Source organism: Lagenorhynchus albirostris, chromosome X (assembly GCF_949774975.1).
Source record: "Lagenorhynchus albirostris chromosome X, mLagAlb1.1, whole genome shotgun sequence".
In the NCBI taxonomy this organism is placed as follows: Eukaryota; Metazoa; Chordata; class Mammalia; order Artiodactyla; family Delphinidae; genus Lagenorhynchus; species Lagenorhynchus albirostris.
The window spans coordinates 11,959,304-12,031,392 of record NC_083116.1 but is presented as its reverse complement, the minus strand read 5'-3'; the positions used below and the strand labels follow the sequence as shown (position 1 = coordinate 12,031,392).

At 40.5% G+C, this 72,089-nt stretch overlaps 1 protein-coding gene across 1 annotated transcript; it reads left to right on the top strand.

Annotated features, from left to right (window-relative positions):
* The first annotated feature begins 33,233 nt into the window (after positions 1-33,233).
* HAPSTR2 (HUWE1 associated protein modifying stress responses 2) lies at positions 33,234-34,371 on the top strand. The gene has a single exon (XM_060138535.1). The coding sequence runs from the start codon at positions 33,234-33,236 to the stop codon at positions 34,062-34,064; it is 831 nt and encodes a 276-aa protein (XP_059994518.1). The 3' UTR covers positions 34,065-34,371.
* The last annotated feature ends 37,718 nt before the right edge of the window (positions 34,372-72,089 follow it).

Below are 72,089 nucleotides of genomic sequence, written 5' to 3'. Positions count from 1 at the left end.
TTGTGTGGGGAGTCAAGGCAGAGCCAGAAAAAACAAGCCAAGGGACCTGTTCACTGGGCTTCATTTGCTGAGTAAAAGCAGCCTAGGAAATTGTATTTTGATGTGTAAGTGCATGGGCTTAGCATTTCAGCATAATTTCAGAATTGATGTTTTCATTGGTCCTCACCGCACATTTGGGCGGTGATTAAAAACACTGGCTTTGAAGTTAGAAAGACCTAATTTCCAAGCCTAATTCCATCATTTCTTAGCTGTGTGACTTTGGGCAAGTCACTTCACCTCTCTGTGCCTTACTTTCCTCATTTGTAAAACAGAGATAGTAAAATAACCTACTCCTAGGGTTGTTATGAGAGTCAAGTGAGATAATGCATGTAGAAGTGTTTGGCATAGTGCCTGGCACATGGTAAGCGCGAAGTAAATGTTAGTGTGATTATCATTCATTCATTTATTCAACACATACTAACTGTGTGCCAGGCAGGGGGCTCTGCACTGGTGAGAGAGAGGAAACTGACACAGTCCTGCCCTGTAGGAGTTTAGGGAAGGGATCCCGTGTGTAGGTAGCAGTGTGAGAGAGCTTGGAACCAGGATTTCTGGGTCTCTATGTGACCCTGATATATTTTAAACCTCAGATAAATTACTTAGTCTCCATCTTCCTCTCGGTAAAACAAGGGGTTGGGGACCATATGATCTCTAAAATATCTTCCAGCTCTGAAACGTTCTATGACTGCATTTCAAAGAACATTACTGAATGAGATCAAATCAAAGTTATTATCTTTCAAATATATTCACATTATGTAGTCTCTTCTCCGGAGATTCAAAATTCTCATAATTAGGTAAAGGTCCAAGGGCAAGCAGAATGATTACAGCAGAAGCTGGATAAGATACCCATCTGTGAGAGGTTGAAGAGAGAAAAATCAGTCTTCAAAAAATATATGGAAATAGTACCTTGCAAAACATATTCATGGTTAGTTTAATTGCCAGAGAATACAAGTGATTAATTTCCATTTTCACAAATTTCATGGGGCATCAAAATGCCTTTGGTATTGTCAAGTTATAAAGAAAATTACCGTGTGTGTGTGTGTGTGTGTGTGTGTGTGTGTGTGTGTGCAGCATGTGCACGTAGGTGCATTTGTGCATATAAGCATATCTGTGCTTGGGGATGGGTTTGCTTTTGCTCTCTCTCTCTCTCTTTTTTTTTTTTTTTGGCTGCACTACGTGGCTTGTGGGATCTTAGTTCCCTGTCCAGGGATCGAACCTGCCACCTCCCCCTGACTCCCACCACAGTGGAAGCCCGGAGTCCCAACCACTGGACCTCCAGGGAATTCCTGCTTTTGCTTTCTTGATTGTATTCACTTAAATCAACGATTGGCAAAGTTTCTGTAAAGGATCAGGTAGCAAATATTTTAGGCGTTGTGGGCCACATACCACCTCTGTTGCTGCTCTCCAATCCATTCCTGCCTCACTCCTTATACTCAGTAGAGGACACAATGCTTCCATCAGGGTAAAACCTCATCCATCCAACAGGAACTCGCGTTCTCCCACTTCAAGTCCACCAGCCACCCAAGCCTGCACTGTCCCTTCTCATCCCTCCTGGGTCCTCCTGAGGGCAGCCCTCCTCTGTTCTCTGGGCTCGATTCTCACCTTGTCAGCGACGTTACTCTTTACTACACCTTTGCTCTTTAGTCTTTCCTTTTCTACCAGAAAAATCATGAAAATATTTAAATATCTTTAAGTTTCTCATCAAGAAAGAAAGGCAGGGGCTTCCCTCGTGGTGCAATGGTTGAGAGTCCACCTGCTGATGCGGGGGACACGGGTTCGTGCCCCGGTCTGGGAGGATACCACGTGCCGCGGAGCGGCTGGGCCCGTGAGCCATGGCCTCTGAGCCTGCGCGTCCGGAGCCTGTGCTCCGCAACGGGAGAGGCCACAACAGTGAGAGGCCATTTAATCACATAAAGACCATTCTTCAATCCCAGGGTGTACAAAAATAGGCCGAGGATTAGATTTGGGCTGCAGGACATAGTTTACTGACCCTCATCTTAAATCGAATTTTCGGCCTCCTGTCTCTACTGGTTTGGTTTCATAGAATCTCTCCATTCCCACCACATCCCACCGCACTCAGCGCCCAGGTTGTTTCTCACCCTAGTCTCCTCTACTCTCATCTGGTTCTGCACCCTCCCTGCTTCCTATCTAATTTCCTTCCTTCTAATTCCAATCACACCCTGGCTACCAGTGCTTTACAAAACATATGCTTTACAGAACCTCCTAAAGGTTCTGTAAAGCATATGTTCTTTTAAAAAAAAGAAAGGATTATGCTTAAAATTTGTTTTGAGAATTTGGTGAAACCTCTCTAATTGGAGACACCCTGGTGATGTTCCAATAGAAAGCATCACCCCTGAACCAAAATGGTGGTAATGTAGCCAACAGATTGACTGCTCCATAGACAGGGACTCATCAACACATCCATCCCATGAAACAACTTGCCAGGTTTCCTGAGCCCAGGTGTCTAACCATGGCATGGACTTAGTTTCCATCTAGAACTGAACTTTTCATTATTCAGCAAATACTTACTGAGCATCAGTTATGTACTTGGCATGGTACTAGAGACTCTGGACACAGCAAAACACAGCATGGCCATGGTTGTGACCTTCACGGAGCTTACACAACATAATGGGGGAGGTAGACAGGGAAGCATTTCTATGTAATATTGCAAGAAGTGCAGGGTGTTTGTGGGAGGATAGAGGAGGGCACCTAACCGAGACATGGAGGTCAGGGGAGGTGGCACGCAGAGGAATTGACACCTAACTCTTGTTTCTGGGTATGAAAGATATATGGAGCCCTATATTAGAGCCGACCCCAGCATCAGGGACCCTAATGTCCTTAGCAGGTGCATCTTGAGCTCCGCTTAGACCTTTGCTAACAGTAGTCCTGCCCAATCTAGCCTTATCCCTTTGAAATGAGCTCCTGGTTTCAGTCCTATTTCCTAGGTTCGCTTCCCCAGAAACAGTGTCTTAACAGGCCCCTAGCCTCATCCCCACATCTAGAACACTGACCCTAACCTAATCCTGAAGGTCCGCCTCTTACAGGTGAAGCGTTTTTGCTAAAGTGATGACAATTGAGCAGCCAGTTGGCAAGAATGGTGATGATTAACTTTATCAGCTTTCAATTATTAATACTGATAGCAGCGATTACTCTTTTCAGACATGACACATTTGCCTTTTTCAGCATGATGGGTTGGTTATGAAGGCGGAAAGAATAGAGCATCCAATGTTAAATGGGTATTTTCTACACTCAACATTTTAAGTTTAAATTCTGAGTCCCCAAGAAAATTGGTCAGAAAGGGTCCTCTTACTCTTCATTAACTACAAAATGAATAAAAGGATCTCCTCCTTTTGTGCCCCCCCACCTTGTGTAGAGGCTTCTTGGGAGGTATGTTCGCCTATTCATATGTTAATTCTGTAGAGCCCTCAAGTCTTTTCACAGAGGCCCTGTACAATGAGAGGGGAGTCTGCATATTTCAAAAGAGCAGCATATGCTCCTAAAGGTGAACGTGCAATACAGCGCTGCAGGGGAAATACGGTGCATTCTTCTTTGCCCCTTTGCTGAGAGAGTTTACAAGCAACATTTGGAAATGGATGGCATTTTTCTATATAGAGATTGAATTTCACAATTAACCATGATTTTTTTTAATGGAGAGGTTCAGGTCTTGTAAACTACTTTCCTTTTTAAAAAAAACAATGTAAATAAGAGAAATGAAAGTGTGAATTCCTAGAAAAGCCCCAGAAGTACCTTCCCCTGAAGCTGTTTAACAGTTCTTTTGAAAAAGAATCCTCCTCAGAAAAAATTCTGAGCTGGCAGGGAAGTGGGCAGTGTATATGACTTAATATCTGAAATCTCTCTCTTGTTCTCTTATTTTCATTGTTAAATGTAATTTGTCCTGTCACAGGGGTGCTTGATGTTTAGGTGATATTTCAGATATGCAAATGATTCATTAGGCGAGTATTTGATAATCATATCTCAAGAAACTTCTGATAGACATTAATTGCTTCTTCTAGAATTATATTCTAGTGCTCAGTAATGACAAACACTGTGTATTAATTTCACATGTATTAGAAATAATGACTAAAGTAAAACCTATTTGATGTAATGACCATTAGTTCAGAGCTGTTAAACGATGCTTCATGGCTTAAGATGAATAATAATGGCCCATTTTCATCAGACAGATGTTCCATCTTACTGTAAAAAGAAGTTACGTCATTGAAATAGAAAATGTAAGAGAATTAGAATATACCATATCACTAAGCTTGATTAGCGAAATCGAACAATTACTGTCTGAAAAGCATTAGCATTTGCAATGCACTATGAGCTGTTTTTATCATGTTTTCTGTGGGATCAATTTTTTTTTATGGGATCAATTTTTTAAAATTTAACATCTTTATTGGAGTATAGTTGCTTTACAATGTTGTGTTACTTTCTGCTCTATAACAAAGTGAATCGGCTATATGTATACATATATCCCCATATCCCCTCCCTCTTGTGTCTCCCTCCCACCCTCCCTATCCCACCCCCCTAGGTGGTCACAAAGCACCCAGCTGATCTCCCTGTGCTATGCGGCTGCTTCCCACTAGCTATCTATTTTACATTTGGTAGTGTATATATGTCCATGCCACTCTCTCGCTTCGTCCCAGCTTACTGTGGGATCAATTTTGAAGGATGTTTCACACAGAAAAATTTAAAAATTAGAGTAGAAATCCATAATAACATGGCTTAGGGTTACATGGGCTATGAAATGATGTAGCGGCAAACCACAGTTTTGTGAAAATAAACAATTTTTTAAATTTGAAAAGCAACTGTTAACATTGGTTGTCTCCTGGGTGGGTTGCTGGGGGATAGGAGTGTGGAGGAGATTATTTATTTTAGACTTACTTTTCACTGTCTCTATGATTTTTAAATTTTTGCATATGGTGTACCATATGCATGTGCTACCTATTTGTAAATCATTTCACTATAAATAATGATAACAACAATTCATTACCATATATTAACGTGGAAAGGTAACATTAGAGGCTACATTACAGTCAGACACACACACACACACACACACACACACACACACACACACACACACACACACACACACACACACACCCTACGCTCTGTACACATAGGGGCTCATTTCCCAATCCTGCCTCTTTCTAGTTAACAAGCCTTGAGCAGGTTGCTTACCTCTTCTGAACTAAGAGAACCTGCCTCATGGGCTTGACAGGAGGATATAAATAGGTCTTAGTACGGCACCTGGCATATGGTAAGTGCTCAATAAATGTTGCCGAGCATTATTAGTTCATATCCTACTAAAACAGTCTCATCTAATACAATTGTCCCCTAACATCTGTTACTCTTCTTTTCACAGTACCAGCATTAGAATCATGGCTTCTTTGTGGTAAAAGTTTTAAAACTTAGTATTTATGTGTGCTTGCTTTTCTTAGTTATAGCCCACCACGTCCTATTGAGAAAGAAGTGAAACAGATTCATTCCTCTCTTCCTCCCTCCCTCCCGCTCTTCTTTCCTTCCTACCACAAACTTTTCCTGGCTCTCTACTAAGTGCCAGGCACTGTGCTAAGTGACTCAGCTGCAGCATTAACTCTTCTAGTAACAGGGACCTTGCTGCTTCCTGAATGATTCCTTTCCTTTGTCGAACAATTCTGATTTGTTCCAATGTTCCTTTTTTCACATTGAACTAGAAATCGGTGTCCCTGTAACTTCCATAGTTAGGCAGACCACTGTCATCCTCCTAACTCTTCTTCTCTCGCTTGGAAAACTTTACTTCTAATTAGTTGCAAAGCTAGAATTAGAACCCAGATCCCCTGACTCCTGGTCCAGTGCTCTTTAGAGTTCCTTTTAAATAGAAATCTCTTTCAGCCAAGTTGGCTGTCTTAGATCTTGTTGTACACCCTGACCTTGTCAAGAAGACTGACTGCACTGAGGACTTCATTTTGAATACAAAGGAAAGAAATCCTTAGAGCGCTTCCTAGGCAGGACCTAGTGCATCCTAGTCAGTATTCCTGCAATCCAGTGGTCGTCCTAGCATCGTCTGTTGTACCTAGGACAAGAGACTGAGTGAGAGCAATTCTCCGTGTGTTTTCTAGGTGTGCTGGTCAAAAAGTGCTTTCAGCATGGCATCTAAACACAAGACAAATTTCCTTGATATTCTATTCAGTTTTCCTGTGAGTCTCAAGATTAACGACAAAGTAATTTGAATTTTTCAGTGCTTCCAATGTGCGATGGGAACAAAATACTTTACCCAGTCACTTTGTCACCTTAACACTTAATTATCAATTAATGCAGAGAACAGGTGATCTTGAAATGGGTTGTAGAAATGTATAACTTCTGAACCATGCATCAGTGTCAGAGTCTAGGAAATCTTTGACAAGGTCAAATGTAAGATAGTCAGATGAATCATTCTTATTTCTCGACCTGCTGGTTAGTGTGGGTCAGCTGGGCAAGCTGGGATTGGGGCTGCAAATAAGGGACGAGGTGCGTTTCAGTGCAGGTGCTACTGGGACAGGTCCTATGTTGGGCCAGGAGGGGACAGCAGAGAGTTGGCCTGTCAATGAGCCAGGCGAACCCAGGGTTGGGGCGAGTACAAGGAAGACCTCTGAGCTGAAGGGTGTGGGGTTGTCAGCCAGATGGGTAGAAGAGGTGCTAAGAGAGTAAGAGGCCTGTTGATGGGGTTGCCAGGCCAGGGGGAGACAAGACAGAGGAGGAACCTTCCTGAGGGCAAATTCACCAACTCTAGAGTCAGAGAGGACCCAGGTTGATGGAATGCCTATGAGCCTGGTTGGAGCCAAACCAACACTGGCATTGAAATGAGGCTCTGACTTGGGCAGGGTAACATCTCTGAGTCTTGGTTTCCTCATGTGTAAAAGGGGAATAATAATAGTACTCACCTCATAGCATTATAATAAAACAATTCTGGCATATACTGAACAATTAAAATTATATAATGATAACAATAACTATTTGTTGCTTTTCAAAAGACAACCCTTGACGAAATGAGGCTTTAAGGAGCCGCTCGCTAGAACCTTATGAATAGGAAAGCCAGTGGTTTTCTCTGCTCCCCTTTGGAACCTCACATTTGGGCAATAGAATCGTACTACTAAGTTGCCTCTATTCCTGATGTTTTTCAGATCATTTTAAAGTCTGAAGATAAATTTGCCCCATCATCACCATGAAATGGTGTTCACATAGTTCCAAATATCTATGTCCAAACACTGTCTCCCAGATTGTCGTTTATGCCTGGAACTGGCAAAAGAACTCCTCCTTTGAACCTTGGATCAAAATTTGTGGTTTGGAAAATAGGCTCAGCCTTCTGAGGGGGGTGATCGGCTGGGGATGGGCTTTGTGGGGATCTGAGGTGGGAAAATACTTTGGAGTAGCCCCTCAGATCAGATCACAGCAGGGGTGTCCCTGAGTTTTCAGGCACCCCATTGGAGATGATTTTCTTCCGGTGTCCTCTACCCCCAGCTCCTTTCAGAGTGCAAACACTCCTGAATTAGATAATGCAATCAAAATAGTACCCACCGGGGTTGAGGCCTTGGACACAGTGGTGAAGGAGAGGGTTATAGAAAGTAGGAAGGAAAAATGAGAGAGGGAAGCTGGGATCACTGAAGCGAACGTGGCTGGACCACTAGCTCTCTTCAGGGCTGGCCCAAATCCAGAACTTTGTATGCATGTTCAACAGCTTTCTGTTCAATGTTTCCAAGTTTAAAAAAGTAAGAATGGTAACCCCTGCTTGAGTAAGATGTTAAAGGAGAACCTTGGTAGAAGAATAAAAATAACGGCCAGTCTAGAATTAGAGTGGCCTTGAGGAAAAGCTCTGAAGAGGACCAACTGGGGATTTTGAATGGGGAAAACTTCCTGAGCACAATCTCTCATGGGTGCCTGGAGCCTGTGATTGAGGAACTATTAGGATTTTTTTCCCTCCAAGCATGTCAGCACGAAGTTCTGGGTCATTTTAAGGAGTTGGGCATATGCAGAACCAAGATAGGTGTGGACTCCTACTAGAAAGTTCTAGTACTTTCTTTCCAGGAAAACAAACAGTTCCTGGGGATGCAAATTCAATTGCAGTTTATTCTTTGAAGTGTACTAGTTATCAGACTGACAACTAGGGCACTACAATTGCTTCATGACAATAAATAAACTATTATTTACTTCACCAAAGATGGGATGGGATAGTCAGAAAAGCTGCTTTTTTAAAAAATTGAAGTATAGTTGATTTACAATGTTGTGTTATTTCTGATGTACAGCAAAGTGATGCAGGTATACATATATATATTCTTTTTCATTATGGTTTATTACAGGATACTGAATATAGCTTCCTGTGCTATACAGTAGGACCTTGTTGTTTATGTATTTTATATATAGAGGTGTATATCTGCTAATTCCAAACTCCTAATTTATCCCTCCCTGCCTTTTCTCCTTTGGTAATCATAAGTTTGTTTGCTATGTCTGTGAATCTGTTTCTGTTTCGTAAATAAGTTCATTTGTATCATATTTATATTCCACATATAAGTGATATTATATGGTATTTGTATTTCTCTGCCTGACTTATTTCACTTAACATAATGCCCTCCAAGTCCACCCATGTTGCTGCAAATGGCATTATTTCATTCTTTTTTATGGCTGAGTAGTGTTTCATTGTAAATATATACCACATCTTCTTTATCTGTTCATCTGTCGATGGACATTTAGGTTGAGAAAAACTTATTTTAAATAGTTTAAACTGCCTAGATTTTTTTATCACTAAAATGTGCTCTACTAGATAGATATAGACAGACAGACAGACACAGACATAGACACACACACACACACACACACACACACACACACACACACAGAGGCTATCGTATTTTAAAGTTCACTATGGGCCAAGAGCTTACAGGACTTTTAATATGTTTTCATTTGTCACCCCCTCTGTGAAATTCTGTCCAGGCCTCTATCAGAGCACTTATTTCATTGTATTTAAATGATTGTTTACATGCCTGGCTTCTGATCTGCTGAGATCCTTGAGGGCAGAAGCTGGGTTTCTTTCACCTTCTTGTACCTAGGGCCCAGAGATGAGCCTGGCATATAGCAGACACTCATAAAGTGTAAAAGTGAAAGGGTACATGGCGTAAGGACATAAAATGTTTCCAGATCTTTAGGATAAAAATAAACTATCCAGGGACATCCCTGGTGGTCCAGTGGTTAAGACTCCGCGCTTCCACTGGTCGGGGAACTAAGATCCCTCATGCCGCGTAGCGCAGTCAAAAAAATAAAAATAAATTATCCATCTAATAGCAAAATTGCATATCATGTTTAGCTGTAGGCAGGTTATTATAAATGTTTTCTGAGATTGATCAGATATTACTAAGACTACAAACTTTATACAATACCAGATCAGTTTAATCTCTAGTCTCTTATATAGCATGCCATCTGATTGTAACCAGAGAGCTTCGTCTGTGGCATTGCCCTTTTGTTAAAGGGCAGCCAGGGGCAAAATTCTGAGGGGGATGAAGTCTGTCTTCAGCATCACCAATCTCCCCTATGATTAGCCTTCAAACATGTGTTTCCATCAATAAGAATTTGTTGAGGATTTACTATGTACACGGTATTTTGCTAGACATCACAGCAAAAGATACAGAAGTCAAGGAGATAAGCCTAACTAATCCAAACATTTAAGGAGAGATACATGACAAGGGACTAACTGCAGATGCTGAATTGTTTGGGAGCAGATTCTAACTGCTGCAGGAGGTCAGAGGGAGAACAAGATTGATGATGGAGGAGCATTCTGGGAAGTCTTCCTGAAGGAGCTGGAGCTGGAGCTGGACTCTCAAAGATGGGCAGAATTTAACAAGGTAAACAGCAAGAGGAGGTTATTCCAAGGAGGGAGATCAGTGTGAGCAAAGACCAGGAAGCAAGCATGGCTGGTGTATGCCTTGAGCATAACAAGGTGGCTGCCCCATAACAGAATACCTGTTTGCTGGTTCAAAGTCAAAGCCTGCTGAGGAGGAAGGCAGGATATGTGAGTGGTAGGCGCCCTGGCTGAGTCGTGGTGGGGGTCTGAGCTCTTCTTACTTCTGGTTTCTATTGTAACTTTGCAGTGTCTGTATTCAGTTGGTGGAGGAAGATAGCTGTGGTGGTTATGAAGTTCTCGACTACAGTACATTTCCTTCTCAGAACCAGCTGGTTCTCCCAACCAACTACCACCCCAAGTGCCTTGATAAGCTTGCTGGACACCGAAGGAGATGGGACTGGCTAGAGCTTGGGTTTGAAGACGTGGCAGGAGCCAGATTATAAAGAATCTGCTCCCCTATCGATAAAGTTTAGATGACAAGAACACATTTTTGTGATGTTTTATGCCTTACCAGAGTGCTCTTTGGCCTCACCTGGCTCGAGTCCCATGATATGATCTTCTTGTGAAAAACTTCAGTCCTCTATCTCATGCCACTTTTCTGCCAACCGCATTGCTGGTGCCTCTGCCAGCTCTTACCTCATATAATAGCCTTAAGCCAAGGGTCGTAGGCAAACCCCCAGTTTCTGATGAGGTGTTTTCAGATATGAAAGGGGCAGCAGCACTTGTGATCATGCAATAGATCCGGGACCAACATGGCCTTGGACTTAGCAAGCAAGTCCATTCCCACTCCAGCGTGTGGCAAGGATTCCTCAGTTACCCCCGGGGGGTAGCCTGCTGCTTCCATGAGCCTCCACCTGTTGGACCAGTTCTGGCAGATTCAGGTCCTTACACAATTAGACCATAGAGACCCTTCAATCTCATCCTTAGCAGCAGGTAGTTAAAAGGACATGCTTCAGGGTCTTGGAGTTATCAGCTATGATGACCTTCAGACATCCCAGGCTCCTTCCCGTCATGGGGCCTTGGCATTTGCTATTCCCTTGATCTGAAATGCTCTTTCCCTCCATCTTCACGTGGATGGCTCCTTATTGTCATTCAGGTCTCTGCTCAGAAGAGCCTCCTTTGACTACCTTCACTACTACATCTCCTCACACACGTCATCATCACTGCCTTCTGCACTTACTCCACCTAACTTCTTTTCCTAACACTTATAGCTCCCCAGCCTTATATACTTACTTCTTTTTTGTCCTTTGCTCATGGCCTATCTAATAGAATGTAAGTTCTGTGAGTTCGGGAACTTCGTCTGTCATGTTCCTGGCACCTAAAACAGTGCCTGGCAAATAGCAGGCATTCAGTAAGTATTTTCTAAATTTACAATTATTATTACTATCTTTATTGTTATTGTTATCAACTGGGCTGAAAGAAAGGTATGAAGGTAATGGAAGTCACAGTCAGGTTTCCCCTGTCACCACTGATTGCTATTTTATCTCTGAGGACCATGAGAAAGGAAAAAACAAAAATAAAATTTGAGTCCCATGTGGTAGCTTCAGGATGTCACATGCAGGCCAAAATAGAATTCTTAAGAGTTCTGGGTGCCCACCATCCTCCATGGGACTCATTGTGACTTACTGTGAGTCACCTACTTCTGCCGTGCTTCAATCCACCCCTTCCAGTCCTCTGGAATTCACATTGCCTGTGTAACAAGTTCACTTCATGACAGCCTTAAGTGAGACCTGGTTCTTCAGTGAAGAGACCATAACCCCAGCTGCTTCTTGAGCTGGCTGTAGGGCATGTCCCCACATTTCTTGGTACAGCAAGGCCAGTTTCTTCTTCACTCTCCAAAGCCAGTCTCGACCTACTGCCCCTCCACTCTCTTGTAAACAGAAACAACAAACAAGAAAAACAAACAAAACCCCTGAAATCCCTGCTCCTTTTGAGACTTACACCAGTCAGTTAGTTTAACTGTTCTTTAACTCCTGTTGCTGTCATCTCTTGGTCTCCTAGATACTGCTCTGTATTCACCAGGGACTTCGGCCGTAGGCCCATTCTTCCCCTCTATCCCAGGTCTTAGACATTCTGGCTGAAGTCAACAGCCGCATGAGCAGCCTGTTCAACACCTTGGTCTTGAAGCTCCCTGACCTCCACCTCAGCCACCCACGTCTCCCATCTCACATTGGAATGTCTTGGGACCCCAAATTTGCTCTACCTCTAAGATCACAACTTCAGACATTCCTCCCTGGCTATAACTCTGTAGTTTTTCCATTTACTCAGTCAGTTTTCCCCCATGGCCTTGTCCCTCTACTGTCTCCCATTTTGTTTCCTCTCTATCCATCTTAGTGGATATCCATCTTAACACAATATGGCTCATCACTGTAATTATTGTCTCGTCAGTATTCCTCAGGACCCTATTGCCAATATACCAAACTTACTTGCGCAGGGCTGGGCCTACAGTGAGGTGAGTAAGCCCCCACCTCTTTTTCCCCACCTCATTTTCTCCCAAAATGTAAGGAGACGCTCAGTGTCAGCTGCCAATCCTACACTTGCATGACCCCGGGAATGAGTACCTCCTTAAATTTTGTGCCTGACGAGAAGGGTGGGGAGAAGCTCACTCCCCCTACCCTACTATCTAGGAAATTTCCAAACCTGGATGGATTCAAATAAATTACCTACTTTTTTTTTTTTATACTTTTCCCGGGTTGGCTGAGCACTACCAGAAAAGGTCACACAGCAAAGTAAATTCATTGCACTGTAAATTCATAATTACTCACCTCAAGTGGTCCTTTAAACCTAGCCTAGAAATTCACTCATTGCCCACTCTGAACAATAACTATTTCAGATGTTTTACACTTTCCTCAAACCTCTGACTGTACTACTCACCTCCATCTCCACTCTCAGACGATGACTCGTATCTCTCTTGTCAGGGAAAGTAGAAGCCATCAGACAGAACTCTCTTCGAATCTCCACCACCACATTTATATTCTTGGCTGCATCCTTCTCCCACGTTAGGATGAATTGTCATCTTCCTGTTATGGTCTATCTTTCTCTCCTGCTTTTTCTGGCATCTTGCCCAACAGATTGTCCTCTCTTTCTTCTTCTGTCTAAAATCGCTTCCTCTCTATCAGCTTCTTCTGATCAGCATTTAAACATGCACCCATCTTTTAAAAATATCCTGCTTTGGTCACATGTTTCTTTGCCAGACCACTGCCCCATCTCTCTTGACCTTTACTGCCAAACTTCTTTTAAAACGTTTCCCACACTTTGGGACTTCCCTGGTGGTCCAGTGGGTAAGACTCTGTGCTCCCAATGCAGGGGGCCCAGGTTCCATCCCTGGTGGGGGAACTAGATCCCGCATACCGCAACCGAGGGGCCTCATGCCACAACTAAGACCTGGCGCAGACAAATTAAATAAATAAATAAATAAATATTGATAGAAAATTGCCCACACTTTGTCATTAACACCCGGTCCTCCATCAACCACAGTCTTGTCTGTGCCCACACCACCAACCACCATCAAGAAACCACTCTCACCAGTGATCTCTTCGTTTCTAAAGCTAATGGAAACTTCCAAGCTTTCAATTACCTGTCTTTTCAGCGGCATTCAACATTACTGGTCATGTCCTCCTCAAAATTTTCTTCCCTTATCTTCCACAACAACATACAATCTTGATTTTCTCATATTTCTCTAGATGTTCCTTTGTGGTCTTTGTGTCAATTGTCCATTGATAGATTGTTTCCAGTGTGTATGTGTGTGTGTGTGTGTGTGTGTGTGTGTGTGTGTGTGTGTGTTTCAGCCATTAAAAAAGAAGGAAATCCTGCCACTTGTGACAAGTTAGATGTACCTTGAGGACATTATGCTAAGTGAAATAAGCCAGACAGAGAAAGACAAGGAAAAAAAAAGGTAATTCTGTGAGGTGATGGATGTCTTAACTAACCTTATTGTGGTAATCATTTCACAAAATATGCGTATACCAAATCATCCCATTGTACACCTTAAACTTACACAATGTTATATGTCAATTATATCTCAATAAAGCTAGAAAAATATTTTAAAGTTATTTTTATTCACATTAAAATCTTGGAAGTTAGTCGTTCTTAACTTTGCCTGTACACTGGAATACCTGAGGAGCTTTTAAAAATTCCAGTGCCCAGACCAATATAATCTGCATCTCCAGGAGTGGGACCCAGGGCATTCGTATTTTTTAAGCTCCTGAGACTGGGATTGAATCATCCATTCTCCCCAAAATCCATCACGAGATTGTTGTTTGGGGATGTTATCACAGTTGTTTTTAGCTCTAAGCAGTGTCGCAAATGTGTATTACTTCACTGAAGTGATCCTGAAAATTTTGGCTCCACAGGGTCAAATAGGGGTGAGAATTCTCACTTATCCTCTCCTCTTAGACACACATTCAATGCTCGTTGATATTGAGCATGCATTGACCACAAGGCGACATTGTCCCCAAAGAGAGGAGAATATTGGTTCTTGGATGATGAAAAAATTTTTCACTTTAATGTGTAAGGCACAGATATACATCAGTCCATAAACAGATATGCAGTGTATCTGTAATATTAAAATGTCATGAGGGGGCAATTGGAAAAAATGTCTGAAAAGACTCCTGGGGGTGGGAGGGCAATAATGAGAATAAAGGTTGGACACTGACATAGAGGGCTGGAGGAGTTCTGCCCTTCAGAAAGGCTTCAGAAGAACTCAGTTTAATTCAGCACTTTCTTTAATTTAGTTTGCCCTAGCATCCCTTTGAAGCCTAGTTCCTATGAAGAAAACAAGTGTGGAAGTGGCACCATGGACTGCCAAAAAGAACGGGATCTAAAGTCCATATTTGCGGGACTTCCCTGGTGGTCCAGTGGTTAAGACTCTGTGCTTCCAGTGCAGGGGGCACGGGTTCGATCCCTGGTCGGGGAACTAAGATTCCACATGCTGCGTGGTACGGCCAAAAAATAAATAAATAAATTCCATATTTGCTGTTCTGCAGCTACAGGTTCCACATTGGGCAAACCATTCCAGGCCTTGTTAGAAGGCCAGGCTGAATCTCGGCTCTGATATATACCAGGTGGGGTACCCTAGGCTTGGGCAAGACGTTGAGCCTTCCTGAGTCTCACTTTGCTTATCTGTCAAATGTGGCTCCTAATAGTACCTACCGCCTAGGGTTTTTGTCAGAATCCAGGGCGTTGATGTCTGTCAAGATGTTGCAGCAGTGTCTGACACTTGGTAAATACCACCCAAGTGAGCAATGCCTGGTGCATAGTAACTGCTACCCAAGTGTTTGTTAAATTAAACAAACAGCTCTAGGTAAGCCATTCCCCATTGAGCAAACACTTCATGCCTGTTGTGTTCAAGGCACCATGACATGTGCAAAGGGCATGAAGACATGTCAGAAGTAAACCCTGCCCTGAGGGCTTCTACTGTCTTTCATGTGAGGCAATATGGATATGGAAATAGCTAGAAGATAAAGCAGTGTGCATGTAGGTAGTTTCATGAGTGGTGCCCAGTACTTTCCAAACAGAGGGGGGCAGACCCATATAGCAGGGATAGTGGAGAAACCATCATCTAAACAGGTGAGATGTCACTTGGGTCTTGAGGACAGCACAGACATTGTGGTAGGTGGGAATTACTAGAAATGGGGTTGCAAATTATCGCCACACTGAAGAGCATGTAAAAAGGCTGTGAGGAGGGAAAGCCCAATGCGTGTTTATAAAACGGTGATTAATTCAGTTTCACTAAAGCATAAAGTTTGAGTATGAAAGTAGGAGGAAATTCCAGGGGTACAGACTGGAGCTGATAATGATTTCTGTAAGAATTTCTTTAATATTAATTTCTCCCACATAGAATGCAAACATTAAGACATCAGGGTTTGTTTCTGTCTTGTTCTATGTTTTATCCCCAGGGCCTAGCATGGTACTTAGCAAAAAGTAGGGTCTCGGGCTTCCCTGGTGGCGCAGTGGTTGAGAGTCCACCTGCCGATGCAGGGGACACGGGTTCGTGCCCCGGTCTGGGAAGATCCCACATGCCGCGGAGCGGCTGGGCCCGTGAGCCATGGCCGCTGAGCCTGCGCGTCCGGAGCCTGTGCTCCGCAACGGGAGAGGCCGCAACAGTGAGAGGCCTGCGTACTGCAAAAAAAAAAAAAAGTAGGGTCTCAAGAAGAAAATGTTGAATAAATGAATGAATGAAACCAATAGGTTTCAAGAAAAGATTAAAAAAAATTTTTTTAATTAAAAAATTAAAAAAAATTTTTGGGCTGCACTGCACGCCATGTGGGATCTTAGTTCCCTGACCAGAGATCGAACCTGCATCCCCTGCATTGGAAGCTCAGAGTTTTAACCACTGGACCACCAAGGAAATCCCCAAGAAAATATTTTAAAAGAAGATTTGGGCCATGGTGTCAGAGAAGCTTTTGAAGGAGAGAAAGATGTAAAATTAAATGTCATAGAAGTAGACTAGGTCTTTGGAAATATTCAAAGTATATGCATCAAAAACAGAAAAATGTGAAGACCCTTTGCCCAGGAGCCTGACTTTAAAATTAGCTTCTTAACCCACAGATCAGAAGTAAAGAAAGTGGGAGGAGACACATGTGGGCAGGCAGCTTTCTTTGTGATCAGCTGAGCTGGTGAGGGGCCTTTTTGAGGCACACAGGGGAGGGACTGATTGGGGGGGCACCATAGGTCATAGAGCCATTGGTGGGCCTGGACTCCTCTACCTGCATGGAGGCAGCGGGTATTTGAACCCAGGAATGGCAACCTCAATAAAGCTTGGGGCCAGATGAGAGGGCTTCTTAGAGACTGGTGTCCATGGGCTTACCAGTGGCTCCAGAAGTCCACTACCGCCAAAACCACCAGACTTATGCTGGCCCGAGGGCAGGGGCCGCACACTGGGAATTCAGTCGTGTTGGGACTGTGACGAAGGACTAGGAGGGAAGCACAGCAAAGACTGGGGGGCTGGGAATGCTTCAGCCTTTGCATCAGTTGTTGTCCTTACTGTTTTTTGACTTGGTAACAAGAACGTTTCTAATTGTACTCTCATGTCTGAAGTCAGATTTATAAACACACTGTAGGGGCTTCCCTGGTGGCGCAGTGGTTGAGAATCTGCCTGCCGATGCAGGGGACATGGGTTCGAGCCCTGGTCCGGGAAGATCCCACATGTTGCGGAGCAACTAGGCCCGTGCGCCGCAACTACTGAGCCTGCGCGTCTGGAGCCTGTGCTCCGCAACAAGAGAGGCCGCGATAGTGAGAGGCCCGCGCACCGCGATGAAGAGCGGCCCCCGCTCGCCACAACTAGAGAAAGCCCTCGCACAGAAACGAAGACCCAGCACAGCAAAAATAAATAAATAAATAAATAAATTTTAAAAAATAAACATACTGTACGCCAGAAGTTGAATTTTATGTAGCCTGCTGGAAACTTGAGATGACCGCAAGATCAGGTGCTTCGGAAACAGAAACAGACCAGGATTTTGTGCCAGCTTTTCCACTTCCTAGCTGTGGGGCTTTGGGCAAATCCCCAAGTCTCTCTGTGTCTCAGCTTCCTCATCTGTAAAATGCAGACAGCAGTGGCATCTACCTCATAGGGCGGTTGGAAAGATTAAATGAAGTAATGTTTGCCAAAGGCTTGGTATGTAACGACTAGGCGCTGACCTCAACCCACAAAACCTCTTAGGTAGCTGTCCTACATACAGGACAGAGGACAGAATCACTTTGCCTTATCTGACATCCTAGGGCCAAAAGCATCATCCAGAAAAGAAAAAGTCCATAAATTGGACCTCATTAAAATTAGAACGTTTGTTCTGCAAAAGCCCAAACAAAGAGGATGAAAAGACAGTCTACAGTCTGGGAGAAAATATCTTCAAACCATATATCTGGCAAAGGACTGGAAACTCACAAAACTCAACCGTAAAAGCAAATAATTCAATCAGAAATTGGACATAACACATGAATAATCATTTTACCGAGGAGGATATACAGGTGGCAAATAAGCCCTTAAAAGATGTCCAACGTGATTAGGTCAACATCATTATCAGGAAAATGCAAATTAAAACCAAAATGGGATATCACTACACACCTCTCAGAATGACTAAAATAAAAAATAGTGAAAACATCAAATTCTGGCAAGGATATGGAGAAACTGGATCACTCATGCATTGCTGGTGGGGATGTGGTGTAAATGTGGAATGGTACAGCCATTCTGGAAAATAGTTTGGCGGTTTCTTTAAAAAATAAACATGCAACTACCATATGACCTAGCAATTTCACTCCTGGCCACTGGTTCCAGAAAATGAAGACTTGTGTTCATGTAAAAACTTCTACATGAATGTCCATAGCACCTATATTTGTAACAGCAAAAAACTTGGAAACAGCTCAGATACCCTTAATGGAATACGACCCAGCAATAAAAATGAATGAACTACTGGTACATGCAACAACCTGTATGACTTGCCAGGGAACGATGCTGAGTGAAAAGAACCAATCTCAAAAGGTTACATACTCTATGATTTCATTTATGTAACATTCTTATAATGATAAAATTATAGAAATGGCAAAGAGATTAGTGGTTATCAGGGATTAGGCTCTGGGAAGGGGGTGCATGTGATTATTAAAAGGCTATAGGAAGGATCCTTGTGGTGAAGGAACAGCTCAGTATCTTGACTGTGGTGGTAGATACATGAAACTACATATGTGGTAAAATTATATAGAACTAAATACACTCACATTCATGTGCGTGCACGCACACACACACAATACACACAAATGAGTACAAGTGAAAGTGGGGAAATGTGAATAAGATCAGCAGATCGTGCTAATATCAACCTGTTGGTTGTACTGTAGTTACCAAGATGTTACCCTTGGGGGAGCCTGGGTATCAGGTACATAAGATCTCTCTGAATAATCTCTTACATCTGCATGTAAATCTACAATTTCGCAATAAAAATTTCAATAAAATATATTATAAACAGACGATTAATTGTAAAACCAAATCTGAAAATAAATTTTTGTAAAAAGGAAATGAGAGACAACCTTTAAGTCAGAGAGGCAAGTAGTAGAACTCCCAGGCCACCTCAGGTCTTTTGGCAATTTCTGCCCAGTGTACCGTGTAAAGAATCCTTATCTGAGGTCCTGTCTGGGCTGGTGGGACAGTGTGCCTCATCTGTGATGTCTGTCCTGCATGCAGGACGAGGAGTCCTCAAAAGAAGTGCTACATGTTTGCCACCCATTCTATGATGGTGTGGCATTGTGACACTGGGGGTCAGGGAAAGGATTTTGAGGCAGTGGGGCCTGGTTAGTGCTCTACAAATCCCAAAATTGTAAGCCACTCCTTACAAGTCCAGTCAGAGACCCATTAGTGTGCAGGCTTGTATACTAGCTGGCTCCTTAAGGGATGAGAACCATGGCTCTTCTAACAGTAGCTGATATTCACTGAACATGTCCCAGTGGCTAGGCCTTGTGCTAAGTGCTTTACATAAATTAATTTAGTTAATCCTCACGGCAGCCCTGTTACTTACGTTCAAAAACCAGGCTTTCTGGTGCCCAGCTGCCTCAACCCTGGCCCGTTCGGTGTTCTGCTTGCCCACAGGATCCTTGGCTGATACCTAGTTCTTCCCAGAGCAGATGAGAGGTCCTGGAGATTGGGCTCTGAGCATCCTTTCCCCTCAAGCTTCTCTTACCTGTGCCCCAGGATTGCTGGCCAATTAGAAAGTGGCCAAGTGTGACTCTGCAGGGATCCTGGGCTCCCTCTGCCTATAACATCCTATGGTCACAGGCAGTGCTGCAGGGCGGGAATCTTGGCTAACAAGGGCTGATATCTATGGAGCGTTTACTAGGTGCCAGACACTGTGCTCAGCCGTGTTAGAGAGCCACTCTCATCCTCACATTTCATCCCCACCAGCATCCCATGAAGTTGGTAGGATTTCCATCCCCCCTTTCCTGATAAAGAGACCAAGGTGAAGTTGCCCAAGTACACAGAGCTGGTCCATGGAGAGCAGATGTTTGAACCCAGGTCTGGCTGATGCAACAGCCCATGATCACTTTCAGGGGTCTTTCCAGAACCTAGATAGGCGCTCAGTAAATATGTGAGGAATGAATGAAAGGTCACTCAATAAAGCCCACCCTTTGGCAGTGCCAATCTGATAAGCAGTCCTCATATTATTTTCGGGTGCACATCTTCTGACCTTGTCTAGTGTGCTCAGTTGAACAGCACAGCTGAGTGTAATTTGAGACAGAAAATTGAATGGGGTTCTCTTCATTTAGTGTGAACTTCATTGAAGTAAACTCCCGATGCACTTCAGAAGCCTCCAGGGGCATCATCAAAGATACATATGTAAAGCCTTGTGAGGATGAATGTCCCATCTAATTGGTCCCAAGTGGACACCAGGATTGGAGAGGTCACTATGTGAAGAAGCTTGTTGGACTTCTCTAAGCCTCCAATGACATTTTCCTCCTCCAAGTTGCAATTACATTCTTGGGGCTGGATTGTTTAATGTTTTTCTTTTCAATTGAAGTATAGTTGATTTACAATGATCCAGGTGTACAGCAAAGTGATTGAGTTATACATACTTATATACATACATTTTTTTCAGATTCTTTTCCATTATAGGTTATTACAAGATATTGAGTATAGTTCCCTGTGCTATACAGTAGGTCCTTATTGTTTATTTTATGTATAGTAGTGTGTATCTGTTAATCCCAGATTCCCAATTTATCCCACCCCCGCTATCCCCTTTGGTAACCATAAGTTCGTTCTCTAACTCTGTGGGTCTGTTTCTGTTTTGTAAATAAATTCATTTATATTATTTTTTCAATTTCACATATAAGTGATATCATATAGTATTTGTCTTTCTCTGTCTGACTTACTTCACTAAATATGATAATCTCTAGGTCCGTCCACGTTGCAAATATTGAAGATGGCAATATTTCATTCTTTTTTATGGCTGAGTAATATTTCATTGAATATATCTATATATCTAAATATCTATATCTATGTCTATATACACCACATCTTATTAAGCCAATCATCTGTTGATGGACACTTGTATTGCTTCCCTCTCTTGGCTATTGTAAATAGTGCTGCTATGAACATTGGGGTGCATGTATCTTTGCAAATTAGAGTTTTCATCTTTTCCAGGTATATGCCCAGAAGCGGGATTGCTGGATCATATGGTAACTCTATTTTCAGTTTTTTTAAGGAACCTCCATACTGTTCTCCATAGTGGTTGCACCAATTTATATGCCCACCAACAGTGTAGGAGGGTTCCTTTTCCTCCACACCCTCTCCAGCATTTATTATTTGTAGACTATTTGATGATGGCCATTCCGATGATGGGTGTGAGGTGATACCTCACTGTAGTTTTGATTTGCATTTCTCTAATAATTAGCGATGTTGAGCATCTTTTCATGTGCCTGTTGGCCATCTGTATGTCTTCTTTGGAGAAATGTCTATTTAAGTCTTCTGCCCATTTTTGTCATTCTTTTTTTTTTGATATTGAGCTGTATAAGCTGTTTGTATGTTTTGGAAATGAAGCCACTGTCAGTTGTATCATTTGCAAATATTTTCTCCCACTTCGTAGGTTGTCTTTTCATTTTGTTTATAGTTTCCTTTGTTGTGCAATAGCTTTTAAGTTTAATTAGGTCCCATTTATTTATTTTTGCTTTTGTTTCCATTACTCTAGGAGATGGATCCAAAAAAATATTGCTGTGATTTATGTCAAAGAGTGTTCTGCCTATGTTTTCCATTAGAGGTTTTATAGTATCCGGTCTTACATTTAGATCTTTAATCCATTTTGAGTTTATTTTTGTATATGGTGTTAGGGAGTGTTCTAATTTCATTCTTTTACATGTAGCTGTCCAATTTTCCCAGCATCACTTATTGAAGAGACTGTCTTTTCTCCATTGTATATTCTTTCCTTCTTTGTCGTAGATTAATTGACCATAAGTGTGTGGGTTTATTTCTGGGCTCTCTATCCTGTTCCATTGATCTATGTGTCTGTTTTTGTGCCAGTATGACACTGTTTTGATTACTGTAGCTTTGTAGTATAGTCTGAAGTCACAGAGTGTGATTCCCCCAGCTCCGTTTTTCTTTCTCTAGATTGCTTTGGCTATCTTTTGCATCTATGTTCATCAGTTATATTGGCCTGTAAATTTCTTTTTGTGTGGTATCTTATTTCTTTCTTTCTTTATTTTTATTTTTGGCTATGTTGGGTCTTTGTTGCTGCGCACAGGCTTTCTCTAGTTGCGGTGAGCGGGGGCTACTCTTTGTTGTGGTGCATGGGCTTCTCATTGCAGTGGCTTCTCTTGTTGTGGAGAACAGGCTCTAGGCGTGCAGGCTTCAGTAGTTGTGGCTTGCGGGCTCTTGAGCGCAGGCTCAGTAGTTGTGGCGCATGGGCTTAGTTGCTCCACGGTATGTGGGATCTTCCCGGGTCAGGGCTTGAATCTGTGTCCCTTGCATTGGCAGGCAGGTTCTTAACCACTGTGCCACCAGGGAGGCCCTGTGTGGTATCTTTGTCTGGCTTTAGTATCAGGGTAATGGTGGCCTCATAGGACTGTTTAATGTTTAAGCCCATTAGGTTACCTGGGAGAACAACTTGTGGGGGGTTTAGGCCACACACGCTATCCTTCAAGAGATTTTGTCTCTCTCCTCCCACCTCCTCAAAGAGGTGGTAGAGAGGAAGATTTGAACTGTGATAGGAATAGGAGAGGGCAAAGGAATTAAAAAGCATGAGGTTGGGGGGAGATGTATAAATGTTATAAATGTAGAGGATCATGCTAACAAGTGAAAACGGGAGCTGTATTCCTGGGTAGAGCTTATAAAGGGTTTGTGACTGAGATGTGGGGAACACAGAGGTGGAAGGAAAAATGGAAAGGGAAATTAGGAGCTTAAATATATATAGCTCAGACTCTGATGGGAGGAAGGAAGCCTCAAAAAAGACCTAGAGACTGGAAGTGGCACTGTCTCAGGTGGCTAAAGTTTAGAAGAAAGGAAAGTTCCACATGCCATCCTCTAAGAAGGAAGTAGTCTGCATGGGTTATGGATTCCCAGTACCCCAAATGTGGTAGCTTTCTGATATGATTGCCCACTTGGCAGATTTCTCCGAAGTGGACTCTGGACAACTAGCATGGACTGGTTGGCCCTTTGGTGAAGAGGAAACCATACAATCTTTCCGTTTTAGAGAATTTCCAACTTTATCGAGCTGCAATTTAGATACAATAAGATTCACCCATTTTAAGTGTATAGTTGGATGAATTTTAGTAATTGTATAAAGTCATATAACCACCACCATAATCAAGTTACAAGACAGTTCTGTGACCCTAAAAGATTTCCTTGTGCCCTTTTATGCTCTTCCAAGACCCCTGACCTCAAGCATCCACTGCTTTGCTTTCTGCCACTGTACTCTTTTGTGTTTGACTTCTTTCACTTACCACAATATTTTGGAGATTTATCCATGTTGTTGGGTCTGTCAGTGGTTTGCTCCTTTTAACTGCATAGTTTGTTATCTGTTTATCAGTTGATACACATTTGAATTGTTTCCAGTTTGGGACCATTATGAATAATGCTGCTAGAACTTTGGAGTATATGTCTTTTCTGGACATATATTTTCAGTTCTTTTGGGTATTGATACCAAGAAGTGGAATTGCTGGGTTATATGTTAGCGCCTGTTTAATTTTATAATGTATAGTATATATAATGTCCTGCCATACTGTTTTCCAGAGTGGTTGGAACCACTTTGGATTCCCACCAGTAATTTCTATGAGAGATCCTATGCTCCGTATCTTTGCCGACGTATGATGTCAATCTTTGTAACATTAGCCATTTGAGTAGGTATATAGTGATATATCATTGTGGTTCTAATTCACATTTTCTTTATGACTAATGATCTTCAGTATCTTTTCATGTGCTTATTAGCCATTCATATACTTTCTTTTGTCAAATGTCAGTTCAAACATTTTGCCAATTTTTAAAAAATTTTCTAGCTTTAAATTTATTTTTGAGTTGGCCATAAAAATATAACCCTTATGTTTTAACACACTTCATAAACAGATTCAAGGAATACAACTTATCAACACCATAGTAAACACATTTTGCCAATTTCTTAAATGAGTTGTTTGTCTTCTTATTGAATGATAGGAGATATTTATATATTCTGAATACATGTCAGATGTATTGCAAATAATTTTTCTCCCTGTCGGTGGCTTGCCTTTTTCTTTTTTTTTAAAAATTAATTAATTTATTTTTTAAATATTTATTTATTTATTTGGCTGCTGGGGGTCTTTGTTGCGGCATGTGGGATCTTTTAGTTGCGGAATGCGGGATATTTAGTTGCGGCATGTGGGATCTAGTTCCCTGACCAGGGATTGAACCCAGGCCCCCTGCATTGGGAGTGTGGAGTCTTAGCCACTGGACCACCAGGGGAAGTCCCTTTATTTTCTTAATAATAACTTTTCAATAGCAGAAGTTGTAAATTTTGATGAAGTCTAATTAATCAATTTTTTTCTTTTAAGTACTAAGAAATCTTTGCCTACTGCAAAGTCCCCAAATTTTCTCCTGTGGATATTGAGTTGTTCAGCTCCATTTCTTTCAAAAACTGTCCTTGTTTTTTTCGTTTCTTTTTGTTTGTTTGTAATTCTTCTGTTTTCTCGCTATACTTGCACTTTACTGAGGTAACGTTCTGTCGTCTCCATTTGTTAACAACCCTCTGGACCTAGACTATAAGTGGAAATTCTGCTGTTGTTGAGAAATGATGCCTAATTGTAAGGAATATCAGCAAGTATATTTGACCATGGCATTTGGTCAAAGTTTTGTGGATGTGGAACTTGTGCTACTACATTCTCTGTGGTTTGCTAGCTCGTTGGAACTTTGGAAAGATGGAAAAATTGGGGGTTAAAGCAATAAAATTTGGAAGATGTTGAAGAATCTATACCAGTTCCAGGGAACGAGGTCCCAGACTGCAGGCATGCACTTTAGTGAGGCCCCTCTAGCTTGATGGAGCAGAACAGGAAAAAAGCTTTATGTATAATTTGGGATTTAAGTTACTTTGAGGGAACAGATAAAAGATAGTTTATTGGTGCTTTAATTTTTCTAAGGGAATAGAAGACAGATTAGGAAAAGGTATTAGAGTTTAGTTTTCAAAAGTGATGGTAAATTTGGTACATTTTCAAATACCGTGGATATTATCCAGTGTATATTCGTCTGATTTCTAAATTATTAAGTAATCACTGACCTTAAATATGCTTCTCTGCGCATACATGCACACTGTGATGGTTAATTTTATGTGTGTCAACTTGGCTGGACCATGGTGCCCAGATATTTGGTCAAACATTATTCTGGATGTTTCCATTCAGATTATGCACACACACACACACACACACACACACACACACACACACACACACATAACTAGTAGTATACCCTTTACGTTATCTTGTTCCTTACTACTTCTTTTCTTCCACATATTAATATTTTTGGGAGATTGTTCCAAATTTCACATACAGATCTACTTCATTCTTTTTCACAACAGCACGATATCCCCTTGTAGGGGTATACTATGTTTATTTAACCAGTCTCCCATTTATGGACAGTTTTATTACTATATTTTTATTTTTTATTATTTTTTAACATCTTTATTGGTGTATAATTGCTTTACAATAGTGTGTTAGTTTCTGCTTTATAACAAAGTGAATCAGTTATACATATACATATGTTCCCATATCTCTTCCCTCTTGCGTCTTCCTCCCACTCTCCCTATCCCATGCCTCTAGGTGCTCACAAAGCACCGAGCTGATCTCCCTGTGCTATGCGGCTGCTTCCCACTAGCTATCTATTTGACATTTGGTAGTGTATATATGTCCATGCCACTCTCTCACTTTGTCCCAGCTTACCCTTCCCCCTCCTCGTGTCCTCAAGTCCTCAAGTCCATTCTCTACATCTGCGTCTTTCTTCCTGTCCTGCCCCTAGGTTCTTCAGAACCTTTTTTTTTTTAGTTTCCATATATATGTCTTAGCATACAGTATTTCTTTTTCTCTTTCTGACTTACTTCACTCTGTATGACAGACTCTAGGTCCATCCACCTCACTACAAATAACTCAATTTCATTTCTTTTTATGGCTGAGTAATATTCCACCATATATATGTGCCACATCTTCTTTATCCATTCATCTGTTGATGGACACTTAGGTTGCTTCCATGTCCTGGCTACTGTAAACAGAGCTGCAATGAACATTGTGGTACATGACTCTTTTTGAATTATGGTTTTCTCAGGGTATATGCCCAGTAGTGGGATTGCTGGGTCGTATGGTAGTTCTATTTTCAGTTTTTTAAGGAACCTCCATACTGTTCTCCATAGTGGCTGTATCAATTTACATTCCCACCAGCAGTGCAAGAGTGTTCCCTTTTCTCCACACCCTCTCCAGCATTTATTGTTTGTAGATTTTTTGATGATGGCCATTCTGACCGGTGTGAGGTGATACCTCATTGCAGTTTTGATTTGCATTTCTCTAATGATTAGTGATGTTGAGAATCCTTTCATGTGTTTGTTGGCAATCTGTATATCTTCTTTGGAGAAATGTCTATTTAGGTCTTCTGCCCATTTTTGGATTGGGTTGTTTCTAGGCATTGTTTTAAGAGTGAATGCATGGTCTCATTTAATCTTTACAACAAACCTGTGAGGTAGGTACTGTTATTATCCCTATTTTAGAGAACACTTAGTATCAGAAAAGTTAAATCACACCACTTTCAAGCTTCAGAAACAGGATTAGAATTGAGGTTTGTCTGACAATAAAATCTTGGATTTAACAAACAAACTGTTAATTTTTAAATGGATAGACTCAAGAGCCTCATGGAAGATATCTAGAAGTAAAAGAAGTTGGTGTTGGAGCACAGGTAAAGGGACTGTGTTGTCAACTAATTTTACAGCTAAAACCTGGCATCTTTTAATCAGTTAGATCAATTAAGCAAGGTCATTTTTTGTGAGATACTAGAAGTATGACTAATGGACTGTGGGTCTAGTGGGAAACCTTAACAATTTCTTTTGAACTCTGAGCATTTTGGATGCTATAGAAACAATTCACAAACCCTACCAATAAATATCTTAAAAGTTTTTCCGTGTAAGCATCTCAAACAAAGGTTGTATCTATGGTTACCTGTGGCTGTCTCCTCCACATTTTCTCTGGCTCCCATTTAGATGGATAATTGGAGTGAGCTGTACTAATTTCTGAGCATTTGAAATGGAATGCCTAGTTCAATCATTGTTAGGAAAAATAAGAGTAGCCTCCAAATGGCTTTGTTCATATTGAAATGGCATACTTTTCCATTGTTGAACTAGAGTCTTAACTTTTACAAATACCAAATATGACTCAAAACTATTCACATTTAAGAAGTATGCCCTAGTAGCTCTTAATGTTCTGATATGGACTGATCCCAAGATATCTCAGGTTAAAAAAAAAGTATATGTAGTATGTTGCTGTTTATATAAAAAAGGGAGCATGCATATTTGTATTTGGAGATAAATACATTAAAATCTCTAAAAGGATGTATAAGAAGAAAACAAAAGAAACATGTCCTAGTAATGGGCGTAAAAATAATGTTTAAAATCTAAGTTTAAATTGTTAATGAAATGTGCAAAATCACTACACACACACACACAATGGAATAGTGAATTTTGTGCTACATTAGACCACTGTATGCTTTCATACCGTATTGGTTGTTTTTCTTGCGTAATTTAAAAACCCAAACCAACTCTGCTAATTAAGCTCTCCCTGGCCAGGAGCTCACTTGGATCCCTGACAGTCCCTAGTTAAAGCCTAGTTTGTAGTTTTTGACAGCAAACTAAGACCCTCTTGTTGGCTTCAGGAAAACTGGCTGGTCTTAGTCCCTGGCATTATTTTGGCAGCACCCTCATCCCAACAAGTCACCAGTCCTCTTGACCATGACTTACAATTGTGCCAGACGTTTCTTGGTTGCTTTTTGTTTGAGACAGGTAGTAGTAGTAGTGATGAAATTATTGTTAGCTTGGTTTTGATTTATGACAAATCATCTTGTAAACAGGAATAAGGTGGTATATTGGGATGATAAATTAAGGGCAAAAGCAACTAAATCAAATTACTTGAACGAACATATGTGCTGGGGGAATATATTTTAATTCTTCCATTTATTGCTTCTTAATTAGTCCATAACTCAGAAGGTTAAAAACACCATAGACAAGTGACATTTTATGAAATAAAATCTTTAAAATGTGCTTTTTCTGATAGTGGCGCTCGATGTGATGGTATTCAGTAATTTTTAAAAAAATTTTATTTATTTATTGTTAACATGCTTGGAAATAGGAAAAGAGGCTGCATCAGAAAAGTGCAGTACATTTTTTAAAAAATAAATTTATTTAATTTATTTTTATTTTTGGCTGCTTTGTGTCTTTGTTGCTGCCCGCGGGCTTTTCTCTAGTTGTGGTGAGCGGGGGCTACTCTTAGTTGTGGTGCGCGGGCTTCTCATTGCGGTGGCTTCTCTTGTTGTGGCTCGCGGCCTCGAGGCGTGCAGGCTCAGTAGTTGTGGCGCACAGGCATAGCTGCTCCGCGACATGTGGGATCTTCCTGCACCAGGGCTCCACCCCGTGTCCCCTGCATCGGCAGGCGGATTCTTAACTTTGCCACCAGGGAAGCCCCAGTACTTTTATTATTAAATCCACCTTGGGGCTTCCCTGGTGGCGCAGTGGTTGAGAATCTGCCTGCTAATGCAGGGGACACGGGTTCGAGCCCTGGTCTGGGAGGGTCCCACATGCCGCGGAGCAACTGGGCCCGTGAGCCACAACTACTGAGCCTGCGCGTCTGGAGCCTGTGCTCCGCAACAAGAGAGGCCGCGATAGTGAGAGGCCCGCGCACCGTGATGAAGAGTGGCCCCCGCTTGCTACAACTAGAGAAAGCCCTACGCACAGAAATGAAGATCCAACACAGCAAAAATAAATTAATTAATTAATAAACTCCTACCCCCAACATCTAAAAGAAAAGAAAGTTATAAATCCATCTCGTCTCCTTTTATGTGACTCCTTGCCAGAAAAGAAATGGCCTAAGAATTTCCACGTGCCTGATTTGACATTTGTAAGAAGTCTTATAGTACTTTGATTTCACAAATATATTACCCAAAGTAACAGGTTTTTATAACCCTTGCCCTTTAAGGAGCCCAAAACTAATCTCAGAGGGAAATGACAAACCTTGCAAAAAATTATAAATATTATTTCTCTCCCCTATATTGTCTTGTGGTGTCGCTTAACTGAAACTCCCCAGTCTGTGACCTTGAGAAACCTAGAGAGCTAAACAGGAGGAGTAGAATATTGAAGGTTGTCCCCTCCACAGCCACCCAAAAAGGGGACAAATATTCATTATAACAGGTAAGTGTTTTTACAATTATGGCAGATGGTGATTGAAGCAAAGGCAATTCAGAAGGGGGGACACACGAAAGCAATAATTTTGAATGTTTGACATTTGTTTTGAAACTACCTTACTACCCTACACCCTTTACCATCTGTCTGTTATCCCTCCCAACACCCACCTCTGTCTTCCCACAGGGCTCCATTGTCTGCAGTTCCTGTTTCTCAGGGGCGGAGCTGTGGGAGGCAGCCATGGGTGCCATAATAGGCACCTGCGGCCAGCACAATGGGCTGTGGGTGCTTGTGGGAGAGACAGATTGATGTATTGTGCATGGGGGAGGAGGGCTGTCACTTGAATCCATGTGAACCCAGGCTTTAGGGGCAAGGGAGATTGACAGCTTTTGTAGGTTGCATTTCTTTTTCAAAGCTTGGCTTTAATAGACAGTAAGTTTGGGGCCCCAGGCTTTCACTCCCATAATTCTAACAGGGCAATCACGAGTATTCAGCATTTCTTTTTACCCCCCTTGTTACGCATTAAATGATTTCAGTAAAGGAATGTGCAGCATTAATTAGAATTTGTTAGCAGATACCAAGGGGAAAAGTTTCTTCACAACAACTATAGGAGGTGTCATTTGTACAAAGACTTTTTTGTTTTCTTTCCCCATTACATTATCACTGCAATATGTAAGGTAGTGATTCTTTTCATTTAAATTAAGTGGAAAGCTACTAAATCTTGTTTTATTCTCCAAAAAGAATAAGGTCCTTAACACTTATCTTTTAACTTCTTTCATTTCCTAAGGTTGGTGTTTACTTTTGCTTTCAGTCCGACCCATGTACTGATCTGTGTGGTTGTGTATCCAGTTTTGTGTGCCATTCAGCTCTTACAATTACAGGCAACCAAATACTGATATGTAAGGATTGCTTCAGGTGAAAATAGCTACCAGTAATATTGAAAATCATTGACACACTGGGTCCCTTTTTGGTAATGGTACATTGAGAACTGCCAAAAATTAGACTCCTAGGTTTGTGTCCTAACTTATTTCCTAAAACTAATTTTCCCTACTTGATATTTAACCTTAGCTATGACATCAGATTCATGGAAGAATGGGGCAGTGGCCAAGGAATATTTTTTTCCTATAGAAAACTCATTCCTAAACTGTGTCAGTATTTTAAACATCAAAAGTACTTCCATCGAAACACACACAGATAGCATCATTTCCTTACAGCTAGTTAAGATGATCTTTTTTTTGGTTTTGTTTTGTTTCCATTTTCTATTCTTTTTTTAAATTCCTCACATTTTAGACATTTATAGGAGAAAAACCTCAGATAGGTTATCTTGTAAACACACTCTTTGCAATCCGAGGCACTGATAAAACATTAAAAATTTTTGGTGTGATTTTTCTGAATTCTCTCTCGTATAAAATCATTTTCTCTATGGAAGGAGTTGGAGGCTAATTGAATTAGAATTTTTCCCGTTCAGTTGTTTTATTTAAATGTGTTAAGGGCAACAGTGAAAAATATTGATTAAGTCTACCATTATTTCTCAGAAAGAACATATTCCCACACAGTTGTCTGGCTCTGTCTATTATAATACTTTGGTGCAATGGTTTAAAAAGTAGTGGGGTGATAATAATTAGGGTGTGCGACACAGAAATTTCAATGCTGGATTCAACATTTCACCATGCAGGGCAGGAAAATTGCCGACCGGGGCTAGTCAGCTCTAAGTACTAATTAACTAATTAATCAGGTGCTGAAACCAAATGAATGGAGGATACCAGCCAGGCAACTCAAGCCCAAGCAGAGGGTTGTTCTCTTTCAGACAGTGCAGTCTTTCTTCTTGGTTTTTAACCCAATCACAAATGAGGGGAGAAAATAAGATATGGTGTCCTACTGTCGGTCATTTCGGTCCAAGTTTTTTACTTAGAGAAGATAAAATAAAAGCATGTGCCTCTTATAATAACTGTGAGGCACCATGTACAGGGCAATCTTAAAGCTCTAGCAAACCTGCTATCTCCTTGACCATGAACTGTTTCAGGGCTGGTATATGTGGGTGTGTGTAGGGCAGTGGGGGGAGAAGGCTCTGCCTTCTTGGGAGTTTTCTTCTACAATTTTTTTTTTAACATAGGAGAATGAGAAACGTATTCCTCCTTTTGGGGCTGATCTTAGGTCTTTTGCCTCATCCCTCGTTTATGTAAATGAGAAGAGTCCAATTACACGTATGGAAAAAGGGTTTAATGAATCGTGAAAAAGCCCGGTTTGCAGAGAAAGGGCACAATCCCTTCTTCTTCTTCTTCTTCTTCTTCTTCTTCTTCTTCTTCTTCTTCTTCTTCTTCTTCTTCTTCTTCTCTTTTATATTTAACTTAGAAACATGTATATCTTTCAAGAAAGATGAGGCTTAATGTTTATATCATTTTTATATACTAAGTTTCATATTTGGGAATTATTAAGCATATTTTGCTAGAGGATTTAGCTTCCTTTATCTTTGGAAGGCTTTCTGGAGACTTAGCAAATATTCTACAACAAAAATTGCAAAACTTTTTTTCTAAAATTAAAAAAAATTACTTTGGTTCCTCCTATTTTTGATGTTATTCTTAGCTTAGTGATTTTTCTTAACACAGTTTGATCTGGAATTGTCTGCAATGAAAAAAGAACTGCATCATTACAAGGGGTAGTAACTGAACCCAAGGAAAAGACTTAAGTATCACATACAGTTTTAGCTCAATTTTGGTATTCTTATGGTGTTTTAAGTAGCTAGAATTTTTGGAGTGTTGTAAATTAGGTAAACTTTTTTTTTTTCTTTCCTAAAAGGCACTGAATTTTACACTGGAGCAGAAAATCCCGCGTTTGGGATTTCATTTTCCTGTTTTCTTTCCTCTTCTTCATCCTGGAATTTTCAGTAATTGAAAGTAAACCACAAATAAAACCCCCCAACCCATTTCCTTTTTATGACAAAAAACCTTGAAAGAATATGAGGGGAAAAAAATCAATGCCATTTCTGACCGTAACTCTTAGAATTTGATAAGTATGCAACTAGCCTGGAAGAGGCGCTTTACAGGGACAGCAGTAAAGTTCTAGATCACGACTGGAAGTGCTTTCCGGAGACCTAATCCAACAACCTTGTTGGGCACTTGGGGAAACTGAGGCCCGAAAAGCGGGGGAGGGGGGGCCGGGGGGGAAATGACTGATGTGATTTTTTTTTCCTTTACAAAATTACCGCTACGATCCACGGAAAACACTTTTCCTGGGCACCTACTGTGTGGGGGGCATTGCTGGGATTCAGACTGCCTGCCTATTCACGAGGGCCGTGCTCTTTCCACTCTAACCCCCGGCCTTCCCGGATCGGCGCCCTGGATGTGATCGACACCATGAAGTTGCCCCATAATCCTCTCTGGCAACATAGGATGTAAAATTTGATCAGCTCATTGGATGAAGCCGACAAGTCTCAAAAATGTGTGAAAAGGGGGCCAAGCGGTAGGCAGGCGCCGCGTTGAGGCAGCGCTCCAGCCGGCCCCCCTCCGAGTTCCCAGAGCGGCAGCCGCGGCGGAGCGGGGGTTGGGACCGAGCTGCGGGGCCGCGGCGGCGGCGACCGAGCGGCCGCGGCAGCTGCGGGGAGGCCGCGGCGCCGTTGGGGGGCCGTAGGAGCGGACCGCAGGGCCGGAAGGGGGCAGTGAGGCGGCGCCCGCGGCTGCGGAGTTATCTCCGCGCCGTAGCCGGGGGCCGGGCCGGGCCGGGCGGGGCGGGGCGGGGCGGGGCGGGGCGGGGCGTGCACCAGGGCCGCGGGCGGCGCGCGCCGGAACAGTTGGCCTCCGAGCCCCGCCGCCCGCTCTCCCGCCCGCCGGCGCACGCGGAGGAGGTGGCGGTGGCTGAGGCTGCTGAGGCGCCGGCGGCGGCTGCAGAAGGAGGAGGGGAGCTCGGAGCAGGAGGTGAGGTGGAGGTGGAGGAGCAAGAGTAGGCGGAGGAGGAGGCGGCTGTAGCGGAGAGGAGCGGCCAGAAGAAGGAGGATGGAGGAGCAGCCGAAGGAGGGCGAGGCCGAGGGCGAGGAGCACTGGTTCTCTAAGTGGGAGCGCCAGTGCCTGGCCGAGGCAGAGCAGGAAGAGGAGTTGCACCCCGATATGCAGGAGGAGGCGACCCCTGAGGCGGCGGGGCTCAAGAGCGAGAAGCAGAAGCTGTGGCACCTCTTCCAGAACTCAGCTACCGCTGTGGCCCAGCTCTACAAGGATACGGGGTGCCAACAGCCAGGACTCTCCTTGTGGGACCCCTTCCAGAGTGCGGCCATGGCCGTGACCAGCCTCTACAAAGAGAGCGGGGATGCCCACCAACGAAGTTTTGACCTGGGCGTCCAGGTTGGCAACCATCGTCGCGTCAAAGATGTGCTGGAATGGGTGAAAAAGGGCCGGAGCACCATCCTTCGAGAAGATCTGATTAGCTTCCTGTGTGGCAAGGTGCCCCCCGCGACTCTGCCGCCGCGCACCCCGAGGGCGCCCCCGAAGCCACCCGCCGGGGCCCCCAGCCAGGCCGCGGCCACCGAATCCGGCTCGTCGGTGGACGTTGACCTGCAGCCGTTCCACGAGGCCATCGCCCTGCACGGCCTCAGCGGTGCCATGGCCAGCATCAGCGTGCAATCTGGAGCGCCCGGCTCCCCGCCTCAAGGCAGCGGTGTGGCCGGCGACGGCCACCGAAGAAGTAGCTTCCTCGAGGACAACTCGAACCCCATCGACTCCGAAGAAGTGGCCCTCCACCTGGACAGTGGGGGGACCCGCAAGCGCACCTCGGCCCAGTGTGGTGATGGCGACACAGACTCCCCAACCCACAAGCGCAACCGAATGATCTAAACTGATCTAAACCACCTCGTGGGTCGCCAGCCACCATATTGCTCGGCCATCAACTTGCTCGTCAAAAGGGTTCTTGAGACTGTCTCTTCCTTCTCTAAGTTAAACAAAGAGTTCTATCAGTTTGCCACAAAGAAACTTTAAAAGTATACCAGGACAGGCATCGTTATGATTCTGACTTTCCCAAAAATATAATACTAGCAGAGAACAAGTATTATGTAGTAGTTAGCAAGACCGTTTAATGCAGAAGTATCCGGTCAAGCGGGAGCTTGGTTTATCTTGTTCACAGTTATATTTCTTAGCATCTGGCTCAGTTGCTGGTGCTTAATAAATGTTTGTTGACTGAATAAATGTGACCTTATTTAAAAGTCTTAAAGGGGAAGGACTAACAGGTGTTTGCTTGGTTATAGGATACTTTTATCCTTTATTGTTTGGTTGGTTGTTTGCTTTAACCGTTTTTGTTTTGTTTTGTTTGCCAGTTCAATTACATGTTATCAAAATGAAAAACTTGATATTTTTGTGAAATCTGGAGTTTTCCATTTTTGCTCCACTGTACCATGCACCTAATTTCTAGAAAGAAACTGCAAGGTGTACATATTAGCCTGTGAGTTTTCTTTTTTAAAATAGTCATTTTGGTGATTATGTGATGGGGTAAAGTGCTATGATGGTTGGGCAGGTAATACTTGCTATTGAGTCAATTTAATGCTCTTTTTAGGAATATTAAGCCAACAATTGAGAGCCTGAGATCAAAGATGGCATTCCTGGTGGTGGTCCTTTTTCTTAGGGATATAAAAAGTTCCTTTTTCTGAAGTTAAATCTTTTTGGTGATTTCTGTTTTGAAGTGGAAGCCGAAGTAGAATGAATTTCTGGGTTTTACTTAAGGGTATAGCATGATATAATTAAAAGAGCATGAGCTTTGATATTAAAAGGATCAACAGTAGAATCCTAGCCCCAGAGATTCACTGCATGATTTTGGGCAAATCACTTAATGTCTATTGACCTCAGTTTTCCATCTGTAAAATGGAACTGTGTGTCTCCTGAGGTCGTTGTGAGGGTAAGATGAAGTCCATATTTCAAGTACCTAGCACAATGCTTGGCACCTAAAGCATTAATGTTCTCCCTTCTCAATAAATAAAAATCAGTAAAACATTAAAATCCACTACATTTTAGAAAAAGCAGAAAAATAGATCAACTTAATCAGTAGAATCTCTGGGTTTGAGTTGGAAACTATTGTTATATAGTTGAAACTTGCCTAAATATCCCAGATCTTGTATTAATTATAAGTGTGTTTAGCTCATGAGTTCTCAGGATCATCCCTCTGGATGTTAGGGCAGACTTGTAGTTCCTAAAATTGCCTGAGAGATGCACCTTGCAGCTGGAGTAGTGAAAGATCTACCTCCTCTGGCCTGAAAGAATATGAGAAGCCGGGTAAGGACGGAAAGGGTGTGGAAGTGCAAGTCCTAGGGACACCTAAAAGGCAAAAGTGCTTCTGAATAGGGGTGAGATGGAGTAGAGGTGATGAAAGGGGTAGACCGGGTGGGGTGGGGGGTGGAGGAGGTGGAAGTGAGGTTATGGAAAGGATGGGGGGAAGTTAGAACGTGCAAATCTCCCCAGGCTCTCCCTAAACCAGTGCATAAAATAGCAATAGTATAAATAGATGAGTAATACCTTGCCCTTAGGTTCACATCAAAGAGTTGTTTCTGTTTTTATTGGTGTGACCTTTGCAATAGATTTGTAATTGAATAAGTGCATTGAAATAATACAACAAAGTGACTTCCCTAATAGAATAAAAACTTGCTGTTGAGGCACTCCACAAGTACATACTGAGGCACCATGCTAGGCCCCAGGAAGGGATGTTAAAAAAAACAAAAACAATCCTTATGCTCACAGAGCACATCCTGGCTTGGAAGATAAATTAATGTAGTCCAGAAAGCACTTCTGATAGTATGCAAAGCACCGAAAGGCTATGCAGAGGAATTCAGAGGCCAGAGGCCTTCCTTACCAAGAGGGTCACAGCTTCTGGAGGAGGTGGCATTTGAACTGGTGCCCAGAAAAATAGGAAGGGAGGGCACAGGGGATACTAGCAGGGGAAGGATATCTAACAAAGTTTGGGAAGGAGGAAAACAGTAAACTGGGTTCAGGGGGTCACAGGTGCTGGGTAGGGGGAGGTAGGGGCCAAAGTAGAGGGGGTCTCAAATGCCCGGCTCAGTACTTTAGATTCTGTCCTGGGGCAGGGGGGTGACACCACCCAATCTGTGCTGTAGGAAAATTGGTCTGGCAGGATGCCTGGTTGTCCAGCGCTGACACACTGGAGCAGGGTATAACCAGGGTATCCCTGTTGGACGCTCTTTACTGGGGATGTTGCCATTTGGTTAACCAGGATTGTGGCGATATTTAACTTGACAGGGCTTTCTCTGGGAAGCCTTTGCTCACTTATACCCTCCCACACTTCAAACCATACCAGGTAGGAAGAACCTTCAGTGTGTGTTCTGCACTGCTTCTAGGCTGAGAAAGCCTTCAGTTCCAGCTGCAGAATCTCTTGGGGGCTAGTCTTGAAGTAACAAAGTAGCCATGCCTCTTATCATTCTTCTGCTGCTTGTCTTCGAGAGCCCTCCTCCAGGGAATCACTGGGGCATTCGGGCTGCAAGACTGGCTGAGCCACCGCAGCAATTTTAACAGGTAGGTATAGAGAGTTGTAAGAGGGCATGTCAGTATGAGGGCAGGGACCTCATTTGTCTTGTTTCTTTCTGTAATCCCCAGAGCCTAGCAGTGCCTGATCCACGGGCACACAATAAATATTTATTTAATGAGTGGATGAGTAAGCCCTCATCCAGACCCAGTTATAGCTCTTCTCCCTTTCTCTGTTTACCTACTGCCCAGGAAAGGCACCTGAAGCCCATGCTCTAATTTCTAGATGATTCTCCCCTGTGTGCGTTTTCCTAACTATTAGGTTCAGCATTTTGCAAAGTGTGGCCAATCCCATGACCACCTCCCTTGAGAATCCCCTGAGTTGCTTATGAAGCCGGCAGCCTCAGAAGCGCCTTCCAGGTGAATTACAATCTCAGTGGAAGGGTCCTAGAAGTGACCTCCTGTCTGGAGGAGGCCTCGGTGATCATGGTGCATAGTGAAGTCTGAAACTCCAGTGACCCCATTGTGAGATTCATGATTGATTCAAGGGGCTCATTTTAGTATATGTGCTGCCAAAGCGAGCACTAAGGGGCTCATTTTAAATTGATCGTTGCTGGTGAACTTTCTGTGCAGGCTTAAAGTGCATCTCCCCATTTGTACATATTATCTTTATCATGACTTTGCATATTTCATACATTTTTCTTCTAGGAGCACAGTTGAGAAGACTGAGGAAAAACAATATTAAGTTACTTATTTTGGTCCTTTCATAGGAGGCCGGGAGAAGGCTCTGACTTCCTCACCACTAGCTGAGTATTTTATCCATTAGACCATTGCTTCCTAATCAAAATTACGAACTGAGAGTCAGGAAACATTGCACTTAGATCACTTTGCCTTCTGTGAAATGATGATGGAGTAGAGGTCAGGGGAGGATTGGTTGTTAATCAGCCTGGGGCTTTGAGGAGGTTTACTGACCTCTTCCAGTAGCATGTGCTTGGTGGGATCCTTCCCAAATTTAGAACCAAGAGGGACCTTAAAGATCATCTAGGGCAGGGTTAACTATTCAGTTTACAAATGGGGCAACTGACCTCACTAGGGAGGGCCACAGTGACTTATTGGTAAGACTGCTGCCCCTACCAGGTTCCAGTCCGTTGTTCACTTCCCTGGACCTCCCTTAGTCATACTGTGTATGGCTGTTTAATTAACATGCTGATGATCAAGTGGAGCTAGGAAACTTGTCCTGTTATGAAGCCTCTCTTTACTCTGTTGTGTGTGTTTGGGGGAAGCTGTTAGAGTTGTGCATTCAGGGAACATGTCACCCCTTCCCACCACCACCGCACTCCAGCTACCAGCAAAACTGGGCCACTTAAAGTTTCCTGAACTTTTGATCATCGCTGGCCTCTGGGCCCTTTTACCTTATTGCTTCCTTGGGCTCTGATGCCCTGCCCTAAACTCCTTTTTGTCTACTTCACTCCAACTCAGCCTTCAAAGCTCACCTCAGACTTTACCTTTATTTTTTGGATACCTTCCTTGCCCTTCCAAGTTGGGATTAAATGGCCCTCCCCAGAGTTCCCACTTCGGACTTACCATTGTGTTTGTCAGCTTGTGTCTTTGCCCCACTAGATTGTAAACCACCAAGTTTCATCCCAAGAGGGTCTCTTTCCTAGGAGGTGTGTAAGAATCTCTATTACTGCGTGTGTAGGTCGAAAAGGAATATTCAACATTACACGATACTTTTTTTTTAAATGAAAGAATTATTGTCATAAAATTATATTGTGGGAAGAAAAGCTCAAAACAAAACTTCGAAGGGGCGGTTTTATTCTATCAGGTATTAAATGTGCTTCCCCAAAGAAGTGTAGCATATAAAATGTTATTAATGTTCTTTCTCATTTGTAGATATAATTGTACTGTCTCAGGCTTCAGTGGCAAAAGCATACAGGATCCTGGCTTAAGCCTTGACTTTCCCAATAACTGACCTTGAACAAGTCAGCCCTTTTTCTGCTTGATATAGGAAATAAAGGAGTTAGTTGTATTAGATGATCTTTAAGGTCTGCACAAGCTCTGGCACTTTCTGATCTGTGATTTAATTCAATAAGCAGCAGTAGTGATAACCTTCTTTCTGTGATATTCTCATTTAGATTATCTAGTGTCTGACCAGCTGAGTTCTGTGAGCCCCTTGAAATCAGGACTGCCATCCTGAAACAATTCCAAACCAGGAGACTCACTTGGTGGTAGTGGCATGGCCACTTGTAAGATGGGAATGTATATGCACAGAGCAGCTTACCTTTCTCTCTTTTGGTTCCGTCTTCCTTAGGAGGTCAAGAAGTTAAAAAAAAATTTTTTTGAATACTTAAGGCGTATATTACAGTCAAATGCCTCCTTATTTGGGCACTTGCCTTTCTCAAATATAATAAGTTGATCAGGAGGTTGTTAAACAGAGAGATGAGTTCATAGACTCACTGGACTAAAGGGGGACCTGGAAGGCCATGACTCCACATGGCCCAACTCTGGCGAGACCTGGCATACAAGCCATCCTGGATCCATGAGCTGCTCTCCTCATCTTAAAGATCTTCTAGGAGAGTCCAAAGCCTTCCTCAGGAGCTGCCAAGCAGGTCTTTCAACCCCAGATTCAGTGTACTTGCCCTCCCGCCTAACTTCTGACAAGCTGGCTAACCGCCTCAGTGCAATAAGCCTCCTGCCTTTGTCAAAGCTCTCATCTCCCAACCTGGGCTTTGGACGTTTAAATTAACTTTTCTCACCTTTTTCTTGTCTTTTTTCTTCCTTTCTTCCCTTTTTTTTTGTTTCTCCAGCCTCTTGGTTGCATATAATACTTTGCGTTTCTATGATTCCTAATGCACTGCCCCAAACCAACATACAGCACATGTTATATAGTGTGTCTTACATTCCCGCTCCTATCCCTAATAGAGACCTTGGATGCAAGTTTCTCGTTCTTTACATCTTGAAATCCCAGGCTTTCTGGACACTAGTACCCAATTTTGTGTCTAAGTGTGAAGATCTTAAATTGGAAGATTATGGGAAAGTTGGGAGAAATGTTAGATCATTAAGAAAACCATGTGCCAAACCACGTGGGAGCCTCTTAAGTACAACTTTGGTGGTCATGACCCTGGCCAGAGGGGGAAGCCTGTGATGTCACCCCTTCCCCGAGTCCCAGTTTCACGGATAGTATCTCTGAATGGAATTGTCTGAGGGAGATTGTTCCTTGTGAAAAGTTCACATGATGGAGTTTGAAGAGCTTGTTTCACTTGGAGCCCAGCAGGACAGAGTGGTTTGGAATGCAGCATTCAGTGTGTTCTGTTTGGCTGAAAGCTGTCACAGGGAACAAGTACTTAGCAAACAGCATGAACAAGGATTTGAACTAGAAAACGAGAAGGGCCTTGACAACGTTGTATTAGTGGCTTGTCTCCTCAAAAACTGCTCAATGGTACACAAGGAGGTGATAAAGAAGACTAGGAAAATATGTAAATAGATTTGGGTCTCATTCAAAACAACCCGGCGTAAGAGTGTCCTAATATGGGTAAAGTTAGAACAGGGGTTGCTGGATCACTGTGACCATCTCCACTTTACTATATCTGATCGGATTTTTGCCTCTTTTAAGGCAATAGTCACAGGCTAAGTCTGTGCCTACAGGATGTGCCACACAAGCTATTGAAAATGGATACATCAGTCAACTACATATAGTCGACGTTTTCACAGTGACAAATGCCTGGGTTGAATGTTTTTCTCTTTATATTTCACTGAATTAACTGAATACACCTGTTGCTACCGCTGTTGGCTTTTCATGTTTTAAGTGGAATTATGTGCAAATTACAGGGCTATTCTGTCAGTAGTTACATTCCCTTTGCTTGAAAATCCGTTCTTGCCATTTCTCTCGTTTTTATTGAGGTATGATTGAGAAATACAATTGTAAGATATTTAAAATGTACATGAGGATTTGATGTACGTGTACACTGTGAAAGGATCCCCCCATCTAGTTAGTGAGTTCTTCCTATTTCTTGAAGTCTGTTTTCTTTTAACACCTTTATTGCAGTATAATTGCTTTACAATGCTGTGCTAGCTTGTGCTTTACAACAAAATGAATCAGTTATACATATACATATGTTCCCATATCTCTTCCCTCTTGCGTCTCCCTCCCTCCCACCCTCCCTATGCCACCCCTTCAGGCGGTCACAAAGCACCGAGCTGATCTCCCTGTGCTATGCGGCTGCTTCCAACTAGCTATCTACCTTACGTTTGGTAGTGTATATATGTCCATGCCTCTCTCTCGCTTTGTCACAGCTTACCCTTCCCCCTCCCCATATCCTCAAGTCCATTCTCTAGTAGGTCTGTGTCTTTATTCCTGTCTTACCCCTAGGTTCTTCATGACATTTTTTTTCTTAAATTCCATATATATGTGTTAGCATACGGTATTTGTCTGTCTCTTTCTGACTTACTTCACTCTGTATGACAGACTCTAGGTCTATCCACCTCATTACAAATAGCTCAATTTCGTTTCTTTTTATGGCTGAGTAATATTCCATTGTATATATGTGCCACATCTTCTTTATCCATTCATCCGATGATGGACACTTAGGTTGTTTCCATCTCCTGGCTATTGTAAATAGAGCTGCAATGAACGTTTTGGTACATGACTCTTTTTGAATTATGGTTTTCTCAGGGTATATGCCCAGTAGTGGGATTGCTGGGTCATATGTGAGTTCTATTTTCAGTTTTTTAAGGAACCTCCATACTGTTCTCCACAGTGGCTGCATCAATGTACATTCCCACCAACAGTGCAAGAGGGTTCCCTTTTCTCCACACCTTCTCCAGCATTTATTGTTTCTAGATTTTTTGATGATGGCCATTCTGACTGGTGTGAGATGATATCTCATTGTAGTTTTGATTTGCATTTCTCTAATGATTAGTGATGTTGAGCATCCTTTCATCTGCTTCTTGGCCATCTGTATATCTTCTTTGGAGAAATGTCTATTTAGGTCTTCTGCCCATTTTTGGATTGGGTTGTTTGCTTTTTTGTTATTAAGCTGCATGAGCTGCTTATAAATTTTGGAGATTAATCCTTTGTCAGTTGCTTCATTTGCAAATATATTCTCCCATTCTGAGGGTTGTCTTTTGGTCTTGTTTATGGTTTCCTTTGCTGTGCAAAAGGTTTGAAGTTTCATTAGGTCCCATTTGTTTACTTTTGTTTTTATTTCCATTCTCTAGGAGGTGGGTCAAAAAGGACCTTGCTGTGATTTATGTCATAGAGTGTCCTGCGTATGTTTTCCTCTAAGAGTTTTATAGTTTCTGGCCTTACATTAAGGTCTTTAATCCATTTTGAGCTTATTTTTGTGTATGGTGTTAGGGAGTGATCTAATCTCATACTTTTACATGTACCTGTCCAGTTTTCCCAGCACCACTTATTGAAGAGGCTGTCCTTTCTCCACTGTACATTCCTGCCTCCTTTATCAAAGGTAAAGTGACCATATGTGCATGGGTTTATCTTTGGGCTTTCTATCCTGTTCCATTGATCTATCTTTCTGTTTTTGTGCCAGTACCATACTGTCTTGATTACTGTAGCTTTGTAGTATAGTCTGAAGTCAGGGAGCCTGATTCCTCCACCTCCGTTTTTTGTTCTCAAGATTGCTTTGGCTATTCGGGGTCTTTTGTGTTTCCATACAAATTGTGAAATTTTTTGTTCTAGTTCTGTGAAAAATGCCAGTGGTAGTTTGATAGGGATTGCATTGAATCTATAGATTGCTTTGGATAGTAGAAGCATTTTCACAATGTTGATTCTTCCAATCCAAGAACATGGTATATCTCTCCATCTATTTGTATCATCTTTAATTTCTTTCTTCAGTGTCTTATAATTTTCTGCATACAGGTTTTTTGTCTCCTTAGGTAGGTTTATTCCTAGATATTTTATTCTTTTTGTTGCAATGGTACATGGGAGTGTTTCCTTGATTTCACTTTCAGATCCTTCATCATTAGTGTATAGGAATGCAAGAGATTTCTGTGCATTAATTTTGTATCCTGCTACTTTACCAAATTCATTGATTAGCTCTAGTAGTTTTCTGGTAGCATCTTTAGGATTGCTATGTATACTATCATGTCATCTGCAGTGACAGCTTTACTTCTTCTTTTCCGATTTGGATTCCTTTTATTTCCTTTTCTTCTCTGATTGCTGTGGCTAAAACTTCCAAAACTATGTTGAATAAGAGTGGTGAGATGGGCAACCTTGTCTTGTTCCTGATCTTAGTGGAAATGCTTTCAGTTTTTCACCAGTGAGGATGATGTTGGCTGTGGGTTTGTCATATATGGCTTTTATTATGTTGAGGAAAGTTCCCTCTATGCCTACTTTCTGGAGGGTTTTTATCATAAATGGGTGTTGAATTTTGTCGAAAGCTTTCTCTGCAACTATTGAGATGATCATATGGTTTTTCTCCTTCAATTTGTTAATATGGTGTATCACGTTGATTGACTAGCGTATATTGAAGAATCCTTGCATTCCTGGAATAAACCCCACTTGCTCATGGTGTATGATCCCTTTAATGTGCTGTTGGATTCTGTTTGCTAGTATTTTGTTGAGGATTTTTGCATCTATATTCATCAGTGATATTGGCCTGTAGTTTTCTTTCTTTGTGACATCCTTGTCTGGTTTTGGTATCAGGGTGATGGTGGCCTCGTAGAATGAGTTTGGGAGTGTTCCTCCCTCTGCTATATTTTGGAAGAGTTTGAGAAGGATAGGTGTTAGCTCTTCTCTAAATGTTTGATAGAATTCGCCTGTGAAGCCATCTGGTCCTGGGCTTTTGTTTGTTGGAAGATTTTTAATCACAGTTTCAATTTCAGTGCTTGTGATTAGTCTGTTCGTATTTTCTATTTCTTCCTGATTCAGTCTTGGCAGGTTGTACCTTTCTAAGAATTTGTCCATTTCTTCCAGGTTGTCCATGTTATTGGCATAGAGTTGCTTGTAGTAATCTCTCATGATCTTTTGTATTTCTGCAGTGTCAGTTGTTACTTCTCCTTTTTCATTTCTAATTCTATTGATTTGAGTCTTCCCCCTATTTTTCTTGATGAGTCTGGCTAATGGTTTATCAATTTTGTTTATCTTCTCAAAGAACCAGCTTTTAGTTTTATTGATCTTTGCTATTGTTTCCTTCATTTCTTTTTCATTTATTTCTGATCTGATTTTTATGATTTCTTTCCTTCTGCTTACTTTGGGTTTTTTTTGTTCCTCTTTCTCTAATTGCTTTAGGTGCAATGTTAGGTTGTTTATTCGAGATGTTTCCTGTTTCTTAAGGTAGGATTGTATTGCTATAAACTTCCCTCTTAGAACTGCTTTTGCTGCATCCCATAGATTTTGGGTCATCATGTCTCCATTCTTATTTGTTACTAGGTGTTTTTTAATTTCCGCTTTGATTTCGTCAGTGATCACTTCGTTATTAAGTAGTGTATTGTTTAGCCTCCATGGGTTTCTATTTTTTACAGATCTTTTCCTGTAATCGATATCTAGTCTCATAGTGTGGTTGGAAAAGATACTTGATACAATTTCAATTTTCTTAAATTTACCAAGGCTTGATTTGTGACCCAAGATATGATCTATCCTGGAGAATGTTCCATGAGCACTTGAGAAAAATGTGTGTTCTGTTGTTTTTGGATGGAATGTCCTATAAATATCAATTAAGTCCATCTTGTTTAATGTATCATTTAAAGCTTGTGTTTCCTTATTTATTTTCATTTTGGATGATCTGTCCATGGGTGAAAGTGGGGTGTTTAAGTCCCCTACTACGAACGTGTTACTGTCGATTTCCCCTTTTATGGCTGTTAGTATTTGCCTTATGTATTGAGGTGCTCCTATGTTGGGTGCATAAATATTTACAATTGTTATATCTTCTTCTTGGATCGATCCCTTGATCATTATGTAGTGTCCCTCTTTGTCTCTTCTAATAGTCTTTATTTTAAAGTCTATTTTGTCTGATATGAGAATTGCTACTCCAGCTTTCTTTTGGTTTCCATTTGCATGAAATATCTTTTTCCATCCCCTTACTTTCAGTCTGTATGTGTCTCTAGGTCTGAAGTGGGTCTCTTGTAGACAGCATATATAAGGGTCTTGTTTTTGTATCCATTCAGCCAATCTGTGTCTTTTGGTGGGAGCATTTAGTCCATTTACATTTAAGGTAATTATCGATATGTATGTTCCTATTCCCATTTTCTTAATTGTTTTGGGTTCGTTATTATAGGTCTTTTCCTTCTCTTGTGTTTCTTGCCTAGAGAAGTTCCTTTAGCAGTTGTTGTAGAGCTGGTTTGGTGGTGCTGAACTCTCTCAGCTTTTGCTTGTCTGTAAAGGTTTTAATTTCTCCATCAAATCTGAATGAGATCCTTGCTGGGTAGAGTAATCTTGGTTGCAGGTTTTTCTCCTTCTTCACTTTAAATATGTCCTGCTAGTCCCTTCTGGCTTGCAGAATTTCTGCTGAGATATCAGCTGTTAACCTTTTGGGGATTCCCTTGTGTGTTATTTGTTGTTTTTCCCTTGCTGCTTTTAATATGCTTTCTTTGTATTTAATTTTTGACAGTTTGATTAATATGTGTCTTGGCGTATTTCTCCTTGGATTTATCCTGTATGGGACTCTCTGTGCTTCCTGGACTTGATTAACTATTTCCTTTCCCATATTAGGGAAGTTTTCAACTATAATCTCTTCAAATATTTTCTCAGTCCCTTTCTTTTTCTCTTCTTCTTCTGGAACCCCTATAATTCGAATGTTGATACGTTTAATGTTGTCCCAGAGGTCTCTGAGACTGTCCTCAGTTCTTTTCATTCTTTTTTCTTTATTCTGCTCTGCAGTAGTTATTTCCACTATTTTATCTTCCAGGTCACTTATCCGTTCTTCTGCCTCCGTTATTCTGCTATTGATCCCATCTAGAGTATTTTTAATTTCATTTATTGTGTTGTTCATCATTGCTTGTTTCATCTTTAGTTCTCTAGGTCCTTGTTAAATGTTTCTTGCATTTTCTCTATTCTATTTCCAAGATTTTGGATCATCTTTACTCTCATTATTCTGAATTCTTTTTCAGGTAGACTGCCTATTTCCTCTTCATTTGTTAGGTCTGGTGGGTTTTTATCTTGCTCCTTCATCTGCTGTGTGTTTTTCTGTCTTCTCATTTTGCTTATCTTACTGTGTTTAGGGTCTCCTTTTTGCAGGCTGCAGGTTCGTAGTTCCCGTTGTTTTTGGTGTCTGTCCCCAGTGGCTAAGGCTGGTTCAGTGGGTTGTGTAGGCTTCCTGGTGGAGGGGACTAGTGCCTGTTTTCTGGTGGATGAGGCTGGATCTTGTCTTTCTGGTGGGCAGGTCCACGTCTGGTGGTGTGTTTTGGGGTGTCCATGGCCTTATTATGATTTTAGGCAGCCTCTCTGCTAATGGGTGGGGTTGTGTTCCTGTCTTGCTAGTTGTTTGGCATAGGATGTCCAGCACTGTAGCTTGCTGGTCGTTGAGTGAAGCTGGGTGCTGGTGTTGAGATGGAGATCTCTGGGAGATTTTCGCCATTTGATATTATGTGGATCTGGGGGGTCTCTTGTGGACCAGTGTCCTTAAGTTGGCTCTCCCACCTCACAGGCACAGCACTAACTCCTGGCTACAGCACCAAGAGCCTTTCATCCACACGGCTCAGAATAAAAGGGAGAAAAAGTAGAAAGAAAGAATTAGTAGAAGTAGAAAGAAAGAAAGAAAGGAGGGAGGGAGGGAAGAAGGAAGGAAGGAGGGAAGGAAGGAAAAAAAGGAAGAAGATAAAGTAATATAAAATATAATAAAGTTATTAAAATAAAAAAATAATTATTAAGAGAAAAAAATGGACGGATAGAACTCTGGGACAAATGATGGAAGCAAAGCTATACAGACAAAATCTCATACAGAAGCATACACATACACACTCACAAAAAGAGGAAAAGGGGAAAAAAATCATAAATCTTGCACTCAACGTCCACCTCCTCAATTTGGGGTGATTCGTTGTCTATTCAGGTATTCCACAGATGCAGGTACATCAAGTTGATTGTGGAGCTTTAATCCGCTGCTTCTGCGGCTGCTGGGAGAGATTTCCCTTTCTCTTCTTTGTTCTCAGAGCTCCCAGGGGCTCAGCTTTGGATTTGGCCCCGCCTCTGTGTGTACGTCGCTGGAGGGCGTCCGTTTTTTGCTCAGACAGGACGGGGTTAAAGGAGCCGTTGATTCGGTGGCTCTGGCGCAGTCAAGCGGGGGGGGGGGGGGGGGGGGGGGGGCACGGAGTGCGGGGCGGGCCTGCGGCGGCAGAGGCCGGCGTGACGTTGCACCGGCCTGAGGCGCGCCGTGCGTTCTCTCGGGGAAGTTGTCCCTGGATCCCGGGACCCTGGCAGTGGCGGGCTGCACAGGCTCCCCGGAAGGGGGTTGTGGAGAGTGACCTGTGCTCGCACACAGGCTTGTGGGTGGCGGCAGCAGCAGCCTTGGCGTCTCATGCCCGTCTCTGGAGCTCCTTTAAGCAGCGTTCTTAATCCCCTCTCCTCGCGCACCAGGAAACAAAGAGGGAAGAAAAAGTCTCTTGCCTCTTCGGCAGGTCTAGACCTTTCCCCGGACCCCCTCCCAGCCAGTCGTGGCGCACTAACCCCCTGCAGGCTGTGTTCACGCTGCCAACCCCAGTCCTCTCCCTGCGCTCCGACCAAACGTTTATGTACACATATCCCAAGTACTCTTCACTCAGAGGATTTGTTCGGAAGATTCCCAAGACGCTGCTGTTCTGTCAGATTAGGTCACAAAGGGCTTGACTTGGAGGGGTGACAGATGAGGTGAGGGCAGGCCATGGGAGAGACAGGGACCAACAACCTTGAAGAACTTTTCTCTCTGATGTGGATCAACAGCACTGTTAAACTCCCCATTGCAGCTTCATTAGTATCCCCTTTCTGTACTGGAATGAGATATGACTAGATGAACAATGATGATGAGTATGATCAAGTGTGATGGTCCAGTGTTTCCATTCAGGTCTGGTGGTATAGTACTTCCTCACATTCTGTTCAGTCCAAATTAAAGAAAACGTTTTCCCGTGGGGACAAGGACACTGGCAGCAGAAGTTCTGGGAAGTACTCCTTGGTGTGAGCCCTCGCAGAGTCCGCCATTAGCCCCACCAAAGAGCCAGGTAGGACTTGAAGTCTGTTTTTAATATTCCAACTTCAGGTGCTATCTGTGCCTTATGTATGGAGCCCAGATATTTGTGGATGATAAAATTGAACTCTCACAGGGACTTCCCTGGTGGCGCAGTGGTTAAGAATCTGCCTGCCAATGCAGGGGACACAGGTTTGAGCCCTGCTCCGGGACGATCCCACGTGCCGCGGAGCAACTAAGCCCGTGCACCACAACTACTGAGCCTGCACTCTAAAGCCCGTGCTCTGCAACAAGAGAAGCCACCGCAGTGAGAAGCCCGCGCACCACAACAAAGAGCAGCCCCCGCTCATTGCAACTAGAGAAAAGCCCACGCACAGCAACAAAGACCCAACGCAGCCAAAAATAAATAAATAAATATATTTATAAAAATTCAGCTACCACAGGTTTGTGCAGTAGTTGGAGGCTCTGTTATTATGCTGTCCCCAGGGCCCATGCCACAGGGACTCTCCTGCTTTAGGTGAAACATGCGGATAAGAAGGTATTTATCACAATGAAGATGAAGTTTATACCTAATTCTTCCCTGAAGCAGCTAGTGCTCTAGCAACTATCCAGTAGTTGCTATATAAAGGGCCAAGAGAGCACAGTATCCACCCTGAAATCATGTTAATAGACTCAGTGGAGGCCTTTAGGGTTGTGTATGGACATACCCTGGTTCATTGACTTCAGTTTAAAAAGAGATCAAATCCAATTAGACAACCTCTTCCATATTCATTGAAGTCAACAGTCAATTGTTAGGATGCAAGCACTGTGCTACCTCATGCAAAGCATTTGGATTTTATTTTACCTTTTCGGTTTGTTGTGGCATCATGTCAGCACAAGCTGGTAACTACTGAGGTTTCATTGTTCAGGAACTTCAAGAATGCCTTTTCTTATTTACCTGTAACTCTTTTTTTTTTTTTTTTTTTTTTTGCAGTATGCAGGCCTCTCACTGTTGTGGCCTCTCCCGTTGCAGAGCACAGGCTCTGGACGCGCAGGCTCAGCGGCCATGGCTCATGGGCCCAGCCACTCCGCGGCATATGGGATCCTCCTGGACCGGGGCACGAACCCCTGTCCCCTGCATCGGTAGGCGGACTCCCAACCACTGCGCCACCAGGGAAGCCCCTACCTGTAACTCATGAAAAATTTTATAATTCTCTTCTTGGAAGGCGTTTATCTGGAACTCCGACTCCTAGTTTGGATACAGACTCAGATATTTTGGAGATGAAAATGTAGTCTTGTATTAATGCTTTGTGTCATAGTCCTTTGGTTTTGGGGGTCCTGTTGGCTTCAAGAGGAGATGGTGGAAATGCTAGTTATTAGCATTTAGGTCGTTTTAAGGATAGATTCTTTTCTGGGGGGGGGGTCCATTTTAGTGCTGTCCAGTGGAAATATAATGCAAGCCACATATGTAATTCTCAATTTTCTAATAGTCACATTAAAAAAAAAGTGAATTAACTTTAATAATATATTTTATTTAACCCAATATATCCAAAATATTTTCATTTTAACATGCAATCAATATAAAGATTACTAATGAGATATTTCATATTATTGTAAAAATCTTGTACTAAATCTTTGAAATCTGGTGTGTGTTTTATATTTCCACTGTACCTCAATTCAGTCTGCCCACATTTCACGTGCTCAAACAGGCACATGTGGCTAGTGGCTCCTGTATTGGACAATACCGTCCTAGATGGACTTAGGCTCCAGTTGGGATAGAGGCTTGTGATAACTCAGGTACACTGATCTCCCCTGAGGGATTGAACAATACGGCTATATTCAGTTCCATCCAGAATGGGAATGCCTGCTATCAGATCTGAGATCATTGGCCACTTTGCTTCAAGAACAGTGATTATGATTCTTATGCTATGTACTGATTTTTCTATTTTTCCAAAAATATGCGTACAGTCAGCTGTTACTCTATGGACTTGTTCCCTAAATCACAGGATTAAATGAGGGGACGACCTTAAAGCTTGAAGTAGACAGGACACAGAAAAAAAGGAAATACTCCCCTTAACAGTAAATGCACAATTCTTATTCCCTTTAACAGTCAGCAGTGCTTGTTGAGCAACTATTATGTGTAAGGCAATGTGCTAGATGCTGTGAAGGATGTACAGTGATGACCAAGACACGGTTCCTGGCTTCAGGAGCTTAGATTGTACTCTGTGAGTAAGGCAGTACACAAGTATATATACACACATGCATGTGCATATACATACACACACAAATTCTAAGATAAATGAAATTTGAATGAGTGCCATTACTGGATGGATACCACTTGTATTTGGGGCACAGACTAGGGAGAAATTAATTCCAACTGAAGAGATTTAGGGGCTGGTTATGGAAGAGGTAACTAAACTGGGCCTTAAAAGATCAGTATTTTTAAGTCAGTTAATCTAATGAGTTACTCCCAACATATTCTGCAGGATCAAATTTGAGATAGATCCTAACAAAGTTGAAGTTCACTGATCACCTGGGGATTTTCTGCACTCATTTTCTGAATGGAGTCAGTCTGGAGTGAAGCTTTTTTTCATTCCCACAACGTGCCCCTTGGTGCCCATGCCAGAGACTCCACACAGGCTAAGTTAGCTGCAACCCAGTGTGGCTTTTCTGATGTTACCTGACAGGATTCGTTTCCTTTTCAAGCCAGGGCTCCAAACATAGGCTATTTGATTAAAATTATGTTCTTCGATGGACCTAGAGATTATCATACTAAGTGAAGTAAGTCAGACAGAGAAAGACAAATACCATATGATATCACTTATATGTGGAATCGAAAAAATAATACCAATAAACTTATTTATAAAATAGAAACAGACTCACAGACATAGAAAACAAACTTACGGTTACCAAATGGGAAAGGTGGGGGAGGGATAAATTAGAGGAGTTTGGGATTAACAGATACTACTATACATAACATAGATAAGCAACAAGGATTTACTGTATAGCACAGGGAACTATATTCAGTATCTCATAATAATCTATAATGGAAAATAATCTGAAAAAATATAAATAACAGAATCACTTTGCTGTATACCTGAAACTAACACAGCATTGTAAAATCAACTATACTTCAATAAAAAAATGATGTTTTTTGCTGTGGGATTTCCTGTTATGGAGCTACTGATTTTCATTTCCATTGTTGGCTTTGGAAGGGGGAGTAGAGGGCATTTAATTAATTGTTATTGTTAATTATCAACTTTGTCTAGCATTTTATAGTTTACCAGGTGTTTTCACATGGATGATTATATTCAATTCTCATAGTTTCTTTATGTGACATTATTACAGGTAAGGAAATTGAGGCCCAGAAAGATATGCTGACTTGGCCACAGACTTTCGGCTAGTAAGTGGTGGAGCTGGATTCAACCAAGGTCTTTTGATTTCCTGGCCAGCGTCCTTACCTTGCTCCTACCCTGCTTTTCTTCTTCCCCCAAGTCCTATCCTTCAAGTGCCCAGAGATAAGGATATGCAAGCTAGCTCTCTGTTAAGCAATTTAATGAACATAAATCCAACCACTAACAATAGGTAAATTAGAGAGGGAGTATTCACATTGTAAAACAATATTCCATTAGTTCAAAAAGTGAGCTCCACTGGAGAGATTAGCATATCATTTCATTTACAAAAAAATAATCTTACAACTAACAGCTGAAGAGGACATTTATTAGGCGAAGTAAAATATACATAGCTCTATGGAGCAGGTCATTACTTGACGTTGGCAAGAGTAATTTCTTCATATTAGTTTTCTATTTCCAGAAATGTGTTCTAACCTGAAATCTCTGAATTCAGTGCAGAATTTCAAATTGAAATTCTTTCTTTCTTTTTTTTCCTGGTAAAACACTCTTTTTCACACTCAAGGAGTTTCACAGGATGGAATGCACTTTGTTTTCCAAACCATAAAAGTAAAAACCATTGCTCTGTCCTTAGGAAATTTTGCTCCTAGTTCCTTGTTTTTGTTTTTTACATAGGTCTCAGCTCTTTAATTGGAGGTTCCTAGAGAAGCTGGCTGTGGCTCTTGCATACCAGGTGGAGTGTGTTTCTATGAAATGACACTGATAGGCGTTTGAGTCACCATCCTTTATAGATGTGAGCTAGTTCCTGTTTTGGTGAAACTCCTTCTAGTTCTCTTTTCAGCGGTGTTCTGAAGAATCATCAGCCTTAACAATGGTGTGGAAGAATCAGATCTGACATACAATGCAACCAATTAACAAGAAAACCCTAGAAACAGCAAAACCTACTGGCCTGGGTCACAACCTTATATATTTCGTATCTTATTACCATTTGATATACATCGAGATGAGGCAAATAAGCAATTTTAATGGGAGAGAAATGAAACTTCCGCTGCATTAACTGTTGACCTATAACATAGCAAGAAATGTTATTCATTTTCTTCCAAACTGCAATGTTGATGTATGGTTTTCATTGGCAAATAAAGATCAGCAGATGACTAAAAAAATTAGAGGAAGAAATGTACTATTAAAATCCTATATGGGGGGCTTCCCTGGTGGCGCAGTGGTTGAGAGTGCGCCTGCCGATGCAGGGGACGCGGGTTTGTGCCCCGGTCTGGGAAGATCCCACATGCCGCGGAGCGGCTGGGCCCGTGAGCCATGGCCGCTGGGCCTGCGCGGCCGGAGCCTGTGCTCCGCAACGGGAGAGGCCACAACAGTGAGAGGTCCGGGTACCGCAAAAAAAAAAAAAAATCCTGTATGATTGGATTTCTCTAAATGCAGTGTGGTTATCTAAAAAAAGCCCTCCCCTTAATTGAGTACAATCAAGCATTCTCAAATGATAAAAGGTAGAGTGCTGAGTAAATATTTCTAGGGTGTTTCTTTTCTGACACAGACAGGGTTTGAGTGCTATTTTGACCTATTATTAGTATTCCCTAGCAACATTCATCTCCCAAACTCAGAACTCCTGGAAAGATTTTAACTGAACTTATATTTTTCTGCCCACAAATAGAAAGCAACATGTTTAACACAGAGGGGACTGTGCCTTTGTTAGACTAAGTCCTAATAATGTGCCCTATGATAACATGATTCATATCCACTTCAAGTCACATATCTATTGCTGAAGGAGTTCCACATAAACTGAAACTTTTGCACAGAATCGTGTAGGGGAAGGAACCTGGATCAGGATTCAAGAGACTGGGTTCTCAACTTTGTTCTGGCCCTAACTAGCTCTGTGATTTGCCTTCTCTGGACTTTAGTTTCCTCATAGATAAAATGAGGGGAGGATTAGATTCTGCAATACCTTTCTTACGCCCCCCCCCCGCCAGCTTTATTGAAGTATAATTGACAAAATTGTAAAATATTTAAAGTGTACAACCTGATGATTTGATATACGTATGCACTGTGAAAGGATTCCCCTTCCCCACTGAGTTAATGAACACATCCATCACCTGACATATTTACCTTTGTGTGTGTGTGTGAACATTTAAGTTTATTTTCTTACCACATCTCAATTATGCAATATGGTGTTATCAACTATAATTACCACATATAAGCTCTTTTTTTTTTTTTTTTTGCACGGGCCTCTCACTGTCATAGCCTCTCTTGTTGCAGAGCACAGGCTCCGGATGCGCAGGCTCAGTAGTTGTGGCTCACAGGCCCAGTTGCTCTGCGGCATGTGGGATCCTCCCAGACCAGGGCTCATACCCGTGTCCCCCGCATTGGCAGGCAGATTCTCAACCACTGCGCCACCAGGGAAGCCCTATAAGCTCTTTTTTAAATCTCTAAATTCTGCCTCTTCTTTGCTTCTGTACTACTACATGCAATCCACATCACTTATTCGTTGGTCATGTGATTAACAGTCCTTCAGGTTCACAATTGGAGTAAAATGCTACTTTAGAGAAACTTGCCATAGTAACTAAATTTCCATTGAGAAAACAGAACTGTGAAAGGGCAACATTTCCTATGTAGTTTTACCCCCCAGATGCCCTGGACTATGCGGCACTTGCATATATTAGTGATGCAAATCTGGGAGAAGAACAAGACCAAGATGTTATGACCAAGACACTCGATTTGCATTGGAATGCCTCATGTGAACAGCACATCAGAACTCACGAAGTGGCATTTGGCTTGAACTCTTGGAAGTCATGCCAGTCTACAAAGAATCCAAACGGCAAATGTTGGGATGAGAGTGGTCCATTGTTCTTCTCTAATGCAACTTGATACTGAATCTGAAGAGATTGGAAAAAAATATGAATTTGATCATTTAACTAAAGCCACTTCCTTTCTATGGGCACCAATGACCTCATCTATAAAATGAGGGCATAAAACTCGGGCATAGACCTTCCAACTCTTAACATTCTGTGTTTCCATTTGGAGTTTTCTTTAAAGAACTGGATTTAACACTTGCATGTTGGAGGGAAAGGAGAAAGCAACTTCTAAGATGGGGAGGAGCTCTGAGAGAATTAAGGTTCAAAGATAGACTTCACTGCCTTGCCAGTTTTGTCCAGTGCTAGACCTGCTCCCTGTCCTTTTTCTCTCAGGTTAAAGGACTAATAAAGGTGGTGGATACTGTATGTCACCATGTGTCAGTGGGGTATTAAACCAGTAAATGAGAAAAATGAGTATGGGTATCCCCTGCTTTTCGAAAGTTCGCTTTATGCCACTTCGCTTTTTCGACTTACATTAGTACCTGTTTTTGCTAACCCAAAGAAATCTGAAGAGGATTTTCACTTTTACGAAAGAAGGCGAAAAGCGAACATAGCATTTAGCGTTTGTTTTGCAGCAAGCAGTTATAGAGGCAGAGTACAGTGCACCCCAAGCAGTGAGAGTGTCATGGCCAAGCTTCTTCCCGGGGAGCTACACTCAACATCTCAGCATCAAGCCTTCATAGCTTTGAACTGTGTCTGTGAGCATCTGTGTTTTGTCTCCATTTATTTTGTGCATCCCCTAGCAAGATGTGTCCTAAGGCAACTGCTTCTTTGTTTTATGCCATTTCGGCTCACACAGGGTTTCATAGGGATGCTCTACTTTCTGATAGCGGGGGAAACCTGTACTGGCTTTTGAACTCCTGGCTCCATCACCATCTTTCCTTTCTGGCCTCTGGTCATCTCACTGCCATCTTGCAAAGCTGGTACAAGGATCAAATGCACCATCATGTCTCCTAAACACTTTCCATTTGGAGGGCAGGATGCCAGTGACATGAAGGCAAAGTGAATACTGTTAGTACATTATAGGTTTTATTTATTCAATTTAACCAAAACTTACATAAAACAAAATTTTGCCAGGTACTGTTCTAAAAGTTTTATAAATATTAACTCATTTAATTTTATAACATGGATTATAATTTGGGACTTAGTACTGTCCCCTATTTTACAGAGGAAGAAATTGAGGCACAGAGAGGTTAGCTTCATTGTCTAAGGTCAAACAGCTAGTAATGGCAGAGATTAAAACCTAAAAAGTCTGGTTCCACAGTCCATGCTTTTAACCTCTTTGCGCAAGGGATACTGAGTTGGCTGGTAATTCTGCACGTGCCTCACTCCAAAGGTGCATCAGGTTTTGTGAATAACTGGCAGGCCTTAGCAGTTGGACAGGTCCCATGGCCTCCGCAGCTCTCTGGGCCTGACATAGACCTAGATCCCAGGAATGTTACATTTCTCCAATCCTGGGTCCATCATGAGCAGACTCTTTCCATCCTTCACACACTGTGATTATGTGCTCTGTGATCTCTGTTCTGTAGGTTTTCCCAAGTTCTCTGACTGTATCTACAGAATAGCAAACATTCCCTTAAGCCTGTTGGTTTACTTAACCAGCCAGTAAACCGAATGCAGAAAGATCAGATGTTGTTTATTGAACGCTTACTTCGTGCCATGCACTGAGATAGTTTTTCCATGCATTATCTTGTAATCCTCCCAGTAAACCTATGAGATGGTTTCTGTTATTATCCTCATCTTACAGATGAAAAAACCAATGCTCAGTTACTAACCCAAGGTCACACTTTTAAGTACCTGGTAGAGCCAGAATTTTGACTTGGGCCATATGTGATCCAAAGCTCTTGGGTTTAGTTATTACTTTCTACTGCTTTCAGCATTTTTCTGGGACTACCCTCCCAATACCACATATACATTCTGCAGCCACTTGCCCATGATATTGATATGCCAAATTCTGCCTCACTGGGCTGTAAGTTTAATACAGGTACACCATTTTCTTAATAACACAAACCGTTTTTGGTTTGTAAGGGAGCATTTGCCTTGCCTATACTGGACACCTAGCATAATGGATCTTCATAAAGTGCCACCTTGTCTTAGAGAAGTTATGGAAAGAGACTCTGAGAGTATTTAACTAGGCCAAGGGGATTAGGGATGTCCTATATCATCCTCCTGTGGGCTTTTTGAACAGAGAACTTGGGTTTTCTGTTAGAATGGACTTAGATAAAGAAAATAAGTGTTGTGAATAAAATATAAGAATTGTTATTATAGCACATGGAAACACCTCTAGGGTTCATGATTAGACAAAATTCCCAGATGTACTTTTCTGGAGACTAAATGATTGCTCCTCGTGAATGAATGCAGTTTGGTTTGAAAGCAACTATGGACGATGCTAAAATATACATACAAGAAGGCTAAATCAACCAAACCAAACTTTAAAACCCATTTGACTTTATTAATCTTTGTAACTCAAGGGACACTCCCAATCAGAAAGGATCCTATATGCCTCAGGTCTGAATCTAATTGCCAGTTAATAAAAATTCCAGGGTATCCTTAATCAGCCAATTAACTGACCTAACAATTATAATAGGGAAAGAAGGTGGGAGGGGTCGAGACTGGGAATAACAAATCCATCAAGGTGGAGTAAAATTCTTCAGAGGTTAATGGTGGACACCGTTTAAAATAAAGAATTTTCTTCTACCTTGACTAGGTTCCCGTTTTTCTTTCCTTTTTCCCTTCCCTGACGTTTGTAATTGTTGGAACCCCCAGTTGGCTGATTAGCTAATTGAGAGAGGGAACAGGAGAGGCTTTAAAGATGTGTAGTGTGTATTTTTTTTAAGTTTTTTATTCTCTGAAACAATATTTATGTGAAAATAGTTCACTGTAGTTAAGGATGTATTATTACTATTTGAAATTTAGAGCATCATTTTTTTTTTTTTACTGGAACAGTTAGTTACTTCCTAATTTGTGAATCCCACAGCCTTAACATGTAAATTGAGATTGAAATATAATGTGAAAAGTCTGACAATTAAGGAACCCAGTTATTTTTCCTTGAACATAGCGTCATAAAAATTTTAAACCACAGTAAAACAGATCTCCTTATTGAAAGAATATATTATTGGGACAGAATTACATTTTTATTTGTATGCTGAAAATTATAATACATTGAGGACAGGACAAAGTGTGCATGTAGGTGAAATTTTCTTCTCAAGCATGATTTACCATTTTATAAATACTCTCAGATGTTGATAATAAGAAAAAGAGTTTAGAGTAAAGAGAACTGTTTTTGTTCCAAGAAACCCAGTTGCTAGGGTTTTTCTTTGTAGATGCAAGCACATGTTTAAAAAAATATATTTGGAAACAGTAAATGATGGAAAACTGCCAGAGGAAACTCAAGGTGGATCTGCTAAACCTGGTCAAGCCCCAAGCCCAGAGTTGTAAGCGTCCTCTAAGATAGATGTAATACTTCAGTACTTTCATCACCACTTATTTAGACTTTTGTCACCAGGCTATGGAAATAGAGCATTTTAGATTTGGAAGGAACCTTATTTTATTTATTTAGTTTTGGCTGTGTTGGGTCTTCATTGCTGCGCGTGGACTTTTCTCTAGCTGCGGCAAGCAGGGGCTACTCTTCGTTGCGGTGCACAGGCTTCTCATTGCGATGGCTTCTCTTGTTGCGGAGCATGGGCCCTAGGTGTCTGGGCTTCAGTAGTTGTGGCACACAGGCTCCGTAGTTGTGACACACAGGCTTAGTTGCTCCGCAGCATGTGGGATCTTCCTGGACCAGGGATCGAACCCACGTCCCCTGCATTGGTAGGCAGATTCTTAACCACTGCGCCACCAAGGAAGTCCCGGGAAGGAAACTTAGAGGTCACCTAGTTCTACCTTCTCATTGAACCAAAGAGGAATCAGAGACCCAGTGAGGAGAAACGACTTGTCTAAGGTCACAGGAAATTTTCTGGCTGAGCTGGGAGCAGGTCTCCAGATTGCCAGTCCTGTGTTCTTTCCTTTCTTCCCATCTTCCCCTTATATAAATGATACCAAAGGCCAGCGGGCAAATGCCAACCGCCATATTCTGTTAAAGACTGTTTCAATGCAAAATATGTTGCACTCCAAGCCTGATTGCCTTCATTTTTTAATCATTCCTCAATGGCCAACTCAGAAGGCATATGTCTTAGATTTATTCTTATGAGTCCCATCCCTCTTTCACTAATGCATTATTAACATGTCTTCTTTCTGTTCTGAAATGTTCTCAGGGGAATAACTGTGTCCTAATTTGGAAGTGGAAGTGACTGTAGGATCTATTCCTTTTAATCTGATGGCTAGGAAGTGCTTCCCTTTCAGTTCTCCAAGATTCGGCTTAAAAGGATTGTTCAAAATACTTCTTTTCTAATGCTGGTATAAACTCCACTCAGCCTTACAAGGTACATATGTACCTTGATTTTTATTTGTCTTTTTTTTCGGGAGGAGAGGGTGTTTGTTTTTTGTTTTCTCAGCTTTTTGTTGTGTTTTGTTTTCAATCTTCAGGCTTTAAAATTTATTTGTGTAAAGGCTTCTCTTATTTTTCTTACTGAGGGCTAGTTTCACTTGAGCTTGTAAATTGCTTGTAAATCAAGATCTGATTAGGAAGTAATATATTCATCTGTAACTCCTGCATAAAAGTTATTCAAGTATTGTGACAAAATAAGTGTTGTTTACTTTATACATTTTCTGCAAATTCTAAAGATTTCGTCTAACTTAAAGGCTCTCATGGAATCTCGGGGATTGTGGCTTGCCCACTGAGAGTATAAAGGCTTGCTAAATTAAGTTGATTTGCCTGTGAAAGAAATGCTTCCATTATTCATGTCAGAAGCCTGTCACATCAAATTGAGGGAGTGGAGAAAACCCTTTTTTATCAACATTTTGAACCAAGAAAAACCAACCATTGAGGGCCTGAATTTCAATTGGGGAAAAAGTCAGGCTGAAAGCAGGGTTCAAAAAAAAAAAAGGCTGAGTATTTGTCTAATGTTGAAAATCAGTAGAGGAGATTGATTTAACTTTGGTTGAAACTTTTTATATAGACAGACAGAATGAAACTTCTTAAAGCAGCAAGTAGTACATACAATCTGGGTGTCTTTCATGTGTAAACTTGTCAAAAGTAGTTAAGCTAATTCAAATTTAAATCTCCTTGAATTTCTATTCTTGGACTTCTAATTTGTTTATTTTAAAGGATTTAGGAATGCATTTCTTGGGGGTTACTTTTCAAACATTGATGAATGTATTTTGTTTTTCAAAGTTCAAGATTATAGGCTCTGGTGTGCGGTTAGAAGTTATATTAATAAGAGAAGGAAGACAGGCTGGTCAAGGACCAGCCCTCTTGTTTGTATCGGGTATGTGGGCATTTGTCTCTGTGTGGATGTATTGTATACATGTGTGCACACACACACACACACACACACACACACACACGCACATAACTTCAAATGAAAAATAGGTCATTAAGGGAATAACACAACTTGGAACAGTAGAGGGAGGACCATTTCCCAAGACAAAATATCCTCACGCAGTGTTAGTTTAGGAGGATTCTCTTGTATTTGCCAGAATAGTGGATTTTGTTAAATTTTAAGTGGTTGAAATAATAATATAGGAGAAATTATTTGATTATTTATGTAATGAAATCTGATGCTCACTTTATTTTGCAATATTTGATTTCTGTTAACATATGCATTTCAAATGATTGCATGCCCCAGTAAAACCACTCACAAGAACAAAGTTTGTTATTTTTGCAGATTTAATTCTTACCAACCGTCATTTACCTTGAATATGTTTCTGCCATTATTATCCAAGGGATAGTCTTCGAATGGTAATTTTAATCTGATTTAAGCAGAACATCTGTTGGGCAACTGCAAAATGTAGAACATCATTTTCTATATTTCTTAGATATATTTTGGTAGACTTATACCTAATTTCCCACCAAGAACATGGTTCCAAAGATGAAAAATTGGACAGTTAAAAAAATTGGACAAAAAATAATTGGACAATTTATACTGTTTGAAGAGATCCCTGCATTTTTCCCCCTTTTAACAAAATGAAGCCTGAAATCTTGTTAAAGAATAAGACTGAATCTTTTTTCCTTTTTTGGTGGGAGGTTCTGCAGCACTTGAATCTTAAACTGAATTTTATGCTTAATTGATATTTGTGTCCAGTGGAAATAAGAGTTGGCTTGTGGTGTTCCCAATACAAAAGTAATTATTTCTCCGATTGACTGCAAATATGTGCAGGTTGTAGATGGGGGAGCAATGAATGAAATAGGCGATTGTACTGTGGAGGACTGCAGAATACAAGGATTAACTGCGAGTAGAATTGTATTTTGGTGTTCTTTCAGTAACGATACGATCTCTCTGAAAGTGAATGCTGCTAACAAGGAACCTATGCGTCAGGGGGTTGGAATAGGGGTGGAGGTGGGGCATGTGGGGGACTAAAAACAGAGAACAATGTCAGAGTAGGAACTGAATATCTAATTTCTTTGTATTTCCGAAAGTACAAAACAAGCAAACAAAATAACAAAAAGCAGCCTTCTCATTTGACCTGTGCTATTTGTAGATCATGACAACACCAGAGGTCATTGCTATTGTGCAAAACCCCGGTGCCTATTTGCTGGCTGTTTCCAACTGTCAGAATATAGATTATTATCTGGGGAAGCAATCTAAATGGGCATGCAACAAGAACTGAGGATAGAAATGGTGAACTCTTCAAGTATTTAATTTTTTCCTCATGAAGTGTTATCATTTTCAGGCATTTTTCAAATGCTGATAATGTTATTTTGTAATGAATGAAATTCGAATTATGTAGCATCATAAAATGATAGCTTGTTAGAGCTGGGAGAATTTTAGAAACTGGAGAGAATTTAAATTTTAGAAACTGGAAGCTCAAGAGGGCAGGGTTGGTATCAGAACCTAGTTCTTCTCATTCCCAGGCCAGTGAATATCTCACTGGTTTACACATGACTAACAGGTGCAGTTTTCCTCCACTTAGTGTCAAACGATACTGAAATGGACCATGTTAAATAAAAATTAAAGGCCTCTGCAACCCCAAACCCCAGATATAACTATTCACGGCTAAGAGTGTTTCTTCTAAGATCCCCTACCCTCAATACAAACATAAGCATTATTATTTTTACCTTGTATTTTTCACGTTTTCTTGCTTGTTTTTTATATATATATATATAAAATGCTTAATGTATATAATATATAATCTGCTCCATGTGATTCTGTAGTTTTTCCAGTGTGCACTACTTTTGATCAATATTGTTATAAAAATCAATACAGATGAATTATCAAAGTACGTTCACATTGCAAAAAAAAACCCCCAAAAATCCCCTGCAAAATCACATGCAACAGTAAATGAAACTGTCTACCTTCTCCTGCCTTATAATCCTACTCCGCTAAGTTCCCACTATCACACTCCTTCTAAGCACAGCATGCACATTTACCATGTATTATAGATTGGGATCAAACTTTGCATAGTAGTCTGTAATTTTATTTTTTTACTCAATAGCGTCTTGTGAACATTTTTTATGTGAGTACAAATAAATCTACCCTATCTTTTATTAAGGATTCCATAAAATTGAATTGCATTGATTTTGATAAAATTGAGTATTGGGACTTCCCTGGTGGCGCAGTGGTTAAGAATCTGCCTGCCAATGCAGGGGACACGGGTTTGAGCCCTGGTCTGGGAAGATCCCACGTACCGCAGAGCAACTAAGCCCGTGTGCCACAACTACTGAAGCCTGTGCGCCTAGAGCCCGTGCTCCACAACCACAACCCGAGAAGCCGCCACAATGAGAAGCCTGAGCACTGCAAGGAAGAGTAGTCCCTGCTCGCTGCAACTAGAGAAAGCCTGCACGCAGCAACAAAGACCCAAGGCAGCCAAATATAATAAACAAATTTATTTTTTAAATAATTGAGTATCTTTTTATTTCTTGATATTTTGTAGATTTCTTCTGTGAACTCCCTGTGTATTTTTCTTTTTTTGATTATTATTTAAAAATTGATATGCATTGATATGCATTTTCTGCATTGTATGCATAGTAAGTATTTGTCATAAATATTGCAACTATTTCCTCCTGTTTGTCGTTTTTTTTTTTTTCACCTTTGTTTCTGGTATCTTTTTAATTCCTATACAAAAGTTCCTATACAAAAGTTTTCGATTTTTATGTAAGCAGAGATGTTAGGTTTTTCCTTGTAATTTCCTTTTTCCTTGTTATTTCCTGGCCCTGATGTCAAGCAAAGAAAGGCCTTCTACCCCATGATTAAAAACAAAATACAAAACTCCTCACATATATATATATGTGTATATATATACGTATATCTATATACGTATCAATATATATGTTTTGGCCGTGCCGCATGGCTTGTGGGATCTTAGTTCCCCAACCACGGATCGAACCCGGGGCCCCAGCAGTGAGAGCACCAAGTCCTAACCACTGGACCGCCAGGGAATTCCCTTCTATATATTTTTTCTGATACTTTTTTTTTTAACATCTTTATTGTAGTATAATTGCTTTACAATGGTGTGTTAGTTTCTGCTGTATAACAAAGTGAATCAGCTATACATATATATATATATATATATATATATATATATATATTCTCATATCCCCTCCCTCTTGTATCTCCCTCCTATCCTCCCTATCCCACCCCTCTAGGTGGTCACAAAGCACCGAGCTGATCTCCCTGTGCTATGCGGCTGCTTCCCACTAGCTATCTATTTTACATTTGGTAGTGTATATGTGTCCATGCCACTCTCTCACTTTGTCCCAGCTTACCCTTCCCCTTCTCGTGTCCTCAAGTCCATTCTCTACGTCTGCATCTTTATTCCTGTCCTGCCTCTAGGTTCTTCAGAACTATATATATATATATATATATATATATATATATTTTAGATTCCATATATATGTGTTAGCATACAGTATTTGTCCTTCTCTCCCTGACCCACTTCACTCTGCATGACAGACTCTAGGTGGTCGCCATCCACCTCACTACACTCAATTTCGCTTCTTTTTATGGCTGAGTAATATCTGATACTTTGATGGTTTTAATTTTTTACACACTTAAACAGGCAAGGCACATAGTAACTAGTGGTAGATCTCAAGTGTTCTCCTGCACACGCACAGGTGTGCTCGTGGACACACACACACACCTTGGTAACTGTAGAGATGTTTGATGTGTTGATTAGTTTGATTGTGGTAATCATTTCACAATGTATACATATATCAAAATGTCATGTTGTATACCTTAAATATATACAATTTTTATTTCTCAAAAATAAATTTTAAAACTAGCATGGGCATTGAAGTAGGAAAGTCTGTGTTTGAGTTATTGCTCAACTAATTTCTAGCTGTGTAACGTTGGGCAAGTCACTTTTCGTCTCAGTACCTTGATTTCCCCATCTGTAAAATAGGCATAAAAATAGAGTCATTCCAAGGATTAAAAAAATTAAGGTTAATGATTGTAAACAAGCTAGCCCAATGCTTGGCACATAGTAAGTCCACAATAAATTATAGCTATTATTCTTATTTAAATCTGTGATAAATCTATAATTTATTTTGTCTATAATTTGGAAAAAAATAGAATTCTGAGTGGAATTACATTGTTTATACATGTTCTCTGGAGACTAACATCTTTACAAAATTGAGCCTCCCACGCAGGATTTAGGTATTTTTTCATGTCCTTCATTGGAATTTTCTTAGCATGAGTCTTAACACTTTTCTTGTTATCCCTGGTTTATTCCTGGGTACTTTGTAACTTTTATTGTTATTGAGAGTGAGAGTAATTTTTATTGTTATGGTGAATGAGGTTTTTTTCATTACATTTGCTAACAGGTTATTGCTTGTATAAAGGAAAGTGATGGGTTGGTTTTAGGCATAGTTTGTAACGGGCCACCTCACTGAACCCTTTATTAATTCTAATTTATTTTCTTGGACACTGTTGTATCATCTGTTCTCTCTTTTTAACACTTATTATTCATTTCTTTTTATTGTCTTATTGCATCAGACAAAAGGTTGAGAATAATACAGAGGCAGTGACATATTTGTCTTGGTTTTGATTTTAATGTTTATAGAGCACTGACCTCTATCATGATATTACATTGGCTTCTGATATTGGCTTTTTTATTGATCAAGATGTTTCTATTCTTAGGTTTCCCAGGTTTTACAATCAGGAATGGCTGTTGAAGTTTATCAAATGCCTTTTTGACATCTATTGGGATGACCTTTTTATTATTTTTTAAAAATCTCATCTAACCAGTTAATGTAATGAACTTTTGCAACGCTGGCTTTGATTTGCTAATAATTATGATATCTGCTTCTAAATTCATAAGTGAGATTGAATTTGAATTACTTTCATCAGGTTTTGGTACAAGTGTTACAAAAGTCTTCCAAATTTTTCTGAGAACACCTCTGAAAACTGATTGGCCTCAAGGAAAAGCTGTTTTCTTCATAAGTTGTTTTTTCCTATAGTCTGGAATAATTTAAATAACACAATAATTACCCATTTCCCGAACATTTGAGAGGTTGCAAACTTTAAAGAAAAATTTTTGGTGATAGATCTTTGATAAACTTTTTGAATTCTTCTGTGACTATTGTTTTATTTATAGTGTTTGTTGCTTTTTGAGTCAAGTTTTCAAATTTATAGTTTCCCAGAAAATGGTTCATTTTATCTAATTTTCAATGGCATAAAGTTGTGCATACTATTTTCTTATAACTTGAAAAGTCTCTTCTGCATCTACTTTATCATTACTTATATTGTATGGTTTAGTTTTATTTGCTTCTTGGTCAGTTTTGCAAGTTTTTTATATAGTCGCTTTTTTTTAGGAAGACATTGGTTGTACTAATCATATCTACTTAATATCTAATTAATATATGAATTTCTGTTTCATTTAAATTTATTTCTTCATCATACTTTCTTTTGGCTTCCCACTTTGTTTTCCTAGTTCAGTTTTAGTTGAATGTGTTGCTTATGTATTTTCAGTCTTTCTTCTTTAATAATAAAATACTTTAAGGCTATGGGGTTTCCTCTTGAGTATGAGTTTTAAAAATTTTATTTATTTATTTATTTATTGGCCACACCACACAGCACGTGGGATCTTAGTTCTCCAACCAGGGATTGAACTTGTGCCCCCTGCAGTGGAAGCATGGAGCCCTAACCACTGGACCGCCAGGGAATTCCCTTGAGTATGATTTTCATTGCATCTTGTAGGTTTTGATCATTTTCTGTAACCTTCAAATTGTCTTTAATACAATTTTGATTTCTTCTGGATGGTTAAAAATTCACACCTAATTTTTGATGATTAATTTCTTGTGTTATTTTAAAATTGTGATCGGCAATGTAGCATGTAAGATTTTAGAAGTTTTTAGCTTTTCTTTGAGGCCAGTTTTCAGAGGTGTTCTCAGAACATTTAAGAAAACATGTTGTATTCAGGATATAAAATTCTTTCTATATTGATTAAAAAACAAGCTTATCATTATTTAAACCCTTATTTCTTACATATTTACTTGATCTTATAAAATTCTGAGAGAGGTGTGTTAAAATTTCCTGTACAATTATAGGTTTATGAATTATCTAGGTATTTCTAAGGTTTTTTTTTTCAAAGAATAAATTGTGCTGCTATGTAGTTCCATAAAGGTTAATGATAATGTTATCTTCTTTGTAATTATACCCTTAATTATTATGAAATATCACTTTGTGTCTAATTTAATGCTTTTGGCTTTATAGTCAACTTTGAGATTAATATGGCCTTCCTTTTTTCATTTTATTTGAATTTGCCTGGTATATCATTGCCCATATTTTTATGACTAACCTTTTTATATCAAATTATTTGGTGAACAGTTAATAGCTAGAACAGTTAATAGCTAGATTTAAGGAGTTATTTTACTTTGAGAGTTTTTGTTTTTTATTAAGGAAAGTCAGCCTATTTGCATTTATTGTAATAGCTTATTTGCTCCTATTCCTTCTAACTTTTAAAAAATATTTTCTGTATTTTTTTTTTTTTTCTTTTGCGGTACGCGGGCCTCTCACTGTTGTGGCCTCTCCCACTGCGGAGCCCAGGCTCCGGACGCGCAGGCTCGGCGGCCATGGCTCACGGGCCCAGCCACTCCGCGGCATGTGAGATCTTCCTGGACCGGGGCACGAGCCCGTGTTCCCTGCATCGGCAGGCAGACTCTCAACCACTGCGCGACCAGGGAAGCCCTTTTCTGTTTTATTGTTTCCTTAATTTTATTCCCTCAATTTTGCTGGAACAAACAAATTTCATATTGTTTAGTGTTTTTATTCTTTAGGGTGATTAAAAAGTTCTACTTTAAATTTATATTCTATTGTTTTCCTTTAAATGATTAACAAACGTATCTGAACCTGTATTTCTCCATCAATTTAAAAAATTCAACAGTAATTTTGTCTCTCCTTTCCATATCAACCTGACAAGATGAGAAACTTATTATACTTTTAATTTATCCCGTGTTGCCTTTCACTGGTGTTAGATTAATCTGGAAAATCAGCTCTGGGTTAGTACGGCACTTTCCTCTTATAACTCTTCTGTTTCAAGAAATATTTATTAATAGAGGCATTAAACTTCCTGACCACGTGATTAAGAGTGATTTGTGTTTATGGGAATTCCCTGGTGGTCCAGTGGTTAGGACTGGGCCTGGGTGGTTCAATCCCTGGTCAGGGAACTAAGATCCTGCAAGACGCACAGTGCTTTAAAGTTTACGGGTTTAATTGCTTACCATTTTTATTTTATATTCTCCTATTTTGAAATACTCAGATTTCATATCAATATAGTTAAGAGTATATCACTGAGTAAATTTTGACCTGTTGGTGGACATTTGGGTAAGAATTTTGCCGTATTTGCTTTACCTGTTTTTGAAATATTAAAAATAAATTACAGATATCAAATGATATTTTACCTGTACAAAATTTCTATATGCGTTTCTAACGAAAAGGACTTTTCTTCTGTATAACCACAGTACCATTAAGTTTTTTGCTATGATGAATAATGCTGCTATGAATATTTGTGTACAAGTTTTTGTGTGAACATATATTTCAGTTCTCTTGGGTATATATCTAGGAATAGAATCCTGGGTCATATGGTGCCTGTATGTTTAACCCTTTCACGAACTACCAGACTCTTTTCCAAAGTTGCTGCACCATTTTACATTCCCACCACCAGTGTATGAGTGTTTCCATTTCTCCACATCATCTACAACACTTGTAATTGTCGTCTTTTGGATTAGAGCTATTCTAGGGGGTATGAAGTGGTATCTCATTGGGACTTTGATTTCCATTTCCCTGATGGCTAATGGTGTTGAGTATCTTTTCATGTGCCTATTGTTCATTCGTGTATCTTCTGTGGAGAAATGTTTTTTCAGATTCTTTGTCCATGTAAAAAATTGGATTCTTTGTTGTTTTATTATTGAGTTGTAAAAGTTCTTTAATAGTCCCTTGTCAGATACATGACTTGAAAATATTTTTACCCATTCTGTGGGTTTTCTTTTCATTGTATTGATCATGTCCTTTGAAGCACAATATAGTTTAATTTTGATAAGGTTCAATTTATCTATTTTTTCTTTTCTCACTTATAATATTGATGTCCATTCTAAGGAATCATTGCCTAATCCAAGGTGATGAAGATTTACATGTATATTTTCTTCTAAGAATGTTATAGTTTTAGCTTTTACACTGAGATCTTTGATCCATTTTGACTTAATTTTTGTATATGTTGTTAGGTAGAGATTCAACTTCATTCCTTTGCATGTGGATGTCTAGCTGTCACAGCAACATATGTTGAAAGGCTATTCTTTTTACATTGTATTGTCTTGCCACCCTTGTCAAAAATCAATTGACTAGATGTAAGGGTTTATTTCTGGACTGTCAATTCTACTCCATTGATCCATATACCTATACTGTGTCAGTACCACACAGTGTTAACTACTCTAGCTTTCTGAAATTGGGAAGTATGAATCCTCTAACTTTGTTCTTTTTCAAGATTGTTGTTATTCTGAGTTCCTTGTATTTCCATATGAATTTTAGGATCAGCTTTAGAGTTTCTGCAAGGAAGCAGGTGGGATTTTGATGGGGATTGTGTTGAATCTGTAGATCAATGTGGGGGAGTATTGACATCTTAATAATACTAAATCTTGCAATCTGTGAACATGGAATGTCTTTTTATTTACTTAGGTCTCCTTTATTTTTTATTTTATTTTTGAAAATTTTATTTATTTTTTTCTTCCAGTTTTATTGAAATATAATTGACATCAGGACTGTAAAAGTTTGAGGTACACACCATAATGATTTGACTGACATACATCATGAAATTATTACAACAATAGGTTTAGTGAACATCCATCAACTCATATAGATACAAAATTAAAGAAATAGAAAAAAATATATTTTTACCTTGTGATGAGAACTCTTAGGTATTACTCTCTAACAACTTTTATATATAACATACAGAAGCATTCATTATATTTATCATGTTGTACACTATATCCCTAGTACTTATTTATCTCATAAGTGGAAGTTTGTACCTTCTGACTGCCTTCCTCCAATTCCCCTTTCTCTCACCTGCCCACTTCTAGTAACCACAAATTTGATCACTTCTTCTATGAGTTTGTTTGTTTTTGAAGTATAATTGACATACGATACTATGTTAGTTCCTGGTACACAACACAGTGATTTGATATTTCTATAGATTTCAAAATGATCACAAAGATAAGTCTATCTACCATCTGTCACCATGCAAAGGTATTACATAATTATTGACTATATTCCCCACACGGTACGTTTCATACCTGTGATGCATTTATTGGGTTAGACATAACGTTTGTTTGAGTTTTTCCATACCATCTTATGGAAAAACCTGAACGAACTTTCTGGCCAGCCCAATATTTTGCAGTTGGAAGTTTGCACCTCTTAATCTCACTCACCTATTTCTTTCTTCCCCCCAGCCCCCTCCCTTCTTGTAACCACCTGTTTGTTCTCTGTATCTATTACTCTGTTTCTGTTTTGTTGCGTTTGTTCTTTTTGTTTTTTAGATTCCACATATAACTGAAATCATACAGTATTTGCCTTTCTCTATATGACTTATTTCTTAGCATAATATCCTCTAGGTCCATCCATGTTGTCCCAAATGGCAAGATTTCATTATTTTTTATGGCTGAGTAATATTCCATTATATATACAATATATATACCACTTCACCTTTATTCATTCATCTATCAGTGGGCACTTAGGTTGCTTACATATTTTTGCTATTGTAAATAATGATGCAGTGAACATAGGGGTGCATATATCTTTTCTAATTAGTATTTTCATTTTCTTTGGATAAATACCCAGGAGGGGAATTGCTGGGTTGTATGGTAGTTTCAATTTTAATTTTTCGAGGAACCTCCATACTGTTTTCCATGGTGGCTGCACCAATTTACATTCCCACCAACAGTGCACAAGGGTTCCCTTTTCTCCACATCCTCACCAATACTTATTTTCTGTCTTTTTGATAATAGCCATTCTACAGGTGTGAGGTGATATCTCATTGTGGTTTTGATTTGCAATTCCCTGATGATTAGTGATGTTGAGCATCTATTCATGTGCCTGTTGGCCATCTGTATGTCTTATTCTGTATGTCTATTCAGATCCTCTGCCCATTTTTTAATTGGGTTGTTTGTTTTTTTGATGTTCAGTTTTATGAGTTCTTTGTATGTTTCGGGTATTGAGCCCTTATGGAATATACTGTTTGCAAATAGCTTCTCCCACTCAGTAACACTAAAAGCCTTTGTTTGTTGATAATTTCCTTTGCTGTGTAAAAGCTTTTTAGTTTGATGTAGTTGCATTTGTTTATTTTTGCTTTTGTTTCCCATGCCTGAGGAGATATATCCAAAAAAATATTACTAAGACTGATGTCAAAGAGCATAATGCCTATGTTTTCTTCTAGGAGGTTTATGGTTTCATGTCTTATATTTAAGTCTTTATTCCATTTTGAATCTATTTTTGTGCATGGAGTGAGAAAGTAGTCCAGTTTGATTCTTTTGCATGTACCTGTCCAGTTTTCCCAACACCATTTATTGAACAGGGTGACTTTTCTCCATTGTATATTCTTGCCTCTTTTGTCATACTGCCCATATAAGTTTGGTTCATTTCTGGGCTCTATTCTGTTCCATTGATCTATATGTCTTTTTTTGTGTCAGTACCATACTGTTTGGATTTCTATAACTTTGGAGTATAGTTTGAAACCAGGGAGCATGATACCTCCAGCTTTGTTCTTTATCAAGATTATTTTGGCTATTTGGGGTCTTTTGTGTTTTTATCCAAACTTTAGAATTATTCATTCTACTTCTGTGAAAAATGCCATTGGTGGGCTTCCCTGGTGGAGCAGTGGTTGAGAGTCCACCTGCCGATGCAGGGGACACGGGTTCATGCCCCAGTCCGGGAGGATCCCACATGCCGTGGAGCGGCTGGGCCCGTGAGCCATGGCCACTGAGCCTGTGCGTCTGGAGCCTGTGCTCCGCAACAGGAGAGGCCACAACAGTGAGAGGCCTGCATACCGCAAAAAAAAAAAAAAAAGCCATTGGTATTTTGATAGGTATTGCACTGAACCTGTAATTGCCTCAGGTAGTGTGGTCATTTAACAATATTAATTCTTCCTATGCATGAGCATGGTATATCTTTCCATCTGTTTGTATCATTTTCAATTTCTTTCATCAGTGTCTTATAGTTTTCCTATTACAGGTCTTGTCACTCCTTCACTAGATTTATTCCTAAGTGTTTTATTCTTTTTGATGTGATTGTAAATGAGATTGTTTTCTTAATTTCTCTTTCTGATAGTTTGTTGTTAGTATATAGAAATACAACAGATTTCTGTGTATTAATTTTGTATCCTGCAACTTTACTGAATTCATTGATGTGTTCTAGTAGTTTTTTAGTGGCATATTTAGGATTTTCTATGTATAGTATCATGTCATCTGCAAATAGTGAAACTTTTACTTCTTCCTTTCCAGTTTGTACTCTTTTATTTCTTTTTCTTGTCTGATTGCTGTGGCTAGGACTTCCAATACTATGTTGAATTAAAGTAGTGAGAGTGGGCATCCTTGTCTTATTCCTGATTTTAGAGGAAATTCCTGATTTTACCTACATATTAATTTGCATTTGGTTGATAATACAATCTATAATGACAATTTTTCTTTCTAATCCTGATATATTTTATTTTTCTTGCCTTATTATACTTGCTAGGATTGACTTCATGTTAATGTTAAATGAAAGTGTTGATAAGGGCTATCTATCTCTTTTCCAATGTCAGAGAGAAAGCTTTCAGTATTTCACCGTTAAATATGATATTTATTATAGGTTTTTATAAATCCTCTCTATCATATTCTCAAAAGGCCTCTCTATTACTAGTTAGGAGTTTTTTCTCATCAAAAATGTATGTTGAATTTTATCAAAAATTTTTTGCATCTATTGAGATAATGATATTTTACCCTCTGCTTTGTGAATGTAGTGAATTATATTGATAGAAATTTGAAATTCTATTCCTAGAATAAAATCTACTTGGTTGTGACAAATTATTATTTTTACATATCACTGGATTAGGTGGCTAATACTTGTTTAGAATATTTAAATTAAATGTTTCCTTTCTTATAATGTACTCATTAGTGTCTTGGATTCATAAAATGAGTTGGAAAGTATTCCCTATTCTTCTAATCTTTGGAACAGTTTATGTAAATTTGGTGTTATTTCTTTCTTTAATCTTTGGAAAAATTTACTGGTGAACGTATATGGGCCTGGAGGTTTTTTTGTGTGTGTGTGTGTGGCAAAGTAATTATTAATAGTATAGGATTATTTCAATTATCTATTTTTGTGTGTGTGTCAGTTTTGATAAGGTGTGTTTTTCTAGGAATTGGTCCATTTCATGGAAGTTTCCAAATTTATTAGCATAAAGTTGTTCATATATCTTTTTTTAACATCTTTAGTGGAGTATAATTGCTTTGCAATGGTGTGTTAGTTTCTGCTTTATAACAAAGTGAATCAGCTATACATATATCCCCATATCTCCTCCCTCTTGCGTCTCCCTCCCACT

What these genes read in the sequence shown, in the direction of transcription:
- HAPSTR2 (XM_060138535.1), top strand. Translation starts at nt 33,234, where the DNA reads ATGGAGGAGCAGCCGAAGGAGGGCGAGGCCGAGGGCGAGGAGCACTGG.